The 72,089-nt window shown below is 34.3% G+C and overlaps 1 protein-coding gene and 1 long non-coding RNA gene across 8 annotated transcripts; one reads left to right on the top strand and one right to left on the bottom strand.

The window, feature by feature from the left end:
- Positions 1-12,406: 12,406 nt before the first annotated feature.
- Positions 12,407-17,767, top strand: LOC125655806 (uncharacterized). The gene is made up of 3 exons (XR_007362896.2): positions 12,407-12,481; positions 16,099-16,150; positions 16,942-17,767. It is a non-coding gene; the product is annotated as an uncharacterized LOC125655806 (long non-coding RNA).
- LOC125655805 (probable G-protein coupled receptor 139) lies at positions 17,484-32,651 on the bottom strand. 7 transcript variants are annotated; one of them, XM_048886313.2, is made up of 2 exons: positions 32,496-32,651; positions 17,484-20,122 (listed from the first exon to the last, which is right to left on the bottom strand). In XM_048886313.2, exon 2 carries the CDS (start codon positions 20,048-20,050, stop codon positions 18,827-18,829), a length of 1,224 nt encoding a protein of 407 aa, XP_048742270.2. In that variant the 5' UTR covers positions 20,051-20,122; positions 32,496-32,651; the 3' UTR covers positions 17,484-18,826. The 7 variants fall into 7 exon arrangements, with proteins under 7 accessions (XP_048742270.2, XP_048742276.2, XP_055999618.1 ...); XM_048886319.2 differs by having other exon boundaries at positions 17,484-20,117; positions 32,496-32,621; XM_056143643.1 differs by lacking the exon at positions 32,496-32,651 and adding an exon at positions 28,655-28,760.
- Between the last annotated feature and the right edge of the window lie 39,438 nt (positions 32,652-72,089).

Below are 72,089 nucleotides of genomic sequence, written 5' to 3' on the forward strand. Positions count from 1 at the left end.
AACAACAATGCTACCTCCTTTAAGAACATTAAAAACAGTTTTTCACAAACCATACCCCAAAATTGTTTTGAATTCTACTTGACAATTGATTATGAAACATTGTCAATCCCGATAAACATATACTTGTGCACGTGCTAACTCGTGTCATCAGCCTCGAGTTTTCATCATAGCAGTCGGTGAATTCCGATCCCGATACAAGTACATATTTGTGCATGCGCAGGTTGACTACCCTTTCCCTCCTCCTCACCATGTCACCCGTTTTAACCTTCTGCGTTGACCACGGGGTCTGAGCAGAAAAGTTCAGACAAACTGACGGACGACGGATTGGACGGATAGGCGACCAGATCAACATACAGAGAGGAAACGAGGTCCCCTCCGCTTTTGACGGCCATGATCATTAAGATTGGAGAGAACATCAATACTACATGTAAATGTGCAACTAATCCTGATGAAATTAATGATCAACATTTGGTCTGCTTCATTTATGTTTCTATCCTCACAAAAACGACAAGACTTCCGCGCGTGTCCGGGGTAAATCCTGTTACATATACTTTGATTGTGATTTAAATCTACTGGATTTCCGGTTCTTAAATCTCGATTCATTGTAATCACTACCTAGAGCTTTCTGTAACAGCCTGAATGTATGATAATATCGGTCCGAAATCAATTAGCGTATGTTAAGAGCTTTACGACAATTGTAATGTCTTTAAAAAATACAGCAGATTCCTTATTTTACGCGAGTACTTAATACGGCGAATTGGATTGTATAATATGTCAAATCGCGTGAACACAAATTCGTGTGTCGTCTGTTTAACAAGAGTTCTTATGCGTATTTTTAGGGACATAAAATTAAAAGCGAGCAATTTTATTTTGCGAGTGGTGCATCTCGCGAACTCACTCGATAATAAACTCCTCGCGTATATTTAGAAATCTACAGTGATAAAAATATCATTCAGCCATCTTTAACTTTTGCTTATTTCACAACTCCAATGCATCTTTTCATGATACATATAGAGTAGTTCCAACCACTCTCATCTTGAAAACCTTATTTGGAATGACCACAAATGGACATTGTTCTAACTTTTATCACCCGTATACAGCTTGGTTTGTCTGAATTCTAGATGGGGCTTTGACTTAAGAATGACATCTGAAGCGACAAACATGCAATAGCAGTGGCGAATTAGTAGTATAGACGTTTGATGGTAGCACAATGTTCTTCTATATATGTAAAATTGACATCGGCGTGAACTGTAATAAAACCATATTTTAATCAAAATGTCACATTTTCACCTGATAACATAACATATAATACTAGTTTTATAAGGCTTTGTCTTTTAATTACATACAATCTGTATACCGGTAGTCGCACTGATCATTTTGTCAGCCTCAAGTCATAACCTAGTTCACGGGGGTAGCTTTTCTTGCGGAGGGGTTGACAAATTAAACACGGCCTGAATCTGCAAGGCTAAAGATTGAGAACTATGTCTGTTGAACATAGAAACTCGTGTGAAATTGGGGTTTCTCACACTATTTATTAATTATGGTTCAAATTATAGACGAAAACAAGCAAATTATTTCGGACATATCCAATTTTTAGTTAAAGAATGGGTTCTTGTCATCATTCAGACATGTGCGTGAAATCCCAGCGTGGGTCACGGAGCCACATCACTCTTTCTTGCTAACTGTTGTAACACAGAACGCTAGATTAGAGCCTGGGGAACTTGAATTATAGGGGACTATATTTTTGGTGAATGAACGGCGTAGGAAAATATCACTTTATCCGCCCTTTTGAACTTTTGCCTCCAGTAGAACAAAGTAAGCCATTTTTTTTTCAAAACTTGAAATGAAGTCGTAACTGACAAATGCAGCAAGGCATAGTACATTTGTATGATACAAATCGAGGTAAGCTACTGACAAACAAGTTGATGGTGCAGGGGTTTCAACAATCTCGATTGAAGTCAGCATTTCGCTAATTCTATGGTCGTTATAACGATCTAGTTCGTCAATACAACCTCGCATTGGGTCAAATGCTGTCTGACGTGTTTCATACCGATTATTAAGCCGTTCTTGGCACACTGATATTGACTGCGGATAACTCCGTTTACCTGATCAGGATATAGGGATCACGGCGGGTGTGACCGGTCATCAGGGGATGTTTACTCCTCCTAGGCACCATATCCCACCTCTGGTGTGTCCAGGGGTCAGTGTTTGCCCAACTATCTATTTTGTATTGCTTATAGGAGTTATGAGTTTGATCACTGTTCGTTATCTTCACCTTGCACCTTGAACTCACTACCTTTCTTTGGTACCTGATATTGTCCTAAGGGAAAAATTGAGAAATTCAATTTATTTTTCTTTATGATCTGATGCCCTACGTTATTTCATGTTACTGTGTGCTTTATAACACCAATGTATCATATAAAACCGTCCAAAATCCAGGTAGCAGAGGTATGACAGAAATAGCGAATAATGCGCACAAAATTTGCAGAGGAAATTCGGTCTAATATCTTCTTGTGTTTGCCAATATTAATTAATTATGGTATGCTAACTGACTAAAATGTGTGCATATATAGTTATTATACTGCAAAAAGGGTGGAAATGAAATAAACCGAACGTGTTTATACCGAGCGAAGCTCGGACGGGCCGAAGGCCCGTCCGCGAAGCAAGACTCTAAAGGTAACACGTATGTAAAAGAAAAAAGTCAAAATCAGCAAAAGAAAAAGAGACAATCTCTATATACGTTCACTGAAATTTTCGTGATCCATATGGGCGCCGCCATTTATTTTTTCATTACCTGCTTCAACAGTTATTCGTGTTTTATTTTGAATGTCAATAATAGGAGACTCTGACGTGCAATTCGTAATTTAAACACTCAGTTTGTTCAAAGTGAATAGTATAATTATCATTGTAACAGGTTTTAGCAAATAATTACACATAAAACCGTAATACGACTAAATAGATGAACTAGTTCATGAGTTTCTTTAAATAAGAATATACGATAAAATTACTTTAAAATTAAACTTTCGGCAGCTCCCTGCTACAGAGTTGCGCATGCGCATTGTAACTTTTTCTTTCGCTTTGAATCCTGAACGGTAAACAAATTCGGTCATGATAAATGATGATTGCGCTAGCTATTTTCAGTGTGGTATGTTCTTTTTTAATCATTTGTTAAATTAATATGTTGACGGTGACACCGTTTGAGCGAGCGCAGCTTCATGTATGTATAGATTAAATTTTGTAATGTTCATGCTTTGATCAGGTTCAATTTAAACCCCGGGCACTGGAAGTTAATTAATGTAAATATATAGTATGTGCATGTATAAAAAGATATCCACATTTGGTATGGACTCCCCCCCCCTCCCCCCTCCTTTTTATACATGCACATACTATATATTTACATTAACTTCCAGTGCCCGTGATTTAAACAATATATCTATTGTAATGTTCATGCTTTGATCAGGTTCAATTTAAACAATATCTATTTGCCAAATAATCAAATATATGGCAAGGAATAAGGACTATGTTTTTAAGTGCTTCTTTTGTACCCAAGGTTACATGCTCTATATTCCTTTACACAAAAGTTACAGAAAGGGTACAACACAAATCATGGAAATTGAAAGTAAGAATTACATGAGGTGGCTCTACATAACCTAGGGTACAATGGGTACAGAAGGGAGCATGGTATTAAAGCAGAAAAACCCTACAATACACATACACCATACAAGAAATATAGAGAGTTACTAAGGCCAAGTGTTTGTATATATGTAAAAGATCAAAGGAAAGATGAGGAACTGATACCAAAAATATAAATATATAAAAACAAACCAAACAATCAAAAACTGTCCATTAAAAAATATACAAGATATTTACAGAATACTAAAATGGATTTGCAAACACCAAAAACAATCACAAAGTGTCTTAATTTACCTTTTATCACATTATCTACCTATGGAATGGAGTTCAGTAATTTCATCAAGGTGCAATCATATTTAAGATGCAATTATATATATTCAATCATTCTAATACATGAGACACTTTGCAGTGCAAATTATTTATAAAAGTCATTTCTTTTTGGAAAAAATTCTTTGATAGTAGAAATTGTCATAGATAATGGATTTTTATCAATAAAGTTAACTTTGCTGCTAAAAGATTAATAATTATAATCATTATTCAGATCAATAGTTATAATTATCATTCAGTGCTCTGTAAATAGCTGTACAAGATAGGGGTGTGTATAGTGCAAGCTTATAGGATATATACATCAGTGGTATTTAGGGTTCTTCTTTCACACCTTTTCTACTTCAAAGGGCACACCTGTGGTAGAAGGAATGTAGGAAAAAAAGTCACAGGAAAAAAAGTCACCGATAAGAGAAAACATTTTGTAAATGTCAATGTTTTTAATTTAAATCGCTTCCACAGGGAACCTCCTATCAGAAATATGCCTTGACCCAGTATGAAGGTCATTTTTGACAAGGTCACAGGGTACTACATGTAAGTAACGTATTAAAATATGGTTTTAGCCATATACTTTGAAATGAAAAAAAAAAAAATCAAAGCTTATACTTTAGATATAGGGTACTTTAGACTTAAAGGTATGTCCTGACCCTAACCCAGAGTAATTCAGATAAGGTCAAGGTCACCAGTTTTATAAGAATAAAATTCTTGCCATATCCATAACTTTGTTGTGAAAAAAAAACCTTCAGAAGATTATACAAGACATGAATGGTACTTGTGATTTTGAGAGGTGTAACAACCCTGCACTATGATTGTTTTAACAAGGTTAGAAAGAAATGTCGTTAATACAAAAGTCAAGGTCTCAGAGTTCAAGATATATCTTAGAAATTTAAAATTTGAAAGGACAAAACCTTGGATTGGAAGAGGAATATAAAGTCACGGTCGTAGAACTGAGAATTTAAATGTTTTTGGTCCATGACAATTTGATGCTTGGACTGTTGATAGATTTTGATACTCACTGCAATTTTTGCTCTCAACATGCATTCATTCCTTATAACATTTCCATTAGAATTTGGACAAAATAGCAGAGTTCTTTAAGCTATTTTAAAGTGAACCTTTTCTGTTTACCTTGCAGGGTCATCAGTCCTTAATTCTTGAGACAGCTCTAGTTAGCCTTATTTTGACATTTTATGATTGCAGCAATTGCAAGATATTGAACTATTGTTGCATTTTTGTGACAGATGATTGAACAATCTAATTAACATCAGACCCTAAGATACGCTCACAATCGCTTACTCAGAGTATACGGCATGAATTTAAGAAGTCTGATTTTAATTATATTGATGATTGAAATACCGATTTTAGGTGAAGATGTTTTAATTTATTTCAGGTTTATGAAGAAGGGGACATGGGTTTGATTCTCAGAATAGCAGTTTATATATACATTAACATGCCTTAGATAAATATATATTTAGTTTGCTTTGCACATATTTTTATTTTTTATGCACATTTTCCTTTATATTTCTCATGATATATTTAAAATATTATGTATGGATGGTGATGGCTGGGGTTGAGTTATATATAATTTAGTATGAAAAAAACCTAATTTTTCCCAATTTCGTGTATATAAAGATCTTTATAACACAATTGAAGCTCTTTCTCTCTGCTTGCTGAAATCTTTACTACTTTTCTAACACTTCTACTGCACCAATCTAACACCATTATAGGTAGTGTACGGACAGTCTAAGACATGGGTTCAATTCCCATCACTACCAGAGTTGAATACAGTTTTGTATGACTTATAGCTTAATTACAGTAATAAATTATAACACACTGCATGGCTTAATTTAACCTCACTGTTACATTGTTGATTTTCTCTATTAAAAGAATTTATTTTATAGTTTTAGTAATGAAGTAATGATGATTTATTTTATAGTACCGTTGTAACCGTATTTACTTTCTTGAATTTAATGAAAACAAAAAGAATATAAGAATATTTCTATTTTAAGCATATTCATTGCAGTATTTTTATAATATAGATTTTGTACACTGTTTGAAAAGATCTTCTTTGTGCTGTATTCATTTCTTAATTGTTCATATAAAGGACCAGTTCCTTTCCAAGGGGAGATAATCAAGAAAAGGCAAAATATATAGTGGGGTCATTAAAAAAATTTCTTTTCAAGAACCATCGTGGCAGAAAACGTGAAACTTTTGTGAAAGCTTCCTGATAAAATGCTGATTCTAAATAATTGAAAGCATCACCCCAGGAGTAGGGTGGGGCTACAATAGGGAATCAAAGTTTTACATTGGAATATATTGGAACAAATCTTAAACAATCTCCTTCCCAAAAGCAACTGGACCAAAAAATGGTAAATCTTATGTGAAAGCTTCTTGACATAATGTATAATCTAAATTGTTCAAATAATGACCCCTTGGTAGGGTTAATTGGGACACAATAGGGAATCAATGTCTTAATTGGACTATTTTAGAAAAAAAATCAAAATCTTCCCCAAAAGCACTATCGATCTGCAAATCAAAGTTGTGTTGACTAAATTATTTTGTATTTTAAATTATGGACCCTGGGTTAGAGTTGGCTATATATATCAGGATTGAATTTTAAGTAATACTTGTATACAAAAAAAAAGGAATCTTCTCCATAACTGTTAAGGCCATGTTTGTCATATTGATATTAAAGCATTCCTATGTTGTGTGGATTCAGAGACCCCCTAGAGTTATGGTAGGGTCATAAGAATGGAGTCTCAAATTTTCATGGGAATATAAAGGAGAAAATTCTTTTAAAAATCTTAAGAACAGCAGGGCTCAAGTACTCAGGTGAGCTTTGTGGCACATACACCTCTTGTTTCAAGAATAAACATTATAACTCATACTTAACACTTAAGTTGCTCCTGGCCTGAGGGTGTGTCAATACCCTATCATAAGGTAATTGACTGAGGTTAAGGTCACAACATTTTGTGCATAGTTTTGATCCAATAAAAAGCCCCATGGTGGGTATTAGTCCTTCTATGACATCTCTGGATAGGATGATGATCTTAAAAGATCAATCTGCTTCATTTTTCTGTATTTTAAGTCATTAGCTTTAGAAGTTTTGTGTTAGTGTTTGTGTTACTGTTATTCGGTGGTAAGGTTGAGTTTACCTAAAAAAAAAACAACACACATTCTAATGCAACTGTTTTGTAAAATGCATTTTGATTGCCTAATGCACTGTAGTTTGCGGCAATAAAATGAGCATTTACGAGATGGAAAGTATTTAATTAATGCGTCAATTTACTGCCTAGATTTTCCATGAAGACCCTATTGGAAAATTCACATTTCTGGTATATACCCATGTTAAATCAGGCCATGTGTTGAACAAAACATTTGGAAAACAATACGGTATGGATTTTTATAATGCAATACTTAGCAAGAAACTGCTTGAATGGTACCTGTTATGAGTTGATGTATCAGTATGATACACAGTTAGATACATGTACATGTACTTGAACATGTCCAATATCGATCAATAAATTTATATTGATGTCATAAGTTGATTCAGCCTAAATGGTAACACAGGATCCACATAATAATAATAAAAGATTTAAGTTACATTTTTATTGCAATTAATTTATAGGCATCGGGTTTATTAACACATAACATAGTTTGGGCAAATTGATATGCAAATAATTCTTAATTTGGTTATTTATTGCATGCTTTCTTACCTGAAACCTTTGATAGACCCTTTTTTGACAATTTTTTTTCCAAAGGTTTTAGTGTAATTTTTTTTAAATGTTGACACTATGTATTAATGTTGCATATCTATATTTTGTTTTGATTAAAATGTAAACTACTGTATAAAATACCTGTGGATGTTTAAATGTGTGTTTTAAATTAGGTGAATTAGTAGGAAAAACACATATAGTATAAAATTATAACTATTCCTTCAACACTGTTCAAGACAATGTTGTTTTAAAAGCTAAATCACTTCGTGTTGGAATGTTATTTTACATGAAAATTTCTCTTGTTTGATGTATTGAATGTATTGTATATTAAACTTAATGTTGTGTATATTTTACTTGATAATCTTCCAAACCATAGACTTCTGATGATAAAATTATGAAAACACTGTTCACGCTTTTATTTGTGAGGGCCGAAACCTTCTTGGTGCTTTGCCTTTAAACTTCATTTTATAAAACTTGCTTTTTTTTTTTTTTTTAAATATGCTTTTTTCGAAGAAAAGTTATAACCATGTATTATAAATTATTTTGCACCAAGAAGGTCTCAGGAATAAATCTGTTCTCTTACCTGACTGATGAGACCCAAAGAGAACATTTAAATATCATCATTTTCAAAAGTATATTTCTTATTTCAAAACAAGCATTAAGAAGCCAAAGAGGCACATCAGATTTGATGTATAGATGCACCTTTTAAAAAACTTCTCTCTACTACAATACTCATTATCAGTGAGTGAATGGAAGCATTAACTGAGAAGAAGATTCATTAAAATATTCAATATGATGTGGGTGTTGCAGTTGGGGTGGGAAAAGTTATAATGTAGCTGGAGGGGGGAAACCCAACTCAATCATTTGAATTAAATATTGGTTATTAATCATCACAATGTTCGTTAAAATAGTGATTTTTTTTTATTTGAATCATTCAAATAACAAAGAGGAAAGAAAGTGTTAATAAACCATGTACATCTACTTCCAATTCATGTGTACTTACTGACCTATAGCTTTCAGTTACTACATGTATTAAACTGTTAAACTACTTATAATATTCTTATTTTGTAATTCCTATTTACCATATGAACATTATTGTGGTGATAACCCTTACTACAATATGTCCACTGTCGTATGTATTTACATATGTGTGTAGAATATTTCTTTTCCACCTATATTTTAGAACTTTTCATTCTCACATGGGTCCAACACAAAACTAATTTTATCCACTTCATTAAAATACATATGTGGCCATTATTGTGTTTATACATGTATGTCTTAATTTACCAAAATATCACAAGCACTTAACATATTTTTCTTATCTAAATTTCTGTGTAGACCTACTCTGAAAGCGGGGGGGGGGGGGGGGGGGGGGGGGGGGGGGGGGGGATTAAATACCACTGTGTTTAATTTGTCAAGGTATCTTAAACCACTTATACATTGGGTTAAAATTCCAAGCAAGTTAATACCTTTGTTACCTTGAGTAACACATTAAATACCATAACATTAAACTAACACGCAAAAGACGACTGATACGGGATTTGACCGTTTTCTTACTTGATTCTAGGCCTACTTTCACTTTGTGTGTGACGTCACAATTATGGTCACATGGTGTGCAGGGAGCTGCCTTTAGACTAAATTACGGTTACATTTTTACCATTTTGAATTTATTGGTTAATTTTGTTTAGTTTTATAACGGCCTTTTTCATTGCATACGGAATGTATTATTGTTGTTTATAATTGTTTGCTTTGAAAAAGAGAAAAAAGGTTGAGGCTAAATGTGACGTCACAATACACAGTTTACGTCGCCTTGTGTTTTATTTCCCGCGTTCAATGAATAGGCGGATCCTGTAAAACTGTTGCCCCCATATAAACCCCTTTAATATTGAGATGTTACTGGGTTTTTAGCGCAAGGAAAATTTCATTAAAAATATATATTTTAAATGAATCATAACCTACCATACTTAACGGAATTATGATTACCACTTGGGACACTCCAATGGACATTACATGATTCGCTCGGTCCAACGGTCACACCATATACATATTAATTGATACGTGATCAACCTCCAATCTAATTAAAATCACACTTCTTATATGTAGATCTGCACTGTGTGAGCGACATTCTCTCACCAGAGGGCGTGTTGCGCAAGCTTAACTGATACATTCTCTCACCAGAGGGCGCGTTAGGCAAGTTTAACTTAAATTTAAAATTTTCTGTTTCGTCTTGAGAGGCAAAGGGGTGGAAAACCCTAGTGCACAGTACATTGCCATGTAGTCTAGCTTGCTCTGCGTATTATCAATTTTTAAATTGCGGAAGGCTACTGAAAAATAAGTTGATGTTACAGGATTTCCAACAATCTCATTAAAAGTCAACATTTCGCAAAATTCTATATGGCCGTTATAATGATCTTATTTGTCAATACATGCTATCTCTGGGTCGAATGTTTTACTTTACACACTGATTTTGTCTACGGATTACTCCGTTCACCTGATCAAGATAAAGGGTGCACGGCAGTAGTGGCCGGTCGACAGGGGATGCTTAATTCTCCTAGGCACCTGGTCCCACCTCTGGTATGTTCAGGATTCAGTGTTTGCCCTTCTCGTAATTTTGTATTCTTTCTAGGATTTATGATATTAATTTTGATTGGATGATGCTTAAACATTTGTTATCTTGTTTTTCGGTTAATTGGTTAGAAAATCGTTCTGCAGCACGGTAACGTTGTCGCGCTAAACTGACGTACATGAACGTGGTAGTCAATGGCCGCTGCACAGATACCTCCCCCGAGTCCTTTGGGATGTCACTGCGCTTCTCTCGCGCTGTAATGTCGCATTTGAGGCGATTGAACACATTGTTATTCATTTTACTGTGTTCACACAGCGACTACACGGAGCTGGCATTGCGAATTTTGCACCCCCATGGCATCTCTACCGCACCCATTACCGTTGCAGCGTGGATATTACGGTGTTGCAAGTGCGCAGTCAACCAGCCTACAAAGATAGTATAAATGTATGAGACGTTTGAATTGAGCAATGGCTGTTGTACACTAGCAAATGGGGTACTCTTTAGGTTAATTCATTCCCAACAAGTCCAGGAGAATGCATACCTTATAAATCTGATTCGACGACGAAGACAAGAGGACGACTGCAGGTGTAGGACGATCTGGGTACGGAAGTGGCTGGACGTCGGCAGAATGTTGTATCATGGCCACTATCAATGATTCATGTCTGAGCAGCTAAATTGAGACTTTGCACGTTTCCTACATTCACGTATCCGCCGTTTTCCTCTTGCCATGTTCCATCAGCTTCTCGCCAGATTGCGTCCATTAATTACCAAACAAGACACCAAGTATCGAAACGCCGTTGCACCAGCTTTGAAGCTGGCTATGACAATGGGCCACCTGGCCATCTGGGGGCGGATACGCCGGTATAAAGTTTGACTTATGAGTACCTCACAGCACAATGTCTGTGTGTGTTCGTGAGGCATGGCAGGTCATCATCAATGCGTGCAGGGACGAGTATATTACTGTCTAACCACTGTAGCGGAATGGTGTGCAATTTCTGCATTTGATCGTAGGTGAAGAATGCTCAATGTGTGCAGCGCGCTTGATCATGGTCAACTATGATTCTGAAATATAAGCTCTTGACATACCGTTCACAATAATGTTGAATTTCTTATCTAATCTTAAACTCGACCTTTTGACCCTGAAGTAAATATCTTCCCTATATGTATCAATTGCCTTTTTATCAAGTATGTATGTATGAGACTGGAATAGAGAATGATACCCGATAGGATGTTTTAAAATATTATAGCATAGCATTAAATTACCGACCGACCTTGACTTATCATCTTTTCAAGCAGAAATCACCAAGCATGCTTATACCATCTCGTGGTTCTTACGTCACGTGAGACGTAAAGATGCTATTTTCATTGAAAAGTGTTATTGGTTTGATGTTCTCTTGCGAAAATTAGAGGCAGTCCGAACAGTTCGGTTTGTGTTTTATTTTCAGAGCGATCTTGTACTGCGTGATCTATTGGATTTTTACAGAGACTCTCGAATGGTAGTGTAAAAGATCCCCAGAACAGTGGTTTACACTTATAAATGAGGCGCGTGTTTAACCAAAGGCCCAGTCATTATCAATGTAATTCTTGTATGCAACTAGAGGTTTGGTTTTCTTGATCTCAGTCTGTGCACTGTAGCCAAGGTTCAGCATTTCATATCTGCTAGTGGTAGAAGTTTTAACATTCATCAATATTTTACAGAATCTTACATGATTATCGGCAAACGCTTATCATAGAATTGGACAGCAAATCTATTTTCCTGAGCACTGCTATTACTTCTTGAGAGGCTGTTGATAGGTCATAAGGTCATGCATATAGATGAGTTCAGGGAAAAGTTCGGGCTTGCATTGTGTCCCGGGAGGGGAAAGGGAAGCTAGACAGACCTTGGGTTTTTGATGCTGCCCCTGCTTCCTTTGCCATCTGACATTGAACACTTCCAGAACATTGTGGTGATTTATTATTGACAATGAACTTGAACTTGAGTCATTTGACCTCGAATTCAAATTAGCATCTCTCTCTCTCTCTCTCTCTCTCTCTCTCTCTCTCTCTGCCAGATCTGTGATAAGTATAATACATCATAATAAGTAAAATGTATCGTGTGTAGGAGAAAACTGTGCAGATGTCAGCAGATCTGACTAACGCTGGAAATACGTGTGAAGAACAATAAAACGCACAGCAGTAATATGACCATTATGAATTATGAATGAAGAGCAATCAAATTAAGAAGTCAGGCAGTCTGCCGGTTTGGGTCAGTATTGTAGTTAATTTTTTATTTGAGATTTGATCATGATATTATGTAACTTTAAATCATACTTCCACCGTATCGCCAAGCTAACAGCTTTCTGAAAGTATATGCATCTTTTTTTCGCGGCCTCGAACATTTATCATGCAAAGTGTCACGTCAAATCTCCAACACGTGTTAATTTTTTATCCCATTACTTGAAATTTTGTTTCTTTTTACATTCGCTTCGTGACAGAAAAATCGATTGCCATATAAACTGTCTTGTAATCCGACTGCAATTGATTTTAGATAAAATGGAAAATATTTCTGCTTTATATCAGTCATTTCTGACTGAATTATTCAGTGATTTAACCAAGAAAACACAATTATGGATAGTATTAGGATAGCGAGAAGTACATGTAATATGTCCAATTCATCTATCTTAGATTTTCAAGGAAAACAGTGACATTGAACATGTATTTTCTCTTTCTAAACATACGAGTTTTGCAAATAATTTCATCTATGGAAAAATAGTTAAAATACATTCAATTAATGCTATTGTCCCCCAAATGTTTTGTCAATTCGCCTACCGTTAGATTCTTCTAATGCTATTTTGGTGTGCTTGATTAATAAGTAAATTTAGTTCCACCCATTTATCTCCTCATCAACTGTATTGAATGAATTTCAGATTATCTTCATGCATGTCATGACTAGTATTTGGGTTTACGGTTTATTTCAAATAGAGACACACATTTTGTCTAAAGTTCCATAAAGATTTAATTAATGTTTTAAATCTTTTATACAATCAAATACTCTTCAATTCAGAATTTCATTATGAGGTCATTTACTTCATTTTGATAGCGAGTTAGACACTGAGTGATGTTTTTAATCAATGATTTTACTATACGAATTCCGCTGAACAGAATTTCACAAAAGCCTAATTTACCTTCAAAATTCGTCGAGAAAATGCACGAAATTCATCGGAATTGCATTTATCGAAGACATCAACAACAAATGTATATGTTTTTCTAGTGTGAATAAGTAAAAACAAAATATGCTTTGTAAAATCTAAGGACGGTTGTTTTGTTTTCTTATTTTTCAAAACGAATGATTTTTCAAAGAAATACAGCGTAAAAAATTGTAACTCATTGAATGTACAACTGATTTACAGATCGAAGAAATTAGCTTACCGTTCAACTTTTCTCAATCTCTAGTCTCATTGACCATATCGCTACATGTATTCGCAATCAAACAACCCAATACTCTCTCTCTCTCTCTCTCGCTCTCTCTCTCCACGTGCGTGTAATAAGATAAGTTTCTGTTGACGTATTCAAATCTAACTATCGTGACTTGTTGACCAAAAGTTGTGTGAATGGCAGAAACATGCCCCCATACATAGTATGGGAAAACCTTCAAAGCTATCCAGAGTTTATTATGAAATAACAAGTAGTGAGAAATTTTGGTACAAGCATTTAACTGCACAGCTTAGTAACAATACATCTATCGTATGAAATGCTGATGTACTGATTAACATTGAGTTCATTGAATTTGTTTCCAGTATAGGAAAGTTTACATTTTGGCTCACCTGAGCTGAAAGATCAAATGGGCTTTTGTCTGGCGTCCGCCCATCTGTCCGTAAACTTAACTTTTTCGACTTCTTCTACAGTACCAGAGGGCGATTTTCAACCAAACTTGTTATAAAGCATCGTAGGGTGAAGAGGATTCACAATTATTTAAATGAAGGGCAACACCTTTTTTTCTAAGGGGAGATTATCAAAAGATAACGAAAATGCGGTGGTACGTATGTTTTAACATCAACCCCTAAACTTTAATCTAAACAACATGGGAATGCTTCAATATCGATTTACTTCGCATGACCTTGCTGCTTAGAGATGAGCTTTTTTCAAAGCCCTCCCCTTTATACAAGTTTTATTTAAAACTTGATCCCCGATTCAAGCCACTTAACCTAGGGTCCGCAAAAAAAGAAATCCACATAACTTGGACTCGTTTGCAAATTGACATGATTTAGAGTGACTATGTTACTCTTGTCTTTTTTCCATTCAAATTTCGTAAACTTTCTCATGTAAATGTTTGAATCCCTATTGATGCCCAACCCTGTGAAATATGAATATGTACTATATTGGAATGGCTGCTTATTGATATGACTAATCATGACAAGCGGTTTTTGATACGAAAATTGTCAAAGACTATCATATTCTGATGTCAAATTCTAATCCCATATTAGAGCCCCATTCACCCCCCCCCCCCTCACAACCCCCTCGGCCATGATTTGATGAAACTTCAATTTGAAGTACCTGAAAATACTTTCATTTTGATATTACTAAGCATAGCCCTGCAAGTCATGAGAAGATTTTTTTTGAAAACATCCTAATTACATTGCCATGTAAAAATCTTATCCCTTGTTGTGGCCCCACCCACCCACAAGGGCCCTGATTTGAATAAACTGGAATCTGCACTACGTGTAAATGCTTGCACATCAATACGACTTATCATTGCACCGATTCTCTAGATTTAAAAAAAAAAGGATTTTTAAAGTTTTCCCCTATTATAGCCTTATAAAACTTTTCCATAATGTGCTCTCACCCTATCCCTGGGCCATGATGTGAACAGTCTATATTACCTGCCATGACGCTTGTATATTATACATATTTACATTCACTGAATCTTTCCTCTTATATTGCCTTTGAAATTGGCATTGCTTTCATCATAGATAATGAATACATATTTTGTTGCAAACTAGATCAATCCGGTTTGTTAGTACCATCTGATCACGTATTCGTGACCAGATATGGAGCGTTGTCAAGTTCAAAAGGTGCATTGGCTGTTCTGTTTAATGTAACGATTGGGTCAACGATATGCTATTTTAGAACTTAAGTCTGAGGAGGAACAGTAGGGCCATAGTGACTCAGGTGAGCACCGTGACCCATGGGTCTCTTGTTGTCCGCTGTTATATGTACTTACTTGAACTGGCGTGCGAAATTCATCTATCAAAATCTACCTGCTCTGTAGGCGTTGGACATTCTCTGTCATTTTGATGCATGTGCATGCATTTTACTGGAGGATGGCGGTGTCAAAATACAGTAATTTTGCTCAATTCTATCAGAATATCATTTCCATATTTTTCATACCGTAAGTTTTACATCTTGAAGGATATAATCTACAGGACTAGTGATAGAATAAGAGTACGTACACATCTTATTCTTTTGTTCCTATCTGACGGAGATAAAACACTGCGGGAGCGTTCGAGGTACGCTTGAGTAAGGCCAAATGAACCAAAGACGGATACCACAATACTTTTTTAATTCGACTTCATTATCACACAAAAAGTCGTTACATTGTGAATCGCAAGATGTTGATTTCCCATTACTGTATCTGCATTAGCTAGTACACATAAAGGGTATTCGTTTTCATTTGTTTTCGCTGTGCAAACTGAAATACTGCACGCAATACACGCGTCTTTCCAAACGTCAGTAGTTATTAACCTAGAACTGTATAAAAAGTGGTGAATTCATCTGGGATAGGATTTCTAGATTATATAGAAGGCAGAGATTAAGTGTGAATAGATAAATCGTACAAAAAGTGTCTATATCATTTTGTCATATCTATACTTCATTTGATTCCAGCTTTGGTAGCCGGGATTCACACCAGACAACCTACTGCATTAAGACACTTACGGTAGAAGAAATTTGAACATTTTGTATCAATAGACATCCTTATATTTATCGTTTCCTCAAATTTGAATATTTACATTTTGTGTATTTTTCTCTGTTGGTTTTTGTGTTTATTTGTCAATTTGTGTATTTTTCTCTGTTGGTTTTTGTGTGTATTTATCAATTTGTCTTTGGTTGGTTGGATTTGCTTTGGCGAATATATGTCGACATCATTTACAAGTCCCCCTTAATCATCCTGAAGAATCCCCAATTGGATATTCGTTGTTTAATATGTACACATTTTGATACAAAGTAACAAAAATACGGATGTAGTCTAATTCAAATAGTGTTTTATGTTACCCAGCGTGTCCTAAGAGGTCACGTGTCGCATAAAAGTACAGCCGATGAATGCTGTACATGTATTACGACCCATGTTGAATTTTACAATTATTTCTGAATGTGTATTTTACCTCTTTAGTTTAATATATTCAATATTAACTAAAGTAAAAATGATACAGGTCGCTTGTCACTGACAAGAAGCGTCATGGATCAGAAAGACAGTCGTAAGAATTTATTTAGTGTGCAACCAGAGCGGATCCAGACTTTTTTCCTGTGGGTTTTCCAACATTTGACGCCCCCAAAAATCCTCTTGGAATGAGCATTATGAGCCAACGATAAAGTATAAAAGGGGACAGAGGCTGAAATTATACCTACACGATAAAACTGCATATTAATCCGATTTTTTCAATCGTACCCAGGAAACAAAATCTGCCGGCCTCTTTAATTCCTAACTTTTTGTCATGTTCTATTTTCTAGTTTGAGTTGCTGTTTAACCCAAGAGACTGAATGCAAAGTTTGTTTTCGGTCAATTTTTAATTATGAACGAAGTAATAACAATTTAAACTGTACCAAAGTCAATGACTCCATGGCAATACAGTATCATAGTATACCGTCAGTCAAAAGTTTGCATTGTCCAGAAGTTTATTGGCAAAATTGTGAAATGTGTAAATATCAATATGTAAAATCTTGAACTAAGTTTGAATATCGAGTGTGAATAAAATTGTTACATCAGTCACAGATAATTATGTTAATTGAAAGAAGGACATTACTTAAATCCTTCCCAATAGCTGTACGTACATGATGCATTACAATTTTGTGATTTGGTTCTGTCCTTAGCGTACAGATGTAATAACGCACCCCCTGCAGAAATTTTGATGTTACATGTATATACTACCCGGGTCCCTCCCGATCCTCCTCTAGATCTGCACATGCGTGGTATTGACTTTGGAACTTGTCATGGATTTCTCATTGACTGAGATAAACAGCGACCACGTAGGCAACAATTCAAAAATGTACTGTTTTTTTTTGAGTTTTCTGAATTTATTTTGTATGTTATGTTCAATGGTCACTATATACATTGTTCACATCTATAAACAGTATCATAAAATGCAAAGAAATGATAGATTATTTCATGTAATAGCGTAGAAGGATAATATGAAAATATATGGATACATTGGAACAAAAAAATACATTTTGCAACACGTGTAGACGAGCCCATTTTTCTACTAGGGACACCAAAAAACTCCTACACTACATCAGTAACAACAAAATCCTCTTATCGAAGACTTTAATGCTGACGCGTAAAGCAGTCTCAGTACGTAACATTTTGGATAATCTTTAAAAGTCTTAGTAACGTTATCATAACATCACTCATGATATGCATACCATATGGGTTCCATATATATATATATATATATATATACTTCCTGTCAGTGGGTCACGTGAAGGGTGTGTGTGTGATTTGAGATAATGTCAGTTGGTCACATAGAACATGGAAGGAGATGGATATGGATTTCATATAAAGTCAGTTGGTGAAATGATACTGAATCGAGCAACAATCTGGTCGTTCAACGGAAATGTACGATTCTGAGCAAAGGCGGCATACATCTTAGCTATGTAGTAGTCAGTTCTATAGGGATGTTTTGGAAATGTACTCGGTTCGCGAATGGAGTCCATGGGCAAAAAGACATGAAAGGACTCCGTGATTAAAGTATTCACACCCTTTGGTGATGTGGGATACACTCGGAACAAATTCATTATGACATCTCTCAAAAATACTGTCAGTCGGTCACATGGGGAAAACATGGATTTCATGTACCGTCAGTCGGTCACGTGGGGAGAAACATGGATTTCATTTACCATCAATCGGTCACGTGGTGGAATACGTGGTTTTCACCGTCATTCGGTCACGTGGTGGAATACGCGGTTTTCATCGTCAGTCGGTCACGTGGTGGAAAATGTCGATTTCATATACCGTCAGCCTGTCACTTGCATGAGGGGGAATGGGGTACAAGTTTTATATACTATGTAGTATATCTAACATGCTGTAATTAAATTCAAACAGAGACACGATAAATCCACCATAGAATTCCAATTATTACATATGCAGTGTCCCTATAGTTTGTGCATATCAATATCTCTGTACAGAAAACGTCACCAATATCAAAAATGTACAGTTTAACAAACTCCGATTTCACAGTGCACAGGATTTTTTTGGACCTGATTTCATGCAATACATGATATTTGGTAACAGACAATCAGAGTCATTGTTCCTTCTAGCGTTCTATTATACTGGGATTAAAGCTTGTTACACATATATAATTGTGGTAATATCGGAACATCTAAAAAGATGCATTATTCATTAAACTACGTGCTCCGGCAGATCATGGCGTCGCTTACTTCCATTTGACGTCATCAATATTCCACTAAAATTGGACGTCCTCGATGTACTGAAATTTCTGCCACTATTGTTACAGAGTTTAAAGCACAGTTTCTGTTTTAGTGTCTCCCAAAATCTTTCACTGAACCAACAATACAGTATGAAATTGAATGTCGACTTAAGCGGCATAAGGAAAATAGAAATGTACCAAAAGATATAAAATGTGTGTCTATCAATGCTGCTTTTGTCCAGAAAAGCATTCATGACGACATAAGGGGCCTCACATACAAAGAAGATGATTATCAAGCACACAAGCATCACTGAGATTTTCAGTTGCTCATTTGATAACACTCTTTGCATCGAATGATCCAGTCCAACATTGTTTCTGATGTATTTTGTAGAAATTCGGATTTCATAAATCAGTCTTGTATTTAGTACTAATAAGAATAAGAATGGCAGAATGGCTGATAAAGTACAATCTACAATCCATCGATAGATTTCTTTGTCTTTAGGGTCCACGAGTAGCCACGGCACCGTGTGTGAGTAAGTGATAGAAGGTCCCCCGCAACTAGGCTCATACGTATTAGTCTCAATTTTGTACTCGAAGAAATAGGGTATACGGATGACAAAGGAATACACAAAGACTGCAGTTATTACAAATCGTGCCCTTTTGATCGAGCAAATCATATTCGCCCGTAAAGGGTGAACAATAGCAACATATCGCTCCGCAGCAAGCACGACGTTAATCCACACGGAGGCGCTGAGAAACATCGTCAAGAGGATCCTCAGAACGTAATTGAAAAATATCCCAAAAAGGTAACCTTGCCTTTCGTTGGTGAGAAAACGCTCAAAAAACCGTGGAAACAAAACCACCAGGAATCCAAGATCAGCGGCAGATAATGCGATGAGATAGCAATTAGTGGATGTGCACAGACTCTTCCGAGAGAGAACGATAATGGTCAGAATGATCCCAACGATTCCGATTGCGGAAATAATAGGTGCTAAGATGGAAAAGATTGTCACATATCCTGGATTTTGTGTTTCATTGATGGATGGATATGTGTCTTGAATACATAGACATGGATTGTAGAAAATAGTCCCATTGATCTCTTCAAAACACTTCGGATCTAAGTCCACGTAGGAGTCCGTGTCCAGTGAGAAATTGTACAAGCTATGGTTTTGAAGTTCAAGGTCTGAGGACATCATTTTGACGCAAACTGTTCATCGGCTGTGTAGACACATCCAAGTAATGAAAGCTTACATCGCAGTCATCCTATTCTGAAAAGAAAGTGAAAATCAAAACTAGAATTACAGTTCGAATTCGATCGCCAGTAAAATAACGAGGGTTTTTCTCTATCTCTCACTGAAGGAGGCTAAGACGATATTATTTACAAAAATACAGTAAAGGCTGCCAAAGAAAAAGGCTCTTCATCCCACAGTTATCTGTGTTCTAAACCAATAAACTGTAGTCTACTCTTCGAAAAGTTTATGATGGTCTGCGTAATCACTAAGATGATGCAAGGAAAGATAATGATGTATGAAAGAAAGAGACGAACGGTCTTCGAAGAATTTTCAGTTCGATAAGGAACTAACCCGTTGAAACAAATTGATATCCGTCCCAGAAAAATGTCTAGTGATTTTAATAAAGCATTTTATCACCCTAAATATACGCATGGCACACAAACTAAATAACATCCGGGATAGCCAAGTATAGGCGATGTGCGATACGACGAAACACTCCATATGTGTGTAATTAACCTAATTATAGGCCACTCTACACTTGCAGTGCATGTACATGCATTCCAATATTTCACAAAGATTTCACTGTTCATAATCACACATGATCAGGTATTTTACATAGCAAGTGGCAGTACGTATAATTGACAGTATCACCATGCACAAGGACAACCATGTAAAATGCCAGTTGAATATAGATGTATATATACCTATAAAATATATCAATTCGAATATTGAACTTTTCAGCAGCTGGACAAACGCCTTACCTTTGTATCTACCTTACATAACAAACAATGGTGCCTTGTTATCTATATCTGGGCAAAATGAGATGAATTTGCTTAAATATGTTCATTTTTCAACTGTGACAATCTCCTCTACGAGAAGGGAAAGGAATGACATATAATAGCTCTTCATTTTATCAAAGACATTTATTCTTTCCGGCATTTGACATAATTTAGTATCTGCATGGATAATTTGTATTTATGCTCTTACATTTGTGCAGAAATTAATCCTTCTATAAATAAAGCAGACTCCAAAAAATATAGTAAAAATGAACTTAGCATTGGGAATTACGGAAGCCGTTTAGACATACATTAAAATTCTAGTGTTGAATTTTAATTCGAATTTGCAAATGCTATAAGAAGGGAGGGGCATGCATATCTTATTGTTATGTTACTCAATACATCCTTACATTACCTCGTGTCTCCAAATGTAAAGTAAATGCAACTGTATTTCCATCACCATGACATTATGCTGATCACAATGTTAGTCGAACCTTTATGAAGATCACAAATGCAGAATCTAATCCAAACAGATAGTTGTTTTGTAGATATTCTATTTACGACAAAAACACTTTAGTACAGTGAATTATACTTTATCTTGCGTTATACATGTACTTCATTATATATATATATATATAACAAACAATGGTGCCTTGATATATATATATATATATATATATATATATATATATATATATATAGAAAGAGTTGATATCACACAGTCAAAATAATTCAATAAAAAAAGCAGGAAAATATACAGTTCCAAAATATATTTAAATCACAAGCGCTTTCTGGATTTTAACATCCATCCTCAGGTGAATACAAATTAATAATGTATTATTATTATTAATATTATTAATTTGTATTTACCTGAGGATGGATGTTAAAATCCAGAAAGCGCTAGTGATTTAAATATATTTTGGAACTGTATATTTTCCTTCTTTTTTATTGAATTATATATATATATATATATATATATATATATATATATATATATATATATATATTTATATATAAAATATTTATTGTCACAATATATATATATGTATATAAAATTTTGAATGGACACCAAGACACCATATTTATCGTTGTATGACAAGATACGAAGATTCACAACAATGTGATTAGTAAAAAAAAAAAAAAAAAAACGAAATTAAAAAAAAAAAACGTGGTAAAAAACGAAGGAAAAAGAAGAAGCGAAAACCCCCACCCACAATGGACTCTTAATCGAATTCGTTTACATGCACAGAATCTGAAACCAGTACTTTTTACATCCACCTTATTTTGCGTTTCCGCGCAAACATTTATAAATTCTAAATATTTCATGACATCGTATTGAAGAGAATGTTCGCACACAATTTATCAATGACATATTGTCATCCTAAACTTGACATTAAGTGTATCTGGCATGGAGTGGGATTTTCTGTAAACATGGATGACAATTATGAGTTATAACTATTGACCATTAACGTGTAGGCAAATGGATGCAATTTTTAACTGATTCATATCACAGATAGCCCGCGGGACTTCATTGTATGTCTGTTTGTTCAATAACCATATCACTACGCCTTTGTTTTACGAGTACCCGCTGAAAATCAGACAGATGATATGCTTGAAAAAGAAATTTCGAAGATGATTATCAGCTATGGGATTTATTTTTTTAATATCCCGTGTCTTCATAATTCTGTTCTGTGTATTGATTGGTTATAATCCCAGTCAGTATTTGAGAGACGGCAGCTCTAGAAGCAACAAATACCGTCGCACTTGTTGAAGTGGCGTATAAAACTCCGGACGTGATATTCTACTTTATACAATGTTCATCAGTTTATGAATTAGATTGGTGTGACAGATGGTTTGTAATTCAAGAAGTTTAATCTTCGAGACAAATCGGAATTACTTTCACACAGTAATAAAGTAATGCTTTGCAACTCCTACACCTACTTCTCAGCACACAAAATTTCCTAAATACAAAGAAACGGCGCTGAAAATGAATTTAAAAAACCATTTTGTTTGGATGTAATTTTTTTTTTTTTTTTTAAAGCTAATTGTTTTAAAGCACACTTCATTGTTTTGTGTTCTATAGTACCCATTAAGTAGCTAAAATATTGCACTCGAGCCAGTTATAAGATGAACACCAAATATGTTCATCCATGTTTTAAAAGGAAGGCAGCCATTATAACGATGTAGAGTACCTCCTTAATGCACGATCAAGAGAGATACAAGATTGATACAAATTGATTGTCTCGTCAATGCTCAATGCGGTTTTTTTTTATTTTTCAAAATGGATTTCAATTTGAGGGAGGAAAAGAGACAAATGGATTTTACGAACATTATTGTTGTTGTTTTCTAGTATATGAGATGTAGAGTAAGATATTATCACTATTCCCACATAGAATTTTTATTTAGTTTCAAATATTGCGTCGTGTTGAATGCCAAAATGAAATTTTTAAAGATGGAACCTTATCCGTTAAACAACAGAGGGTGTGGTAGTTATCGTGTTACACACAAACTTCAATCAAAATAACTTTTTCTTTTTCTTTCAATGTGTGGAGAAACAGCTCTTCAAAAATATCATTTTTATTCGAGGAATAAATTCCAATATCATAGTCTTTTATTCACAGATGAAAAAAAAAAAATCTCATGGCAAAATTATATCACACGAATCCTAATATATCTTAGTTTTCGTCCTTGACACTTCGTGGAAATCGCTGATAACATACAGGGCATCCGGTAACCGGATATCTGTGCACTAATTTAAAATCAAGTGTGTAACAGAGATTTAATTTTTCCACACATTTTCATAGATGCACAATGTAGTATAGTGTAATTTCGACGGGACACTAGAATAGCCGATTCTTGTGAATTCTTTAGATAAGGCTGCCTGTACTACTCGCCATGTTATATATAACTATTATTTATATTTCTGTACACACATATATCTGTTTGTTGTATATGTTCACAACAGGACTACATTGTTAACTAGTTTATGTAACTAATAGTGCAGTTCTGTATGAGTAACAGACATTTTCAATCTCACTATTATTTCTCTGAGATTCGTTTTTGATGTTTACAAAATACACTACAGTATTGTGGTATGTGAATGCGCCTCCTTCGCATCTAACAGAATTGATAGAGCTTCCTTTCTTGTGGTTGGATGTGGAATACATGTTTATAGAAATCATGGACGTCCAGAGGGTTCTTCACTGGACATCATCATAGACCAGACTGACCGCCTAAAGATAGATTGTAATGAAAAATTTGAATCGTGCACGGGTTCTATATATAAAGGATGCCCTCTTCCGAAGGAAATTAGTGGGTATTGCGATAACTCTCGATACACCTCTAAGAATTTATCTTTTATCAGCTCGCATTTGAATACTTTTCCAGAATAGTGTTTTAGCACACTAAAACTGATGTCTCTCCCTCCAAGGTCAAGGTCAAAGGTCGCCAATAATGGCGCACGACACTCTATCTTGTTACGGTATACCAACATACCAAAAAATCAAAGGCCTGACCCCAAAAAATCTATTATTGGACCTTTCCATAAAAGGTCAAGGTCAAAGGTCATCAAACATGGCCATAACACACCGTCCGGTGACACTTTTACATGAAAAGAATCGTAATTACATGTATTGTAGGAAGAAAGAATTCTAAATCAAAAAGCGAACTATATTTTTTTTTAGATATATAATGCGTTTTGTGTGGCAACAGAAAACATGTCTCGTTTGTGAGATAAATGAATCCCTTAAAATTGATGATAAATATATGAACTTTCTGACATTAATTTACTGAGATTTTTCCTGCTTTATTTTGATTAACATCTGATATATGTAAGGAACATATCTACAAGTAAACGTCACCATGTAACAGCTACACACACCTATATTGAGATTTAATCAGGCTTTACAAGATGGGGAAATTGATAGCTATTTGGGGTTTTCATTCGTGTCGATTAGAAAATGAATTTAGAAGTTCTGATAGAGAGCTAAACCACTGTCTTGACGCTTTAGTTAGGGACACCGAGAATACGGAAGAAGCACGAATTCTGACGAGGAGGTTACGATATTAGTCCCACAAAACTCGAAAAAATATGTGCAAGTTAGCGATTTATAATAATTCAGGAATACCGTTTCACATACAAAATTTTCAAAGCATACTAATCAAATTATTTGATAATTGAATATTGGTTCAATATTAAAAACAACCATGATTTTTAAAAACCAACTTTGGTAACACATTTTAGGCATTCCTTGGTACAGAAAAGTCAATTTCTATTTGATCAAATACACTGTGTCGAACCCCACACACTCTACACAACCAGATAATGGAATTTTAAGTCTCCGAGTAACTTTAATCATAACCATGTACATTACTTTATTGGAAAATTAATTTGTCAGAAAATTAGACAACTCGACATTTTGTAACAGTAAATAGATATCACCCGAGGACCCAATCGAGGCCACTATCAGGGTTCCAACGTTAATTTGATTACAAAATACTAGAACAACATATGATCTTTTAAAAAAACACATCCGGGTCATCATGTTCATTCCCCGAGGCCGTGACTGAATCACCATTATATATTAATTAATGCTTAAAACTAAAAGAAAATAATATGCTTTATTAGAAACTTCATGCATGGCTTGAAAATATTTTATAATTGCTTTTCAACAACATTTGTTAAATAGATTATACACGGGCGACGTAAATGTTATGGTATACGATGTATGTTCCTACATTTACTGGTAATGAAATAGGTTCCATTCAATTAAATCGTTTGTAATTCTATAACCATATATTGATCATGGTCTATTCGAATCCTATCATCTCCATCGAAATTGGAGGGCGTTTTTTTTAAAAATAGATATAATCATAATGAAACGCCACTTGTTTTGCCATCATTAAAGATGGTATTAACTCAGAAGAAATTAAAGGGGCTTAATGACGTTATATTGTCTTTGGCAAAGTGCATTTAAAAAACAAACATCACACCATAATCTTTGGGTGAATTGGTTTCATTTGCCTGAATACAGAAACCTTTATACTATAAAGGTATGACATTTTCTTCTCGCTGCCACGTTAACTATACACAATATAATGATATCCATTTATAGGTACTAATTGTAAAAGGATTAATGATATGAAGCATGTTTTCATTTGATATCTTAATTAATCATGATTTAGTCAATTGATAAGCGCAAAATGTGCTTGATAGGTCAAAGTCATTCAGGTGTTTTCAATGGCCTAGGTCTTTGGTTTTTTAGGTGTTTTTTTTAATCTTGGAATTTTCATGAATTCATAATTTCGGATACTTGGTCTCAAGACCATAAACTGAGGATAAATTTAAGTCTAAATTTGAAATCCTGCTAATTTTGGATATAATTTTCATAAATAGATAAAGTGTTCAGTATATGTTTGTATTCGATTTTTTTGTAAACCTGCAGTTTTTCAAACATCTGTGCTACATAAATCTTAAGATATAAGTAATTAAAATTTTGACTTAAGTCTATTCTTAGTTTATGGTCCTGGAGTTGGTAATCTATATACTTTATATATAAATAATCTTTCCACTTTTTGAGGGGCATAATATCCTGTTTTTAGTGTATGTTGATCACAATACAAAACAAGGACGTGGCTACCAAAAATAACATTGCGCTTTATTTCTCACTGCATCGAACAACATTCCAACTTCGTAATTCTTTGCATCTATAATCACCTAAATGACATGTGAACATTGCATTAATAAATATAGGATTTATGAGTGCTTCAAGAAAGTTTATTTTTCTTTCAAATAACCTTCAAATTTTCTGGGGAAATCTCTTTCATCCTTTCAGTTGATATTCGGCTAATGACTACCGATTTCACATTATATTGAAATGGAAACATTGCATAAATGAATCATACAGATTTGTTTCCCCAAATCCTCAAATATGATGAAACTGTGTGTCTGTCTTTGTTAATATCAGGCTAATGAACTGTTGTTGGCTACCATGGTAATTCCGACATTTTTTGTGTTACAGACTTATATCTAGGGTAGGTTATATCGGGATCATGACGGCGGGTAATTGGTTCGTTTTACACCTGTGAAATTTGCACTGATAAAACGCAAATTTACGAATGTTGCTCACCTAAGTCACGGGGCGTCTTTATCATACTTGAAGATAGTGGATTGCATACTCTTAGACTTCGTTTTGGGAGTATGCAAGTGTTTTTATCTCTCCTTTAGAATTTTTTACACATTCTAAAAATAGAATTTGATTTAACCTACATTGAAGTTAGAATACGCTAGATTTCACCCTAATGATATAAAAACATTAGATTTAATGATGGTATATATATCGGCATCACACACCATTATTTGATAAAAATTACATCTTTTACACACAAAAAACCCCCATTTTATATTATCTAATATTGAAAGGAATTTTATTACATCACATGGAGCAGTATTGAATAAAGTATTTAAACAGTAAGGTCTCACGACCAAGTTTCCGTTTTCTGGACCCACTTTTTTAGTGAAACTGACAGTTTTAAAACAGACCATGGACATTTAATGGACATATATCTCTACATTTAGATACAAATTCCAAGATATACTCACTGGTATGGTGTATCAATTACTGCACTAGTAAGCCTAACAATTTCAGCAGAATATCGGTGAAAAAATATTTAGATGGTGATAGCATCAACGTTTTTCAATTCAATATCGTATTCTTTCTACATACCAGAATCCACATTCATACGAAGCAATGGAACAAAATAGTTCCTCTCCTGCCGCGAAAGAAGTTTTTAATTATAACATGAAACGCATCCATGTCGAAACCCATCTATCGCCCAAACATGATTACAGTGAAAACCATTCATTGTCTGAGTGACTATCAGGAAGGAGCAGCGAACATGCTAAAGGTTGTTTTTAAATGAGGTTGTTGAGGAGCTGGACTGCGGAGTCGGTACGACTGAATGGGCTTTTTATCCCAATCATCAAGGATAAGATATTATACCTCTAAAACGTTAAGTTGCACAATGTATAATTACATAACGACATCAATGCCGAAGAATTTCCGAATCGGTGTTTTTCGTTCATTTTTTTTTCTTTCTTTTTCTTTTCTCTTTTCTTTCTTAAACGTTTCAATGACACAGTTAAAAGAAAACCAACTCTCCTCCTGTTTAATTAATCCTGTCTGCACAAATATTGATAAACTCATGTTTAATGTTTTAAATTTTAAAATGGTACAATAAAAGAGCATTCGTTACACATACAATCTAAATAGCCTAAATAGCGTATGTGAGAGTTCAATAATATCTGCTCTCTATTTTCTCACCTTAGGTTATATTCTCACTTATTTCTTCATTTTATTTCCATAAGAAATATTCACCGATCGCGAGTTTCATATACAACTCTATATGAATTAAGCTGTTGTAGATTTCGTACAACATTCACCGTCATGCCCATCTGATGCATGGCGTCTCCGTATGTTTCGGGAGGTGTCGCATTGTAGGGGCAATTTGATAAAATGGAAACGAAATATTTTTTGAAACAAGAATCAAAGCGAATCCTATGGACTTGTTTAAGATAAATATAAAGAAAATCAGGAACGAAAATAGCGTTACTTACTTGTGTCTCCCCGATAACATCGCATGCAGACTTCTAAAATATTTCCAACTACATGTTCTATTTCCGTCCCATCGTTGTTGTTGTTTACATTAATTACGGTAAACAAATGAGAGTTGTCATGCGGAGTGACCTATTATATACACCTTTGTTTCGCTGATTACTATATTAAGCTATTACCTTAATACACCTGTGTCGTATCAGCGCACGGCGGAGCCTGACGTTTATATACTATTTTATTGCTTTTAGAGTTCATCCTCAACGCTGCACAATATCTTTTAATCTCTGAAAGAATTAAGTTTGGCTTAGAAAAAAATAAGCTTTTAACGTTTGACAAAACAAAGAACTACTTTTATATATTTCATTTTCATTCAGATCGTGTATTTTTCTTACAGCATTTTTCATTCAAGAGCAAAAAATGAAAAATGATTCTTTTTTTATTTCCACGCATAACTAATGAATGAGTTGACAAGTGACATGATGTGTAAAATGTTAAATGTTTCAGTGTATTTTATGAAAACGACAAAAAACGGCACCATATATATATATATATATATATATATATATATATATATTAGTTCTGAAGCAACACTTCATTTTTTCCTGTAGTGTCCAAAATATTGTATACAAAGACAAAGATTGATACAAAGTTTTAATAATCTACAAATACCATTTCCCTTATCTTTAGAACTCATTTTTAATGGTGACAATTACCTTAGTTTTAAACAAAATGTTGCAATTTGGATTTATCTTGTCTACAAATAGATTGTTTTAATTAATTTAATTATCATACCAGAATCAACCTGTTTATATGTTTCTCTTTAAAAAAAAAAATTCTTGATATTCATACCTAAATTAATCTTGTCAGTCATACATTAAGTTGGGAATTATTATAGAATCTGAAACATATCCCTAATTTATATCATATTGCTGTTACCAAACAGTTTAATTGCTATTATTCATCTGTAATTATACACACATGTAATCAAACATTTCTCTATCTGTATGACCTTGACTATGTACTTGACCTTCACTATGTACATGTGAGAAGAAGGTTTATACATGTATGCCTGTTGTCTAATCCATTTATGTTTTATACATAATAAAATATTGTTTAAATCAGAGAGAGAGAGAGAGAGAGAGAGAGAGAGAGAGAGAGAGAGAGAGAGAGAGAATGCAGCTAGAGATAGATAGATAGATATAATTCTTTAATAAAAACACCACAACGCTGATAAAATACACCCAATTTCTGATGTAGAATGAGACCAGTTGAGTATACTCTATAAGTTTGTGATATTTTCATTACTCATATGAACTACCTCTTGTGTAGATGGTCTTTGACAATATAAGATTCTTACCAATAAATTATACGTATAATTACTGTAATTTGTTACGTAAGCATAACGTTTTTCTGTCCTAACTCCAGTACACATACAAACAAACCCTCTGTAATCAGACTGAAATAGGTTAACATTTTCACGCTTTCAAGGAATTGCTTATTATTAATTACGGTTAGTATTAAATACGGAAAATATATAATTATTATCAACCATTTCCTGAAGAAAAAAAATATGAAGATAATTACTTCTATTTTCTGTTTATCCTGAAAAATGATGAGAACTTTTCTTTACTTATGTATATATATATATATATATATATATATATATATATATATACCGAATTCATTTAATCCGTTTGATTGCAATGAGTGGAAGGTCTTTGTTATTTAATAATACGCGTACATCTGGTTAGTGGTATAGGTACATATGTATATATCTATCTGCGGACGTTAATTTCCAATTTGTAACGACAAGCTCAATTACTATATACCGTAACGCCATGTTATTTATAAAGTACGAAAGGTAAATGTTCTCGCCGGGTTTCCCGTACGAAGGCATCGTTCTTGGACATCTTGTATTTTCCCGGGAAAACGTAGCGCTATTTCTCGTAGAAATACTTTAACACAATATGCAGGGGATTTAAGAGACACGTTTTAAGAATGGAATATCACGAGGGGCAAATGTCGAGCACTTCCTTGTTAAGAACCAATAATCCAGGATTACGTTCCTGCATTGGGGGTGTTGATACCTCCGATCACACACGAACTGGACACATTATCAATGGAGTAATGCTTTGATCTCTTGTTCTCACCGCCATATATATAATTAATGGAGCTAGATGAATCACGAATACCGTATTTTTGGACTCTCCTACCAACTCATATTGTAATACATGTAGTCTTTAGATATGTTTCTGTTTTAATTTTTTTTTGCCAGTGAAAAATAATTGTTTTTAGCAATTCGTTTTCCTAGCTATGCATGCATTCTCAAACGCTTTAGAAGTTTGCACATCGTCCTATAATCATGACGATTACACAATAATGCTCTCTTCGTTGCAGCGCTTTTGAGTAGAATGAAAATCGATTTGCTTTCCGTGAATCTAAGATAATATTTTCATCTACTGGAATCTTGGTAAACTATCGGAATTGTACAACTTATTTTATTTCACTGATCTCGATTATCTGGGATCACCTCGGGACGTGTGTTCGCTCCTAATCACGGTCCCTACTGTGTAGGTGGGATCGAAAAACGGGGATAGCCAGCATGCCTAGGAAACTTATTTTTCATTGATGTGATTCATAATCAATCTAAGTTTGTCTTTCTACCATGAAGTGAATTTATTTTTTCTACTAAATGAACATGTTATATCACGACTTATCTCACGCATCCTGAACTACTGTTAACATATATTTTTCAGCAACCTCCGAAACAACTTTTCGACAGTTGCACGAGTTAAAAAGATATCTGATAAGTAAGATATTTACATGTAGGTGTAAACTATATTCCAATGTATGACAACCTCTTCACGTGTTTCACCACTGCACTCATGGTTATCGAAGAATTAATATTGCACAAAAATAAAAAATAAAAAACAATTCCTAGTCTATGTAAATAAAATTAATGACGCTCAAAATTTTTGATTTTAAAGCTTTTACATGTAAATTGAGCGGAAATAATGTCAACGACCGTGACGACAAGGACTTTGAAATATCAGATTTATCGTATTTTGATGAAGATAATTAAAATATTCCGATGCTGAAGTCTGTCGGTGTTATTTAGCAGGTTTAACCCCTATGGACATGGAAGTTTGTGCATATCATTGATAAAAACGTATCACGAAATTTTTATACAAAAATTATTCATGTTACAGATATAGAATGAATTTTAAGAAATTGTGAATTAATAATTAATCAGAAAACTGCCCATTTCCCCAAGTCTTTGCCATTTGAAATGGTTACACTAATCAATAACACTTACTTAACGATGAAAACTCATATACTTCTGAAGTCAATGTAAATAAGCATCGGGAATTGCACTCTTTTGATAGGAAGTAATTTGAGAATACGTGAGATATAAATCTCCAATGTATTGGGTGTTATGTTTTGTTTATACTTTGTTTGACAAGCCCCAACTAACACGTTACAGAAGGTTTGAAGCAAAATACTATGGCCTTAAATTTTGCAGATGAAAATGGCATCGACACGTGTGTTTAATTTTAAAACTACAAAAAGTCAAAACCGTTAACATTTTTTGAAAACACTGCAAGCCATGCTGTTGTATTAAAAGCTAGTTCGTTAAAATAGCCATTCTGAACCCTCATGTTTATCGCATTTCACCGCATGGGAATCTGAAATTAAAGTTATATTCTGTTCTCAGTATTGACGTGAATTTGGAATTCGATTACAAGTTCCTGTAGTGGTTGTTTGCTTACAAAGCCCTCAGAAATTATTCAAATTAGTAAACTATGTTCCGGAATTAAATTTGTAATTCAAGAAGCGGATCATCGCAAATTGTATACAATTTTACAAAATGAGTTGCATTATTTAAGATTGCATTCCACACAGTCACAAAACAAATTCTGCATGACAACGAAGTCACAAGTACAACTCTTGTCTGAAAATTAAGCTCTTGGAATTTCTTTCATGTATAAGAAAACTTACTAAGAAAATAATGATACTCACTTGTATAGGCGATCTTTGTTTATACTCAAATCCAATCGAGCAAACCTCTCAGAGCGTGCATTGGATGCGGTCTGAATCCAGTATGCGCTTGATGCAGTATAGAAACAATCTCCTCTCGCTAGGAACAGCGATGTTGCTATGACATGGCAAGTGCAGCAAATCGAGCGCCTGAACAGCTCTTCAATTTGACCTCTGACACTGAATCTACCTCTGCTCATAAATATCAAACATGGTAGAACACGTTTATACTTATTTGCCTCATTTGAAGTCAAAGATCCTAGACATGCGCATTGCCTTTTGATGGCATAGGATCACTTAATGAAGTAAATTAAAACTGTATTTGAACTACACGACACTTGTACATGGAGGTATTTATAGAATCCTAATGAGAGCAAAAATAGAGGGGGAAAAGTCAATGAATGATGTGGTTAGTTAGGTTAAATGACTTTGTGATGGTTGCTGCAATTACCTGTGTTATGATGAAGAACACAGTGTACAAATTTCACCCAGGGGTTTAACTGTTCTATTTCTATTGACCTCTCAGATACCAACACGTAAATATAAATACGGTAACAGCAATGAGACGACGTCGCTCTAAACAATACAAAGAAAGTCGGAAATATCAACAAGAGATGCGTAAAAACTTAACCGTCACCCGAGCGTCATCAAGAATGTTTTATAAAATATTCTCTCCCTTTTCAAACTAAAGTTATGGTTACGCCTAGGTCAAAGTATCTTGATTTAAAAAAAAAAAGAAAAAAAGAATGTTCTAGCAGCCATGTTTTCAACCCTGTAACACATACTTGTACCGGTGTCATGTGTCAGAATTGGAAACGTGTGAACACAAAATTAACAACCTGACTAACTTTTAATGTTTGAGCTTCTAATCAATGAACATTATCCCGAAACTATTCCATATCTCCAAGATATAGAATGATTTTTGTTTATACTTAATAGTACACCATTTATACTCATAATTGTTTTTTTTTTAAACTTCAATAGAGGGCATATCAAAAGTGTTTTCTACATGAAGTTATATACCAATTATTTTTTTTAATCGAATCAGGGTATGCTGACAAATAAGGGGGTGTCTCGGGGGTTTCAAATCTCGTGCAATATCAGCATTTCGCAAATTTTATGGTTGATATAATACACAAATTTGGAAACAGGTCAAATGATGTCTGAGGTGTTTCATACTAATTGCTAGGCCGTTCTTTACATATTGATTTTGACTACGGATTACTCCCTTTAGCTGAACAAGATACGGAGCTCAAGGTGAGTGTGACCGGTCAACAGGGGATGTTTACTCATCCTAGGCACCTGATCTCACCTGTCGTGTGTACAGGGATCCGTATTTGCCCTTTTCTTAATTTTGAATTCTTCATAGGATTTACGAGATTGATCTCTGTTCGTTATTTTCACTTATTCTTACATATTTTTAAAGAGAAATGACTGAACATAAAGTACGTAAAAATAATTATATATGCAAACAAAGCACCTTTTTTTATTATCCCATAACCCCCTCCCCCCTCCCGAAAACATTCACATGAAATATATCACACAATATCTTGTAATGGTGAAATGATACTTCATATGAGATGCTTTAATGATCAATTAAATAAAAGTTTGGTGTAACGATCCACCCAATCTCTACCCAGAGTTGTCGTTTCTTGAGTGTAAGGAACGATAACTTTGGGTAGAGATTGACGATCAACCTTGAGTGATACGTACCAGATAATAAGTCGTACATAAACTTAGTATGACAATTTATATCATACATACATGTATGTGTGCGTACGACTTATCAACTAACAACATTATTTCGTGTGTACAACGTTTTATACATGTAACGACATACCAGTAATTCGCCTCCTTTGACGAAAGGAAAGAATATAATTTTAACTAATAAGGGAAACTTAACAGACAAATGGATTGAAGAACTGTGAATAACTACTTCTCGAAATGAGATATAAAACCATTTTACAGAGGGAGAAAAGATTTCATTTTTATTACATTAATGTTGTGCAACAGATAAACATTCGACCGACATTATTCCTTTAATCATGGAACACCACACTTTTCTGAGTTGATTATAAACGATATCATATGTCGTAACCGACTTATTCAAGATATGATATGAAATAAGACTTTTCATGTTACTAGCCTATTTTGTGTTTTCACAAATCCAAAAATAACCAAGGCATTATCGAGTAGTAAAGCATATAATTTGGAAGTTTTTGACTAGGTAACCATACTTTTAAATCTGATATGATATTACATCAAAACAGCTGCGCGTAAAATATATTTGATATCGGAAATCTAGACACAAGAATTGATCAAAAATTTTGTTCTGTTGATAATTGCATCTTACGTGGAATACAGACATGAGAATTAGTTACATTAGGGCAATAATAACCCGTACACCGGCGAAAATAAAGAGCAATATTGCCTTTCATTCAGAATATATCGGAAATCCACAAAATTTCCGTCACCAAATCAACGCAAGAAAAGACAGATTGCTAGTTAATTAGGCTTGATGATTTTATTTCAACTGAAACATGACAAACGGCAGTTTCTCATTATTTTCGAAAAATTTTGCCGTAAAATTGTTCATATTATCTCATGACGCATGCCATAAAAACAATGTTCATGAAACACAGTCCTTGCATTCTTCATGTATGTAATTACGTTTATTCATTGATTGTACAAGACAGAATCTTACCAAAATATTATTTCACATAGAAGACAATAATGTTACAGCACGGGCAGTGCAGATATTGTCTTGTAGTGCATGAAGTGTATGTGTATGAACGAAAAATAGCAATATTACGTAGATTCAATCAAATGGAAGCCTGGTACTTTAACAGCTGAATATCAAGCGATGTAGTGCGATAAAACGTTTGTTTATAATTTGTTATACATCCAAATCTAAGAATCTTTGACTCGTGCAACGAAGTCACAAGCTATAGGAGAATTGTCGGAAAGTTTGACCAATGCACACCCGTAGTGCCCTGCTCAGTGTGGGATTTTCATTGTGCCAACGTCTCCCGTTACTCGGGACCTCCGTTATTAAGGTATCACACCTGTTACTATAAAGGAAAGAAATTATTAAAAATGAGTTTACAGAATTGATGCCGAATAACGCAGTCGGAAACATTCTATGTTACCTATCTCGCCTGCCGACACCAGAAAAACAACATCCTACGCGGCATTTTCGAAAAAACTGATACTTCATGACTAATGTATTGAATCGCAATTAAAAGAATAAATTGTCAAATATTTCCTTTTCAAAACGATATTATTCCTAAACTTTCGTGATTCTTTAAATTTCAATTCTAAATCTAATAATGAAAATAATAATAATATTCATTTATATAGCGCCTTATATGGCTATAAATAACCCCTCTAAAGCGCTACACACAATGAAAATAATAATAATAATATTTATTTATATAGCACCTTATATGACTATAAATAACCACTCTAAAGCACTACACACAATGAAAATAATAATAATATTTATTTATATAGCACCTTATATGACTAAAAATAACCACTCTAAAGCGCTACACACAATGAAAATAATAATAATATTTATTTATATAGCGCCTTATATGGCTATAAATAACCACTCTAAAGCGCTACACACAATAAAAATGATACAGCGTGTTCTAAAAGTAGTAAAAGGAAATTATGATAGCATTAAGACAGATAATATCAAAACAATGCTAGCAAAATTATTAAAATAATCGAAGGTAATTTTGATTTGTATTAATTGATACGAATTTAATCTTGATTTCAAAAATGAACTGAATCTACAGCATCAAACAATAAAAAAAATTCTATCATGATGTAATATACACTGGACATATATACTATGGGACTTTTCCCATATGCACAAAGCTGCAAAGATAGTCATGGACATCATTCATATAAAAGACCAATTATACAAATGTACTCGAGGTCACAGTTGATTCACTTTTGCCTTACGTCAACAGACAATTACGTCCACATCGTATTCGCACAAAACTACTCTGTTCCATTGAGAGTTTTGAATATGTTATTTGAAGAAGCCAAAGCTTGTCGGTGCTTGAGTTTTTCAAAACCACAATATAGACTGAATTCAATGATTGTGGATTTTGCCCATCACAGGCTCTTTAGATTACCGCGGGTGATTAATGATAAACCTTTTGAATCCTGCTGTCAGTTCCTTCAACTTAAATGTACTAACAAAGGAATAGATGCCATCAACATTCTTCGTCATAAAACTGTTCAGTCTTTTATCCCAGCATATTTCACGTTCAAGACCACACCCTTTATTTTCTACGAATATATTTCTACTATATTGCAACCAAACGTTTTGATAACGACAAAACAATTACAGTGCTTAGTTATATATCATCTTATACTTAAACCATCTCTGTGTTCTCGTTTTTTTTAAACTATAGTCCAGCTGGACATGTCATTACCGATGATGTTGGTATAGTTGAAGATGAGGACCTGCAATCACTTATTATAAAAAGGCTCTAAATTCAGAAAACCAATTGGCGACAGAACTTCATCTCTATTAAGAATTCAGTTCAAGATTATGTCAAATGATGGGCTAAATATGAAAACGAAGCACTTGATACATTGTCAGAACGGTTAGAAAGTGCAATTGGAATACAATCACGTATTAGACACTTCAAAACAAAAATGCATACCATCTATCCTTCTGTGTTTAGTAAGCACAAGTGATGAAATAATTAGATAGGGTACACGAGGAATATGTTTCGATTTCATGTAACAACATCGTCTTTGAAAGTCTCATTGTTACAAATGTATTATAATCTAAATTGACATTAATTTCAAATTTGTTAATCCTACTAATACTCTTCTCCTTCAGAAGATGAAATTCTTCAAAATCATGCTTCAGTTTTATACACATTCCATTCAGTGGAAGGAAAGAATATACGTTACCGTACCTATACCGGATTCCTAAACTTAACAAAACCCTTACAAAGATACATTGCTGGACCCAGTAAATGTTCTACATGTACCAAGCCCCTGGCATTGCTCCTCTCGAAAATATTAACTGTTGTGAAGAAGAAACTTCAAACGTAGTGTGCCATGGCATTTGCTAAAAGTGGGTAAATCAATTGTGGATTTTAACAAAAAATATCTGAAAAACCCTTAGTAAATTTGCAATAACAAAACTTTTCTGATATCAACATCATCAAATTGTATGACGTATCAACATTTTACATGACAAATCCTCATATGTTAAAGACTAAACCTTTTGACATTATAGAAAGTTGCTTCTTGAATAAAAATGGAAAAAGGCGATATTCATATCTTGTGATCAGTTATTGACAAATTACCGTTAAACACCACTTTGATTCTGCATACAAGTACTCTGAATGTAGTATCAAAAGATGCTGGAGTTCCCCATTGACAATATCTTTGTAGTCTTTAATGATAAAAATTTCTACCAGTCTATTGGAATTCCCGTAAACAGGAATTGTGCTCCATTATTAGCTGACCTGTTTTTATGTTCTTACGAGACAGAATTTTTTCAAAAGCTTCTACATGATAAGAAACAATCTCTTTCTGATGCCTTCAATTCAAAATTTAGATATATTGATGGCGTTTTTTGAATTAACAATGCTCATTTTCATTCCAAATGTAGAATCGATATATTCAAGAGAACTCGAAACAAAAGATACCACATGTTTTTCCATATCTGCCTATTATTTGGATATTTTATATTAAATATAGATGTCAACGGTAAACTAACACCTTTTATGACAGGCTAGATGATTCAGATTCTCCATCGTCAACTTCACATATTTGTGTAGGAATATTCCATTATTACCTGCTTATGGTGTACATGGATATGCCTCTCAACGGATTCTATTCATAGGAACACATACTGCAAATAAGCGTATTTTATTTGAAGCAGGTTACTGGCAAAAAGGTTGACGTTACATGAGCTTCAACAATGTTGATTAAAGTCAACATTTTGCAGATTTTATGATCATTATGATAATTTAATTTGCAAATACAAGCTACTAATGTCTGTCGTGATTCATACCAATCCCTAGGTCGTTCTTTAGACACCGATTTTTACTACGAATTTCTCCGTTTACCTGATCAAGATATAGGTCTCATGGCGTGCGTGATCGGTCAACAGGAGATGCTTACTCCTCCTAGGCACCTGATCCAACCTTTCTGGTATATCCAGGGGTCCGTGTTTGCCCAACTCTCTATTTCGTATTGCTTCTAGGAGTTATGGGATTGATCACTGTTCATTATCTTCGCCTTTCATAAATTAAAATAAAGGTGCATACCATCTATCCTTCTGTGTTTAGTAAACCAGAAGTAATAAGAATTAAATAAGGTACATGATGGATATGAGAAAGCTTATACCATTATTGTGTTTGTTTGTAAGTCCCGTTATCATGACTGTATTTTAAACGAACTTGGCTTTAATTTCAATTTTGGTAAACCCACGTATATTCTATCTGCTCTTTCAAAAGATGAAATTCTTCAAAATCATGCTTCAGTTTTAAAACATTTTATAATCCAGTCAATGGGAAGAATGAATGTGTTACCATACCTATACTGGATTCCAAAACCTCGAAACACCCTTACAAAGATACATTTCTGGACCCAGTATATGGTCTACCAAGGCTCTGTCTTTGCTCCTCACGGAAATATTAACTGCTGTGATGGCAAAATCGTCAACCGTACTGTGCCACTACACGTTCCATAATATATGCTAGGAGTGCTATGAATAAACGTGGATTCTATTTATGATTTCAATAACTTTTAGAAAATTTGAAATTACAAAGCTTTCCCCCAATCAATAGCATCAAAACGTAAGACTTTTCAGCATTTGTACGACAATTCCTAATAATCAATTAAAAACTATGATTTTTGACATCATAGGCAGCTGCTTCGTCAATGCAGTTAGAACACGAAACTATTCACATCTTCACCTTGGTCATCCAAAAATTACTTCGCTAAACATCAATCTCATTCTACGCACAAGTATTCTGAAATTGATGTTATAAATATGTTGGAATTCTTCATTGACAATATCTACGTGGTTTTTGGTGATCAATTCTTCCAACAGTCCCTTGGTATTTCCGTGGGCATGACGTGTGCTCCTTTATTAGCTGACTTTTTTATATTCTTACGAGACAGAATTTATTCTTCTACATAGGAAGAAAAACACTACATTTAGATACTATCATTTTGACGATTTTTTTTATGCATTAGCAATACTCAATTTCATTCATATGTCGACTGGATACATCCGAGTGAACCCGAAATAAAAGACATCACAGAGTCTTGCATATGTTTTAGACTTGGATATTTTATTGAACATAGATGTTAACGGCAAACTAAAAATTAAACTTTATGACAAACGGAAACTTCTCCAGTGTCACTTTCCGTGCTTTTTTATTTTTAAGTTTGACTACGGATAACTCCGTTTACCTGATCAAGATAAAGGACTCATGGCGGGTATGACCGGTCGACAGGGGATGCTTACTCCTCATAGACACCTGATCCTACCTCTGGTATATCCAGGGGTCCGTGTTTGCCCAACTCTCTATTTTATGTTGCTAATAGGAGTTATGAGATTGATCACTGTTCGTTATCTGTTCACCTTTGATGCATCAACATTCCATTATCACCTGCATATTATACTTATGTCTCTCAACTGATTGGATACACAAAAGAATGTTCTGAGTATGATATGTTTTTAAATCGAGACAAGCTACTGACAAATAAGTTGATTTCAACAATCTTGTTTAACGTCAACATTTCCTAAATTTTATGATAGGTATTAACGATCTAATTGATAAATACAACGTGCCATTTCATCGAATGTTGTCTAACGTGTTTCATAGATCGTTCTTAATAATTTTGACTATGAATTATACCGTTTTACTTGAGTAAGATATAAGTCACGGCTAGTATGATCGGTCAACAGGGGATGTTTATGCCTCCCAAGCACCTGATTCCACCTCTGGTATATCCAGGAGTCCGTGTTTGCCCAATTCTCTCCTTTATATTGCTTGTAAGAGTTATGATATTGCTCACTGTTCGTTATCTTCACCTTTCTTTTAAACAATGATACAGACCCTGTGCCGTTATAAATCTAAAAAGGTCCTGTATCTTTGTTATATCTATATAGCAATTAAGTTTCTGTACATTTAGTAATATACGTCATGCTCGAATGGAAACGTCATTTTGAGAGATTAGATTTGAGTGTTTCTGGGTGTATAATGTATCACCGTTTATAATGCGTCAGGCCGGGTGTATATTGTGTCCGGATGCATAGTGAACAGTGTGTTCAACGTATTGCTTGTTTTCCATGCTTAGCACTCAGGACCGTGACAGTTAGGATTCTGTAACGTGTCAACGCCTGCTGCGACACAGGACCTTCGTTCATAAAGTCATATCCAAATGTCCCTGAGTCTGACTTCTACATGCCAAGCGTTTGGTGAAGGAACCTATATTTTAAGAGGCTATGGTACAAGCAGGGCTTTAACTCACGACGTCCTGTTTACAAAGCGAACGCTCTACGACGATCGGTTTCGGATTATATTGTACAGATGTTGAAACGCATAGAGTACATATTGTTAGACCGTTTTTAGCACACTGATTTTGACTACGGATAACTCCGTTTACCTGATCAATATATAGAGCTCACGGCGGGTGTGATCGGTCGACAGGGGATGTTTTCATCTTGTAGGCACCTGATCCCACCTCTGGTATATCCAGGGATCCGTGTTTGCCCAGCTCTCTATTTTGTATTGCTTATAGGAGTTATGAGATTGATCACTGTTCGTTATTTTCACCTTTCTTTATATAGGTGTCTGGGTGTATAGTATGCTGAGTGCACGGGTGTATAGTGTACAGGGTGTCTGGGTGTATAGTGTTGTGTCTGGGTATATAGCGTTAAGAGTGTAAATTGTACAGGGTGTACGAGTGTATAGTCTTAGGGGTGTCTGGGTGTATAGTTTACAGGATGTACAGGTGTATAGTGTTAAGGGTGTCTTGGTGTACAGCATTAAGGATGTATAATGTACAGGATGTACGGGTGTAGAGTGTTAAGGGTGTCCGGGTGTATAGTGTACAGGATGTACGGATGTATAGTGTACAGGGTTTCCGGGTGTGTCTCCGTGGGTGTACTGTATAATGTGCCTGGGTGTATACTTTATAATATGCCCGGTGTATAATGTGTCCTGTTGTATGGTATATAGTGTCAAGGTGTATAGTTTTTGTGTAGTGGTTGATGCATTTGCTTCTCACTATTGCGACTCAGAATTTCTATTAATGCTCGGCAGTGGTTGTTTTTAGAGAGCATTGTGATTGTCCCTCCCACACATGAGTTTCTCCCGATAGTCCTGTTTCTTGACCCCTTCACGCCAATATCCGAACCGAAGAGAAGTATCGCAAGAAGCTGTAGAATTTGATGTAAATTGTCGTAAAATGTATCAAGTTCACACTTTTTATGAGTCAGTATAAAGATAGGCCTTGAGTTTTGCAATCTTAATCCAGCGAAGCAGGTGTTCAATCACTAAGGTTTCAGTCCCTGAACCTGTTTAAAACTTCACCAGTAAGACTAGACCTGACTCATGTAGCAAGAGATGCTCTAAACCGCTGAATGTTTTTTCCCCATAGGAAGACCTGTATTGACCCTCGCGGGAGAAACGACATAGACATTCGCTGAATTTTGCCACGTCGGAAGAAAGTTCCGTTCAATAATTACTTGAATGTTTGACACCGTATTGTCTTCACAGCGTGGAGAATATGTCAGTCAGAGCGCAAGGCGATCATCTATCTATCATTTGATCTTTGGATTAAGCAATATTATATTCTCTCTTGGCACGCAAGGTACCGATATGCTTTGCCCTTTTCTTTTGTTTTGATGTGAAAAAGCGATATCAACATGCTATGATATCAAAAGACACTAATGCTTTATAATGTCAATTGAAGAAAAATGAATACCTTTTAACTCTTAAAATCGTGATTTTGTTTTTATCCAGGTGCAAAATATATTGCACAGATAGATTTAAGAACACAGGATACCCCCATAAACCCCCATAAATTGTTATGGAATTTTGTAAAAAGTATTTGTAATTGTTTTAATTTTGCTAAAACCCCATATTTATCACAGATTTTTCCAATGAAACAACCTTTATTTTTGCATTACCTGCCAAATAAAAAATAATCAAGGAAAAACATTGCCCAAAATAGAAATCCTTCACAAATGTCGGTTTATTGGTGCATTTCATGTAATAATGGCCGATTTACATTGTTGTTGGATTGAATAATGATAAATTCTACTTTGTTTGACTCATTAAACATCTTAGATATCCTATAAACTCAATAACAAGATATTTGCCTTGCATTGAAACAAGTATTCAGAACAAACCACTGTATACTGCACTAGCCTGAAGTGTATGCTCTCTAGACGCTCCACAAAAGCTATATCATTTAGATATAAAATGATACATTAGTACTACACTGTATGTGGAAATATCTTCAGAATACAATACAACTCCTTTGTTCAAAACTGGAAACGAAAATGACATTACCACACATATTTGCTTCGTACATGTGTTTCAAGTTTAGTTGTGGTTCACAAACGACAGTAAGCTTGTCGAGTGTCGTATACAAAGCCAAAGATGCTATATTAACGGAAACGGTTAAGTAACCTTTGAAAGATGTGTCATAATTGGGTTGAGTATATGTCAAGGAGAAATTCTATCCTCATGGATAGCAATTTTTCCCTAAGGGCGTTATTTCATGACGGGAAGTGAAGCCGCAGCAGACAGCATCATACATGCATTATTTGAATGTACTCGTATTTTACTATTCCAAAACTCATAGTCACCATTGATGGAGACAAGTTTTAGAATTGTTTAGCTAAAAGAAATTTTCTGAACATCTATAGATTTGTGATTCAATAAAACATTATGTCGTATTATCAATTGTTGAGAGAGAGAGAGAGAAAGAGAGAGAGAGAGAGAGAGAGAGAGAGAGAGAGAGAGAGAGATGTGTAGTATGAACTAAATTTTTATTATAACCTAATGTAAGTGTATGATACAGGTATATTGAAAAGCACTGGGTTACTAAGATCATGGAATATTTTTCAAAGACTCGATGTTCCTTGTTTTAGCTTGTTTTCACTTATTCAGATGCTCGTAATGCCAATCACTATTTTGTGTAGTTATTGGTTCAAGTGACGTCAAACAAACATCATTGTATCTGTCCAAATAATAATTTGTACTTTGTATTGTCGGGAAGTGTTAACAATTAGAAACGAACTGATTACTACTCTGGTGTATTTGAAAAAAAAAACCCACCTGTAATTCCTATGCAATTTTAGCAATTGAAGCATGTGCATCACTCTTTTAGCAAGCAAAAACCACACTCGGTGTAGATTTACGTATGTTTTAAGAAATGTTTTATTAAAGTCGATTGGTACAAGTTTACGTGTTTCTCTTTGATTTTGTTTTTCGTTTCTCATCTTTCCTCGTAAGTGTGTGTTTTTGGTAAGCTAAAAGTAACACACTCTGAACCTATAGTCTGCCAACTCAAGACAAAAACTGCTCAAATTTCAGCGTGATCGTATTCAAACGCAATAAAGACCCTATACATTACACCTCATCTTAAGAATCCGCCATGTCTGATGTTCCATTGACTGACATATCGACTTTACTGAAAACCATAAACACTTCCTTCAAGAGGAATGATTCATATAACAAGCCCACCATTGTACTATTGAAGACCTGACTCAACTCTTCTTAAGCCCATATTGATTGATGGATTGTTGTCTTCTGTCATAGATATTATACTCTGTTATTTTTATACCTACATGCACATATACAATAGAAGCATAAAGTAAATGATGGATATATTCCCCCGAAAAAAATAGCTGATCGTTTATCATACCGTAACATATTCAATTTTTCATGATCTTTAGTTAATGGAGTTCTTTACGTTATCAATGTAGATTTGTGTTTTTAAAAATTTATCTTAGTAACCGGTTTTTACTCAGTTTCCTTGGAGACTTCAAAAAACGGACGAAGTGTGCTAGTACATCTCTGGGTGCTAAACAGTCATTTGCCTACGTGCTAATATCACCACCCTCCTATGATCATGTGAATAGTGGGATTGTATAAACGTTTCTTCGACGTAGATCCCTCATACATCAGTGGGGCGTTTGATATAAGTCTCATTTCGTCAATTAAGCACGCTTTTTCATTCACTGATGATATCAATATCGCATCTCACACTCTGATAATATAGGACTGTGTCTACCGGAATAGTAGATGGATCGGAAGCAATATAAAAAAAAAATATCATTCACGCAATGTTCTAGTTAACATATACACTTGAAAGTTTGTATTTAATCTCAGGAAGTCTGTTAGATTGACCACACCCAGACGAGACGAGGAGAGGAGTGTAAGTAATCAATGCAAGCCAATATTGAGAGCATATTAGATGTCACTGCTTAGCTTTTATGAAAAACTAAATTTATTGTAATTTTTACAGTCGTTAGAAGCAGTAAATATGGATATGAAAATAGTTCCTGCTCCGTCAGTATGACCTACATGTTTACGTAATAACGATATGATTGGACGGGGAGATAATTCAAAGGGTAGATTGACTGTGAAGTATCCAAGTTGATGAGTTTTTTCCCCCAATGTGATCCACACATTATCTGAACATTTTGTTTTTCAAGATGACTTTATACTCATTGTACATAATAATTAGATCCTAATTATGCTATTTTTGACGGAATCGGTGAATTGGTAAACAGGTTAATTACATTTTGCAGTTCCAAAAGATTGTGCACACTGCGCACGTTCTACTCAACATCTATGACAATTACACGGATGACGCCCTGTCTGTCAGCGATACACTGCTGGGAGTCCACCTAGTTTCATTGGGATTGGTTACGTCAATAATCAACATTCAGTTTTATTTTTATAGACGTTTCCTGCAACACAAGAAATCCATTCTCTTTGTAATTTTGAGCAGCTTTCTTTTATCTCGAGAAAGTGAAACTGGTTTTACTTGAAACAAAGTTTCATTTTATTCTCATTGATGCAATGCATATTCTAAACGAATCTATATTAAGTATTCTGTAAAGAACTGACATATCCAATAAAACATACCATTTACTTATTTTCAAAAAGAATACTTCTTTGAAAGATCCGCTTTTTGTTCTGTAAAATGATGATTACATAAATAAATAATTGCACAAATAAATGAAAATAACGCCTAACGAAAATAATGCATAACACCCCGCAAATGTGAGTGATACTCGGATAAAGCTAGTCGATTAATGATTACTTAATGGTCAAAGAACCAAAGTGGCAGAGGTACCTTGCAAACATATAGAATAAGCGATACTCTTGCAACTATACAAGTTCAGAGTTGCAGAACTACTCCAGCCGAGCCAGGCTGAAATCCCCATATAGATCAGAAAAATATATAACTCCACCAGAACACCTAGAAAAAAACCGACAGAAAAAATAAGAAAATTATACAACTCCATTAGGAGAGCTAAACTGAAGCACCAGAATATGTCAAACATTTAAACATCTAGACTGAACCCCTCATAGCACCCCACAATATATCAAACATTAACACAACTAGACTGAACCCCTCATAAACACCACAATATGTCAAACATATATAAAATTAGACTGAATCTCTCATAACACACCACAATATGTCCAACATTTAAAAACTAGACTGGGCATCTCAAAATACACCACAATATGTGAAACATTTATAGAAATAGACTCAACCTCCCATAATACACCACAATATGTCAAACATTTACACAACTAGACTGAACCTCTCAAAATACACCACAATATGTTAAACATTTACACAACTAGACTGAACTTCTCATAATACACCACAATATGTCAAACATTTACACAACTAGACTACACCCCTCATAATACATCACAATATGTCAAACATTTACACAACTAGACTGAACCTCTTATAATACACCATAATATGTCAAACATTTACACAACTAGACTACACCCCTCATAATACATCACAATATGTCAAACATTTACACAACTAGACTGAACCTCTCATAATACACCACAATATGTTAAACATTTACACAACTAGACTGAGCCTCTTATAATACACCACAATATGTCAAACATTTACAGAACTAGACTATACCTCTCATAATACATCACAATATGTCAAACATTTATACTGATGGACTTAACCTTTCATAATACATCCCAATATGTCAAACATTTATACAACTAGACTGAATCTCTCATAATACACCATAATATGTCAAACATTCATACAATTAGACTGAATCTCTCATAATACACCACAAGATGTCAAACATGCATACAATTAGACTGAATCTCTCATAATACACCACAATATGTCAAACATTTATACTCCTAGACTGAACCCTTTATAACACACCACAATATGTCAAACATTTATACAATTAGACTGAATCTCTCATAATACACCACAATATGTCAAACATTTATACAATTAGACCGAATCTCTCCTAATACACCACAATATGTCAAATATTTACACAACTAGACTGAACCCCTCATAAACACCACAATATGTCAAATATATATAAAATTAGACTGAATCTCTCATAACACACCACAATATGTCCAACATTTAAAAACTAGACTGGGCATCTCAAAATACACCACAATATATGAAACATTTATAGAAATAGAATCAACCTCCCATAATACACCACAATATGTCAAACATTTACATAACTAGACTGAACCTCTTATAATACACTACACTATGTCAAACATTTACACAACTAGACTACACCCCTCATAATACATCACAATATGTCAAAGATTTACACAACTAGACTGAACCTCTTATAATACACCACAATATGTTAAACATTTACACAACTAGACTGAACCTCTTATAATACACCACAATATGTCAAACATTTACAGAATTAGACTACACCTCTCATGATACATCACAATATGTCAAACATTTATACTGATAGACTTAACCTTTCATAATACACCGCAATATGTTAAACATTTACGCAACTAGATGAATCTCTCATAATGCACCACAATATGTCAAACATTTATACAACTAGACTGAACCCCTTATATTACTCCAGAAAATTGCACTACTCTCAGCAGAGCTAGAGAAACGACAAACATCAGAAGATTTCAGACATTTACCGAACTACAGTAGCATTAGACTGAAAAATAGAAATTAACAGAAATGTACACACCAAACCAGCAGCATTAGATTGAAACACAGAAATATAAACAACTATAACAGCAATATTGGACTGAAACATAGAAATATAAACAACTACACGAGGAGAGCCAAACTGAAACACAGAATATGTCAGAAAACATAACCAGACGAGGGTTCATTTGCACAAAAGTTAGTTACGTTTAACTGACAATTAACTTTAAGTTAATCCTACGTGAATGTTTCAATTAATGGCAAGTTAACTGTCAGGGAAAGTTAATTAACCTTCGTGCAACTGGGTCTAGCAGAGCTAAACTGAGACACCAGACATAGGTCAAATAAAGACAGAAGTATACTGGCAGACTTCACTGAAACACCAGAACATGTCATCAGTTTCATATATCGGCGCAAATCAAGCATTGTATCGAGTAGCAAAGAAAATACAGTTATAGAAGAATTTCTTGGCAAAACAAATAAGGCGACGGTGATGCTTGTTGAAATGGATACAGACCACTACTTTCCACACCGGGATCCACAATATACCATTGAGATAATCAATTATATTATCTGCTATTGTTTGACGTAACATATTTTCTGAATGCGCGTTATGCGAATTTGTCTGTAATCCAGCTGCAGTTTTAATCACAATAGATGTCAAACAATGAATAGTTCATGCTTAGTATAACTATGAAGAGCCTTTGTAAATCCATAAGTTCTATAACTATTTATGTTTGTCGGTCAACACGACGGAACAGTCGTGGAACTGAGCATCAGTATTTCGGTTGGTATAGTGATGTCATTGAAGTACACACTATTTGTTAAAATATCGACAGTATCCTGTTTCGTTTATGTTATTGTCCGAATTTCTCTCGTGCAAATATGAACTTTGGAATAAATACACGATGTACCGGTATATATATGTATAAATAGATATGCATTTTATCTTTTTATAAGCTTCTGGATGAGAATGAATGAATAAATCAGAGATCGATTTATGACGTCATAGAAATAATTCCCACTGGTCCAGATTTGCAAATATGCAATTATAACAGATTCCTGTCCCTAAGTGATTTATTGTCTTCTTTTATGCAGTCTGATATGACGATATTCTGAACAAAGCATGCTGAATATTTTTCATATCTGTAGTATTTTCTCAAAATGTGAGTTTAATATTTCTGCAAACTGTGGTATTGACATCAGAAGTAAATGTGATAATAATACAATGCTTACATCATTTTTGTAATCCAGGAATATTCACAGATAACTAAATTAGATATTGATGTTATTTTAGAGATGATAATGATTTGATTTGGTTGTTTGTTCCACAACATCTTGTATAAATGTTTTCAAGAAACTATAATCATATATTCTGCGGTTTCTGGATAACATTTAAAGCTACATGTATCATATATAGACAAAACATACATCATTCAAGCTAGAGGGAAATATAGTATTGTCCTTTGAAATGTATCATGGACAGAATGCCACCCCGCCCCATCGTCACGTTTTCTTCGTCAAGAAAGGCTATCCTCTAGAGTAACTTTCTACGAGCAGGTATATGTCGTTTTAGTTGGATGAAAGGTAAGGATAACGAACAGTGATCAATCTCATAACTCCTATAAGCAATACAAAATAGATAGTTTAGCAAACACGGACTCCTGGTCACACCAGAGGTGGGGGCAGGTGCCTAGGATGAGTAAGCATCCCCTTGTCGATCGGTCACATCCGCCGTGAGCCCTACTTGTTTCTTTGGAAAACAGCCCTAGTTTATATAATTTTTTCCAGATGAAACTTGTCCAGGCGAGGTATACGCCCCTTGCTAACGAAATGTGACGCTCCAGGTCTTCTATTGAAACATGTTGACCTCATATGACCACATCATTCTGACCATACTATGACAAAAAAAGGTAAAGGGTTGTTTTATCAATGGGCAAATCTTTCCATTTTGCACAACAGTAAATGATAGGTGGATTTACAATAACCCAGTCTATCTTATTTAATCTGTCGTTTGGTCGAACGGTGTCTGACGTGTTTAATATCATTGCTAGGCAGCTTTTTACATACCGATTTTGACGACGGATTGCTCCGTTTACCTAATCGGCAGGGGTGACCGATCAAATGGGGATGCTTACTCCTCCCGGGCACTTCATCTCACCTCTGGTGTGTCCAGGGGTCTGTGTTTGCCGAAATCTTAATTTTGTATTCTTAATGGGATTTATGACATTGATTACTGTTTCTCATTTTTCATTCATGACACACGTCATTTTGCAAATGTATCATGTTTATGACAATACGATTAATGCATAATTTTGCTTTACATCATTGAGTACCAACCGAGTATTCAACAGCGCAAAAGTGTACATAATTGTTACTAAGCACACATTGTTGTTACTAAACATGCTTGTAACTACTGACTCTGCTTCTATTTTAGGTTTGTAGTTACATGTATCAATCTTCCTGTTTTATTTTTGTACTAACAAAGTTACCCTCTGTTTTATTTTTTACCAACAAAGCTTAAATCTGTAGTTACCAAGCTTGGGTATGTCTTAATATTGTAGTTAGTAAGTTTATGTCTGTTCTAATTTTGTGGTTTCTACGACTGTTTCCTAGTGAAAAAAGTAAAGATAACGAACAACGATGTATCTCATAATTCCCATAAAGAATAAAAAATGAGAGTTATCAGTATATAGAGCGACCTAACAAATGACATGAAATACGTTAGATAACATCCGACCTAACGACAGGTTGTATTTGAAGATATCATCATAACGACCATAGAGTTTGCGAAATGCTGACTTCAACTTCCTGAAATATCGATTTAATGAGTATTTATCAGCAGCTTGACTCACTTTGAAAATTGATCATCAGCAGAACATGTACTCGAATCAGTTGAGAGATAGATACACACAATACTCATGTGATAATGGAATATTGCTACATAAATATGAGAGGTTGACAGTGGAAAAGCTAAAGTAAAAAGCAACCCCGTATATCATAAAGTTGAATTGTTAGTGTGCCTTTGACATATATGGTACTGCTTTACGTCATTTATACATTATTTCCATTTTGCATCAATACACTTATAATTAGTAAGGCAAGTAACAACATGCGAAATAATGAAAGGTGAAGATAACGAACAGTGATGAATGAAAGGTGAATATTTTGTATTACTTATTAAGTTATGAAATTGATCACTGTGCGTAATCTTCACTTTTCAGAGCGGACAAACACTGCTGCGGTGGTGTAGAGGTTAGAGCGTTCGCCCCGCATGCAGTTCGAATCCCAGTCGTGACAGACCTAAGTCGTTAAAACAGGTAGTGACAGTTCCATCGCCAAATGCTCGACATCAGGTGTGAATGTCACGCGTCATCGGAGATGTCCCATGTCACAGTAGGTGTGGCACGCTAAAGAACCCTCGCTGCTCAATGGCCGTAAGCGCCGAACATAGGCGTATATTTGAAGGCCTTCACTCGTCTTGGTGACATCTCTACATGGGTGAAAAATTCTTTAGAGGAGCGTTAAACAAGATACAATCAATCAATCAAGCATAACAGACAATGATCAATTTCATAACTCTTATAAGGAATCCAAAATGGAGAGTTCTGCAAACAGTGCCAAATACAGACTCCTGGATATACCAGAGGTGGAATCATGTGCCTAAAAGGAGTAAGCATATCCTGTCAACCGGTCACAACCGCTATAATTCCTACATCTTAATCGGGTAAACGGAATAATCAGTAGGTAAAATCAGTGTGCCAATGCCATCCTAGCAATCGGTATGAAACACATCAGACAGTATTTGACCAAAATGCAGTGAAATAATGAGATGTATTTATTGAGTATTGCTGTTTCTTTTTTTTTTGTCCATCAAAAATGTTCCGTAAGTTTTGGTTTATTCAAATTTGAATCTTCCTTGGGAGAGACGTAACCAAGGTTCCATCTTTATGAAAATGCAACATTTTAAAAACTTACTTTCGTCGTTCTTCTTTCAGCTGTGGTAGGTCCAGGGGTCCGTGTTTGCTTAACACTCAATTCTGTATTCCTTAAAGGAGTTATGAGATTGATAACTGTTCGTTATCTTTATATTTTCATTGTATGTAATAATTCCTTACCCCTACATTTAATAAAAAATACTTGTGCTATTTCTGTCAATTCAAATATCATTTCCTTCCTTTGAAATTTAGCTAATCACATATATGAAACAGGTATCAATCCAGATATCTTAATCTTTTGTCTACTTTGGGTCAGCAGTCTTCTGTGTAAACAACTGGAGGGTTTTGTTCTGGGTCAACATTAGCAATGTAAACATCCGGGGAATGTTACTCTAATTCCTTTTACTGTATACTTTATGTAGCAAATGGATACCATGTAGCGGTTTTGTTCAGCGGGGTTATAATTATGACTTATTTCGGCACCCAATCGCGACTTCAGCATTTGAAAGAGAGACAACTCTCCCCCGTCTGCCAAAATTTATTCCGCTAAAAGTATTAGCATACCTTTGAGCCGGCAAATCGCCAAATTTTAGACCCGCGGAATAAACCCGCTATATGGTATGTTCGAGGGATGTAGATTTGAAGCTTCGTTCCATATTCATAGAAAATCCAATATGTATAGTCTACCATGTCTCCGTTCAAAAACATGTTTGCAAACTGCATATGCGAACATGTAATCTTTCTCTAAACATTTCAAACTGGAAGGGATTTACACTCGTTTTAAGTTATAAAAAGGTCAGTAGTTTATCTCTGCTGGCCGAATCTTTCTTCTCAATGTACCTAATGCAATTCATGATGTCTATGTTCCTGCTCATTCTTTCTCCTCCATAACATGCAGTATATTAAAAGAGTTTGGATGTAATGGAGACATTTGTTTTCACAAATATAAATTGTATTTCAATTTTTGGTGTGGATTTTTATGTGGGAAAGCTCTTAATATTAATCATATATGATGACGTATGATAAATCTATATTCTGAGTGTAAGTGCACAAAGGTCAACAACGAGAACTACAACAAAGTATAAGCTAAAATTTGAAATACATACTTTCTGTATTATATTTATTAATTTAAAAAAGGTACTACAAAGAATCTTCGAATTTCAGCAAGCTTTTTTATTGATTGTTTACAACATCTTTTAATAACCCCTTTTCTTACGAAAATGTGTAGTTTGTTAAAAGGGGGTGGGGTTGAGAATTTTTCGCTAGTTCCATATTGAACCCCATTATGGTGTATATTTTCTCCCCTTATATCTAACTTACTAATATACTAACCACTTAATGAAATAAAATAAGAAATTGGTAAATTTTTTGCAGCTTAAGCAAAAGTATGACCCTGTGTGCAAATATTGTGCACTGTTTTAAGGTAATTAACCTATGTAGCTTTGTTGAAGTAACGTTGTTGCATGTTAATAATGATTGCTGAACTTGAAATTGATGTGTAATATACAATTATGTGAAAGGTTGTTTGGAACCATGTATGACAAGTTATGATCCTTTTTACAATGAAAATGTTATAGCTCTATTTGTATATTGTTCTCTACTTATTTTTCTTCACTTTTTACGCTTTACAAAGACTATTAAAATTGTCATGTTTATCAAAAACAAGGTCGATTACCTGCATTGATTTTTTCTTATGTTTTATATCGAAGTTTTGTCATAAACATATATCAAAATAAAAAAAAATCAATGGTTATTTTTTTTTTAGCATCAACCTATCAGTCTCTACCTTAATTCATTGCATCGCTGACAATGCACTCCGCCACCACATCAAAATATACTTTATATGATTTGAATTTTCATGAAAGTATTTCAGCATTGGAAACTTAAAGGCTTTCTGCAGTTGTTTACAGTTTACCCATATATCTTCGACGAGATATGGCTGTAATTTGACGAATGTATGTAAAATCAGTTTAAAGTGAAAATCATTCATTTTTTGTGTGCATGTTATTTCGGATTTTTGCCAAAAAGATTTGTTTCGTTGATATATAAATTTGCTTTGCCCTTACTTAAATTTTGGACTCTGTTTATCATTTGGATTTGTAATTTTTCTTCCCGAACACAAGTAAAATTGGTGCTTAGTAAACAATGGTGAACTTCTGCATTACATAGACTTACTGCATATGACGGTTGAAATGAATTGTTGATGTTTTGAAGGTATTCTTTTCGATACTAATATCTTTTTGATATTGAAAGATTTAAATGAGTGCGATATCAAATCTGTTCTTAATAGCTTTCGAATTTTAAAAGAAAGCTAAATCCAAATGCACCTTTTATTCGCCATTAAAATAATCTGGTTAAGGGATCCGATAGGGCTTTTTCTTTCTCTCAATAAAACCACAAAAATAAACTTCTAGATATTGGGTTAATTCAAAGAGTGCAACAATCACAACCATCGCAAAATTCAAAACCCCACTAAGTGTGGTTAGATTAAAGAATCTCCAATAAAAAATGAAACACCGCACTTTAATGATAAAAGCATGACAGAATGGAGTCTGAAGATAAGTCTCGAATCTAGAAATATAAGCCAGATAGCGTGTTGTAAGAGAAATAGACATGTGAAATCGAAGTTGATAAGACTTAGTTCCATTTGCAGTGACCCGGATCATCCGTGGACTATCCTGATTTGTAATGTTTCCTGTAACATTTCTTTCCTCGCTTCTATGCCAATTCTTAGATATTCATAAACGAATGAATGCAATGGGTGATCGCGTGATAGTTTTACAAATAAAACATGTAACCAAATATACATAAATATATATAAAATATATACATATATGTAAAAGAAATATTCCCTAATTACAGCATATTTTGAGCATGTCTTTCTTGTTGTTGTATTGTGGCATGGTGTAAAATGCAACATCTTTAAGACATCACTATGGAATTTGTAAAGATGCATTTCCTCAATGCTTTTAGACTATGCTATTCTCAGAATACGGCATTATAAATATCTTTTTTATTCACCAGACCAATTTCAATAATAAAACAAATCAGATAAAAAGGGCAAAGTTATGATGACATTATCGTATGTTTGTTTCTCTGGAGTCTCTCTAGACCCAATTACAAGGAAATGAGGCTGTGGTACATGTCATTCAGAAGTGATATTACCATTTGGTGATTGATGTACGAGAAATGCAGTTCCTGGCCATCCTAATACAATGATAGAGATTATCGGCTTACCCACTGTATCACCGGCAGACCCGCTTACAGGTTCCAAGTGATTAGGTACCTAGCAAGTTAATGAAGCAGAATATACTTCCCCTCCCAGATTAATTTTCCAGTAGATAAACCTCAAATAGCAACCTTAATTTTTGAGATTTGGTATTTTCAGAATTCTAAAACTAACATTTTTTTTCAATCATCAATCCGTTATTTGGTACATATGTACTAGATTCGTTTCAATGATATATTAAGGTCGTATTACTGGGTTTCTGTAACTCATATGAACATAATTTTGATAACTTATCTTTTAAATATTAGCATATTTTGTTTGATGTCTTTTGTAAATCTTGTTTTGAAGTCAATGTGCTCTCAGTCTAGAATATCAGTTGTTACTGAGCATGTAGAAAACGAAAGGAATACCATATTCCCCATACATACCCAAATTACGTTGTTTTGTATAATTTCGTGCTTTTCTATACCATTTAACCATTCAATTTAGCATAACAGCCACTTTAGACATAGGTACAAATATATAACACCATTCACTTCAAATATCTGATTGTTATATTACCAAATGAGCGATTTCTTGAGATGAGAAGAATTAGTGTAGAGTGTGAAAGTGATACTTAGACGGAGGATATCTGTCAACAGTTTGTCAAAAAGATACGTTTGAGGCCAAAACAGACCCATATTGTATCACAATTTTTTAAAACAAATTTAATTTCCATAATTATCCGTGGTATGTACACACGAGTTCAGATCCGTCGTGGTTTATACAATTTATGTTACATGTATATATATTTCAGAATTAATACGAAATACTTGGACCTCCGTTAACGCAAACCCCGTCTGATATTTGATTTATACAAGACAGATGTTTTGGGCCGTACACTTCATTGTATCCATGTGTTCCCTACTAATCAAAGCTTTTATCGGAATCATGCAGCTACATGCACGTTATCAAATCCAGCAAATGTGTTGAGGTAAGTTTAATGATAAGATTTTCGATAAAGTTTTCTTCTGTAACCCACATGCATTTGTTTTTGCTAGATATCAGAAACTTCTGAGATACAAGTTTCGTCATTTATAGGTATATTAATAAATAGCGCATCATATCGCCAGTGTTATGCCAAGATTAATATATCTGAATTTATCACCGGAAAATCGATCAACACTGTATATCCATGAGTGTCAGTTGTATGTAATTAAAGAATCAAGGTCACAAAAAGCTATTTATAGGAATTAGAAATGACCAATTAAAAAGTCAATAGTTAACTAAATACCAGGAGCAAAAAAAAAAAAATAAAAAATAAAAAAAAAAACAACAGTCGAACCCTTTACTTACCGTCCCTTTATCCTTTTTCCAGATCAGATACCATATGATAAACTATAGAATTCAAATCTACCATAGAAACAAATAACAGAAAGGAAATCAAATAACAGACAAAAAGCATTCACATCATCAAAGAAAGATTAAAAAACAAACATCGAAAAGACCATAAAGAAATTCGGCAAATTAACTTTCTCAGGGAAATCAAATTTCGTACCAAAATTTGAATAACTTTTTGCCGAAATACTGCATTTTTTTAGTGCAAGACTCAATCCCAAGCAAGATAAATTTCATTTAAAAAAAATAAAACAATAATTCCGTAAGATTTTGAAGACGTCGTATTCGAAATTACATAGATCCTATAAAACATTTCTAACTTAAAATGTGATATTTTCCAATTGCCAGGTGCGATACATGTATTTTCACACAGTGTCTGTAACATTTAGGTATACCTGTGTTTCAGCTGTTTTGATAAGATTATTTTTAACTTATTCAGAGTAGCAGAATTAGAGCACTTAGTCTAGATATACAAGGTTAATGTTCAAGAATGATATCATCATACTTGATAATTAACCAATGTACATGAAACATGTGAAGTTAAAGCATTCCTATAACCATGAAATGTTAATACACACAATCTCAAACATCTGATCATCCGCAAGTGCTTCCTATTACTGATAATATTCTAGAAGACACAAAAACATTGTGTTTGTGTTTTCTTCAACCTCGTAATTATCTCACCAGTCGCTGTTTAATCTAATTATTCTCTTCATGAGACTAAATCTTTCATTTTCGTGCTATAAAACGAACATGAACATTTGCTCTGGTGCTTTCCTTTCTTTAACGTTGCACAAATATATAAGAGAATAAAACTGAGGAATAGCTTTCAAATTACCAATTAGATTTTTTCACGAAAGAGAGCATTCAATTTAACAAATATGATCATGATCCTCTTGTCGTCGTGGGCATGTAACTATGTAATCCATATTCTTAAAATAGTTTTGAAGTGTAGTTTAGGCCTAACCTTGATTTTCTTTTTTCAAACGGGAAGTCATTGTTCATTTTAGAGTCTAACATCAAGTGAGTTAATTTTCGTGACATGCATGTCTTTGTACTGACATAGCTGGTATTTATTGTAATTTTAACAATTTCACAGTCGACGACACTGAACGTAATTGTACTTTTAGCGTTCTTTTATAATTCAGAAATACAGGCTTTACCGAGCTTCAGTAATCACCGTGAACAGCACAATCTTTATAATGACACTTTTACACATTTGAATACGGATAACTCCGTTTACCTGATCAGGATATAGAGCTCACGGCGGGAGTGACCGGTCTACAGGGAATGCTTACTCCTCCTAGACACCTGATCCCACCTCTGGTATGTCCAGGGATCCGTGTTTGCCCAACTATCTACTTTGTATTGCTTATAGGAGTTATGAAATTGATCACTGTTCGTTATCTTCACCTTTCATTTATTAGAATTTGTATTTATATAACAGATAGACGTCGATCCCATTTCTTGTATATTCAGGAGTCCATTTTTTCCCAAAGCATAACTTTGTATTCCTTATAGGAGTTATTAGATTGATCACTGTTTGTTATCTTCACCTTTTCATTGAATAATATCGGTGATAGTTTTAGTAATTCATTCCAGTGGATACATGTAGATACTATGATATTGGTGCTTTGTACATATACAGATTTATTGTATATACTGGTGACTGTAAACTGAGAATTGCTTGATTATAAACCTTTTTGTATATCCAAATAAAATTTCATCCATAGTGTATTGTTATTGGCACACTGATTTTGACTACGGATTACTCCGTTTACCTGATCAAGATGTAGGGCTCACAGCGGATGTGACCGGTCGATAGGGGATGCTTACTCCTCCTAGACACATTATCCCTCCTCTGGGATATCCAGGGGTTCGTGTTTGCCCAACCCTCTATTTTGTATGTGCTTATAGGAGTTATGAGATTGATCACTGTTCGTTATCTTTACCTTTCACGTAGGATTTAGTATTGCAATAATAAATCTTGCATGGGAGTCCCTGAAGATTGAAAATAAATTGTATGAGAATTCTTTTCACTAAACCTTTTATCCGTTATGGTTTCCAGGCCAGGTTTTATAAGATAATGCCAATAACACGGGACTAATCAAAGTCACCAAGACGTCATGAGAGAATTGGCAAAAGGAATTCACTAGAATTCAATGCATATTAAAGGCACCTATCTTATAATGATGACTACTTTGAAGGATTTCACATCATCATTAAACTGTAAATGTTCCAACAATTCCGCTGTATAAATGGTTAAAACTATGCAGTTTCTATCATTTGCTAAAATCAACTGAGCATTAGAATAAAGCTCTTGAATTTGTAATAAGATATAGAAACAAACAAATTGATTACAGGCTATGTTGTGTTTTAGACGTTCCTGTGGCATGAGGAAGTTTAAGTGATTAATGGTGAAAAAGCGCAATTTTCACAAATCACGCTGTTTAATGGAACTTGTCAACTTTGATCCAAAAATAGGGCAGCTGCTAATAACTTCTTTATACATTAACACAGGATTTCCCTAGATGAAATAACGATATTGTGCTTCTTTGATGATAGGCTTTACACAATAACAGGTCAATTTTTCACGGTATTTATATAGATTCTGTCAACTCCGTCTACGTTGACTACCGTGACAAATTAGGTCTTTTATTCAAGATGTGATTAACTCATCTTTGCTTAACTTATAAATGAACATATCTAAAGTTATTTCCCATCAGGAAACGTTAGATAATATGAACGTTTAAAATTTGTAGTTAATTTCTCAAATGGATGGTATGATAGCCTCACTTTTATTTCCTTTATGTTATTCGGTATCTTTGTCTAAGGTGGGTGGTATTTTGAAAAATGAATGTTTATCGAGATATACTGTAATACAAACCCTCTATTCTATCAGAACTACTCGGTTATTGCAATATTGATTGCTATTCGCACTGCTCGTCCATGTAGGTGCGTGCACAATCTCTAGGAATGTGTCCTTGAATGGTCTTCTTGATTCATACTAACAATGCCAGAAGCAGTGTTTTAATTCAAAATTTCTTGAATATTTAAATTCTATTCAAAGTTGGAAAAGGAATGAGAAGATATTTAAACTGATTAAAAAGAACCCATTTCGATTCTTATCTTATCCATTGCGCTTTCAGACATAAATCAAACATATTTACATGAAATATATCAGAGGAGTTTATGCTTAAGAACTGACATGAACCATGCATTATACGTATCAAACTTATCCATGTGTGATTTATTCTGTGCCTTCTAGTGTAATATCCAGATTTCAGCGGAAACAAAACTCAGCATTGGTTTACCGATATAAAAACGTTCCACACACATTCAGTTTAACACAAACAAAAAAGAAAAAAGATGCAATACAATCAACCAGACGGTATCAGTAGGAGCAAATTTAAGCACAGTTATTCTAAATGAATAACCTTATATATGTATATATATATATATATATATATATATATATATATATATATATATATATATATATATATGTTCGTCCATGTAGGTGCGTGCACAATCTCTAGGAATGTGTCCTTGAATGGTCTTTTATACATTTATTATTATTATTATTATTATTATATATATATATATATATATATATATATATATATATAAAATGATTTTATTATATAATATATGTTTTTCGCGCAATATCAATTTTGACGTTTATAATACTTATTGTGACGTCATAGTACTTTCGTGTATGTAGTCGTGCGTTACGTTGCTATGAGAAATAAACACGACTGAAGAAGACCGGTAACACGGTCGAAATATTTCAACAAAGTGTTTAAAGGTTTTTCTATATTATATATATATAATAATTTTGATACAGTAAATACATCCAATAATTTTGATACAGTAAATACATCCAATAATATATATATATATATATATATATATATATATATATATATATATATATATATATATATAATATCCAACGATGACTAAGTACACATGCTCTACATTTAATTAATTACACTTTGCGCTTTCGCCGTGTAGTTCGGCTCTTCAGATTGTAACTAGTTTTACAAAAAGAGTACATTAAATGTGGATCATGTGTATTTAGTCATCGTTGGATATATTTTTTCTACGTATTACCTATACCATGGATATTTTGTGCAATTTTACTATAGATAGATAGACAAGATATTTTGGAAATTATATTTCATGTGACACATACTCGCATTGCTGATTTTTCTACTGAGACGTTTTACACTCTTATATCATAATATTTCAAACCATGCAGGTGTTTAAACAAAACAAAAATCTTTTAACATTCTTCTCTCAATTTTCATTGCAAAAGCAAATCCTTCATTTTCTGAGAAAAGTACATATAGATTAGAAAGTATTCTGATCCTAGATGTCTTTTATAGATGTTTAAGTGGTTATATCATTTTGCCAAAGGAGTAGAAAAGCGATCAGAATAAAGTGTAAATGCTTGAAAAGAAATGATAAAAAAGACGGTTATTTGAATATTGACGTTAGCGTGAATCAACAAACGATTAACAGATGTTCACAACTGTCAACTGTGCTTTTTTAATGAAAGTTATCCACTCCAATCAACCGTCAGCAAAAACAATAAAGTTCTTCTTTTGCCTCTGATAAAAAAATCAAATCTGTCTTCAACAGAAATGATAAGATATCGAAACGAACTCCTCCTAGTTCTCAAGGACGACCATCAGGCCATTAGAAATGGATCATAAAATATTTGTAGGGTTATCTGATTCCCAAAAGGCATGGTGTGTGAAGGTCAAAGCAATCAAGATCAAACAGCGAGTCCTCCATTTATACACTAAGATATATCACGGAATTGTCTTCTGTTTTGCATCTTAATTACTTTTTGTATCGATAAACAGCTAGAGATTTACTCAAAGATGGCATATGGTTGTGGATATTTATATCTTTTAAAAACTCAACTGAGAAAAAAACCCACTCAAAGCATTTTACGGACAAAAATATGATAAAATATTCATATTCTTTGACCCTATGACCTTTTATAGATGGTCAGAATTGAACCATCTAAACTAAAACATTGTACATGTAAAGTCCCTATAAAAACAACCCCGTTTACTTCTCATGAAAGTTAAAGATGAGATATAATTGATTATTAGCTACTGACTACAAAACCACATTTCTAATAGTTTACCTAGGTTAAACCTAACATGTGAGAAATACATTTTCTGGAAAATACATTTCTAAGAGGAAATATGCTTCCTGTGGAGAGCTAACATTTCCCCAAAATTCTTAAAAACCTAATTTAGTCATCTAAGACAACCATATCGTCCATCATACAAAACAAATCAATTCCAATCGCATTTTAAAACTGTTAAAGAAATTTTATCAACATTCTATAAGAGATCTGTTTACCCTTTAGGAAAATTATTTATATACGAACGTGACAAAATTAGTATCAAAATTTGCATGTCTTGTTATATTTCATTTTTGTTGAAAACCAAGATTTGTAGGTGCTGCTTTGGCACTTGGCAGATTTATTCGAGAACGTGTCTCCATATACGGACAATATGTCATCATGTTCCGACATAACATAAAATAATCCAGATCTTCCAGTCGGCCTACTCTTACATCCTACATTTGTGAATATAATTGTACCTTAAACCTAAACAATTTCTAACAGTTTATTAGACTGGCTAACTCAAAACATTGAAATGGTGAATTAATTCGCATCAATGAAAGGTGAAGATAACGAACAGTGACCAATCTCATAACTTCTATTGGGAATACCAAATAGAGAGTTGGGCAAACAAGGACCCCTGGATATGCCAAAGGTGTGATTAGGTGCCTAGGAGGAGTAAGCACCCCCTGTCGACCGGTCACACCCGCAGTATATCGATTGTTGAGGCGTATTCATCACTTAATGAATGAAAATTGTAATTTTTGTTACTGGGCTTGGAAATGATAATGTAAGTGCTCATGGTGCATACAATTAACCGTTACGTGATGCAATGAATGCTTATTTTCATTGCTTACATAATACATTGGGAAAAACATGACAAAGACATAGTTGTGTGTTGATGGTTAGTACTGCAGTGTTTGTGAATGATGATACTTCATGGTTACATTATTACTCTTACTATAGTAATGCTTGACAGATATTCATGTTTTTGATCTTTGATACTCACAAAACCAATACATGTATACAAATACGCATCTAGCATGAACAAAATCTGGCAATGTGCAGTGAATAAGTTTTTCAAGGTTTTGTTGGACACTTTCCCGATGACGAAATATGTTTATGATACATTTCCACACCGTTAATTACTCACCAATGATTTTTACTTTGATTCATACTTAACCAGTCACGCTTAAAATCGTATGTTATTATTGGAGAATAGAGGTTCTACATTTACATATCAATGACTGTTTAGATGTGCACCGTGTTCTCATGGTGTTGCGTAGTGTTTGAGCGACAGTGATGACACGTTTTAGCTTTTCAAGGTATAAGGTTTAGTGCACTATCATTTATATATAATAAAACGTGTATCTAGAATTTTGTTTTCTTTCTGCAATCAATGTACAATTTAGTTTTATAGTCAGTTATGCAAATTTTACTTGTCATTTACCAAATATTCAATGATATACAAAATAAATATATTTTTTGCATTTTCATTTATTACTAGCATTTATAATTGATAACATAACTGTGACAATGTGTATTAAACAACCATTACAACAAGAACTCACTGCTTCATAAACACGAACATGATTGATACATGAAAGGTGAAGATAACGGACAGTGATCAATCTCATAACTCCGATAGGCAATACAAAAATACAGTTATTAAACAACATATGTTGTTTAAGTTGGTACAACTAATAGTGACATTATTCGTATAAGAAGTATGTGTATTTTAATGACATATACTTATCTGATTTTGATTCGTATTTTCTAAAAATTTTGAAATCTTAATGTCAATTTTGTTGCCTCTAATGTTATTTCATTTTCTTTAAATTCATCTGGTAAATGAAAGGCGAATATAACAAAGAATGACCAATCTCATAACTCCGAAAAGAAATGCAGTTCGGTTAAGGCTATCTGAGAATATAAAGATGTCCTTCTCCTCATTTCGCACCATATGGGTACGTCACAACTTATATGTTTTTATAGTAGTGTCGCAATATTATGTCAGATAACTCTGTAAATCAAAAGTTCATAGTCCCGGCATTCGGCATAATAGTGATCGGGCACTAACAAATATAGAATGGACGACATCATCCAATGAAATCCCTAGGATTTATCATGTGATGCACTAAATCCTGATATTGTATTGTATTGATTGATCACTGTTCGTTATCTTCACCTTGCATCCATATTACTACAGGTGATTTACAGAATGTATCTAAAATCTAATATCCCTCCATTTGATTTCCTGGAAATATGTGGACGTCCTACTATGAAATCGAATTCAATGCCACACATTGCTATGAAAACGTCAAACATGCAATTTGAAATCAGAAGGTGACATTGGCATATAAGTTACGTTTTGGAAATGGCATCATTTGCAATATCATCAAAATAATATAAGTGGTATTTGAAAAAAAAAATCATATTGAACGATCGAGGCCTAGATCTTACTTTTAGGTTTATCTAGAAAGTATACAATGTCAAATACACATTTATGACATAAAACAAACTTTTACATAGCATCATGGATAAGTCAATGATATTAAGAAAAAGAAAAAGGGAAATTTCATGGTATCTGGTACTTGGAAAGACTTCTAAAGAATACATAATATGACATTGACATACCACGGTAAATCATGAAAGCCATATTTCCAATGGGGTATAGAAAAATTGAGCAACTATAAATTGGTATAAATAAAGAAAATACAACGATAATACTGTTAACACATACGAGAATGACAATCAAATTTTATCATTATACTTCCATGTAATTTATTAGAATCTGTTTGATCGCGAAACATATGGAAAATGATATTGTTACCTTCTGAGAACAGAAATCACACCTTATGGGGTGTTAATGTCTAGCAACGGGTACCAATCCTTGACAACAGGCGTTGGTAAATAAATCATCATATGTGCACAGATTGTGGGCATACAGTCCACCACAGTCACAATAGATATACGACACAGACGGTAAAATGGACGATAGCGTCCGTCAAATCAACATTAACAGTGGCAAATAGTAAATGAAAAGTATTCCCATTCTAATGCATTTTTGCTTAATATTTACATACAATTTCGTTCGTTTTTTTCTACTTTATGAAATACGTTGCGAAATGCACATGCTTGACATTCAAATTGTATTCAAACACCCCGTCTCCATAGAGCCAAAAAATAATCATATTCCCCTTGGACATAGCCCTCGGAGAATATGATATTTCTTAGGTGAATACAATTTTATATATCCTTCACTATCATGCAATAAATGTGTACCGGTAAAATATGAAGAAATCACAGAGGACTAGATCCTAGCATCAACCAAAATTTGATTTGAGACATTACATCTGTAATCCACTAATCAAAGAATAACCCCATAACAGTATTTGTTGAGGTTTGGAAACTAAATTCATAATCGCGCGTTAAGGCAAATCTAATTGTGACGCAATTCACTACACACATCACAGGGACTCGATACATTGTGCTGTGGTATGCCACATACCAATGTAAAAGGCAATATGGATTACATGTGCTACTGCTAATAACCGTAATACATGTAGGATTGTAACGAGGAATATAAATTCCATATTCCGCTAGTATTTCATTTAATTATGTAAAGGAGTAGTTCGTTAGTACATGCATATCACAAATTAATGTAAAAGAGAATATATAATGCTTACATATGAAAGGTGAAGATAACGAACAGTGATCAATCTCATGACTCCTATAAGCAATATGATATAGAGAGCCGGGCAAACACGGACCCCTATACATATCAGAGGTGGGATGAGATGCCTAAGAGGAGCAAACATCCCCTGTCGACCAATCACACCCACCACGAACCCTATATCTTGATCAGGTAAACAAAATTATTCGTAGTCAAAATCAATGCGTCAAGAACGGCTTAGAAATCAGTATTTAACAAGTCCGACATCATTTGATCCAATTATAGGTTGTATTGGCAATCTTTTTCGTTATCACGACCATATAATTTGGGAAGACTTTAAACGATACTTTTGTCGATTTCATATACAGTCCTTTTTTAATCCGCATCACAATAAAGAATTAGGTGGTATTCTTCTATTCAAGTGATATATAACTTGAAACGAGCTTCTATAACATATCAAAAATTGTAATATTTGATCTTTTTCGTGCATTGGTATAAACAAATTTTATATTCTATAATTTCCATTTGATTTGTATAATTTTCTATGTGTAATTTGAGTTGTGTAATTTTCTATTTGCATTTTACAATATTCTATTTCATGCGGTAAATCTCCCTTTTCATCAGATCCAAGGACTATTGTTTACAAAGCAAACCGGTACACGACAGGCTTACCTGCAAGATGCAACTTTATTTATGTCAAAATGGAACTTAAATACCTTGGCTTAGACGGTAATTATGACAACGTGCAGCATCAATAAGACCTGTGTTGATGTAATCATGTCAACGCGTGGAAATCTCAATACACGTTTATACTCCGTTATGAAGATTTTGATGAACAAGAAGTACATGTTATCATCATATACATACTGTTTATCATTGAGAGAAGTATTTTCGTAAGTAAACGGAATGCTGTTGAACATTTTATGCATTTTGTACTTTAAACTATTTCAAAAGCTTCCAAGTTAAAACAACATTGAGGTTATGAACATTACTGAAAATGAAATCTAAATAGAATGTGGAATGTATGATACAACAAAAGAAAATTTAAGATATATTTGACATCATCGACAGCTTATTTTATCAATCAAAATGCAACACGGAAGTTTTCATATTTCGTGATTCCAAATTAAACTTACTATGTTAAACATCCCTTTGATTCTATGCAAAAGTAGTTTGACGTTAATATCTAAAGGATACTAGAGTTCCTCATTGACAATATCTACATGGTCTTTGGTGACAAAGTCTTCTAACAGTATGTTAGGATTCCCATAAGCGCGAATTGTGTTCCATTATTAGTGGCTCTGTATTTATATTCTTATGAGGCATGATTTATTCCAAAACATATACATGAGAAGAAACATATCTTGCTGTGATTTAACTCAACATATTTGACGATGTCTTATCAATTAACAGTGTTCATTTTCATTAATATTTTGATTGAACATATCCCGATAAAATTTGAAATAAATAACATCACAGTCTTCTATATATGCTTTGCATTTTAATGTTCTATTGGCCATATATGTTGATGACAAAATGACAACTCAATTCTATCACAAACGGAATTACTTCACCACTAACGTACCTAATTTTTGTTGCAATATTCCATTATCGCCTTGATATGATGTTTATGTGCCCAAACCGATTCGATACGCAAGAGCATGTTCTGCGTATCATCAATTTTTGAATTGATGCAAACTACTAGCAAAACAAGTGATGTTACAAGGGCTGCAAAACGCTCGTTCGAAGTCACTATTTTGTTAATTTTATAGCCGTTGTAATTAACTTATTTTTTTTATATCGTTGCAGGAATAGAATCATTATATCATAATGCAGAAGAAAAGCCAGAGTGTCCTTGTTGGATTATTTGATTGAATATTGTTTAACGTCCCTCTCGAGAATATTTCACTCATATGGAGACGTTGCTATTGCCAGAGAAGGGCTGCAAAATATTATTCTCGGCGATTGCTGAACTTGGAGGGATCTTTATCGTACCACACCTTCATTTTGAAGTCTCATCCGAAAGACCATCCATATAGTCGCCGCTTACGACAAGCAAGGGGCACTGAGGACCTACTCTAACTCAGAACCCACACGTGAACATCATTGTTTGAAAAGAAGCAACATATTTAATGATAAAAGAACGGGAGGAATAGTATTATGTACCGGTATGATTTAGCAAAAGAAGAAATGATATCATTATAGGAATAGAAAACAATGACTTATATAGCGACAGAAAACCAGATCTATGACAGATCATTGTAGAAACAGAATGAATGAAGAGAGTTGCACAAAAGGTGAAGATAACGAACAGTAGTCATTCTCATAACTCCTATAAACAATACAAAATATAGAGCAAATAAGGCAAATACGGACCCCTGGATATACCAGAGTTTGGATCAGGTGCCTTGGATGAGTAAGCATCCTCTGTTGACCGGTTAAATCCGCTGTGAGCCCTGTGTCTCGATCAGGTAAACGGAGTTATCCGTAGTTAGAAACAGTGTGGCAAGAACGGTCTAACAATCGGTGTGAAACAAGTCAGACAGCATTTGACCCAATGATAGGTTGTATTGACAAACTAGATCCTTATAACGAGCATAGACATTTTGAAATTCTGATATTTAATATCCAGTTTTGGATTTATTGAAAGGATTTCCTAATATGAGTTACAATTATAGGCAAATTTAAACTGGGGTGGATGTTAATATCCAAAGTTCAATGTCCTCGTTCCTTTTCATTCCTTAAAATCAATGGACCTTTCAGGGCCTCAGCTTCATTAGTCTGGACATTAACCTTTACTTACACGTAGTGACCGGTACACCAAACTTTCAACCCGATGAGGCAAAGTCAGCAGACATATTTTTATCTATATTCCTCGAATTCAGGCTGTTCATGTATGCATGTCTTATTTTGAAAATTTCAGAGAAATGTACAAGGTCATGTTTGTCATTCACGCGGAGAGTGTTTCAGGCATATTAGTGTCACGTGTTTTTGGGACAGCTGTCCCTACATAACTAATTAACATTGGAGTAAACACACAATGAATATAATTTTCAAAACAAAAACAGATGTGATGTATAAGGCACTTCCAGTCACCAGTTTACCAGACAATGCAAGCAACTTTAGAATATCTTTACCATGAGTGATCATAAAATGATACAGAACTAAGACATTGTGCTAACCTCTTCCAATGTTGATGGAACTGAATATATGAGAGAGAGAATAACTTGAAAATGATTTTATAACAAGATATGTACGCGCATTTCTTTATACCTTATAAGGAGTTACGAAGTTTCTGAATTTCGATTCCCTAAGCTCCGATATTCTCATACACAAAAGAGGTAACTTGAGGATTCTCCGAAAAGGACACATGCAAGTGCAATAAACAATTCTACTGCGAATTTTTGCACATCCTATCTTTGTTGGCATATCTGATTGAATGTGATCAATATCAATTTGCTTAGTATCACTGTAGTCAACATGCACACTTACTCATTCTTATCTGCACCCACATTTGATGCAGTTGATTGCAAACTTTAGATCTATTGTGTTGTGAATGAGATACCCTCAGGTCAATCAAACACGTGACACATATATGCATTTTGCTTTGATGCAACGTTAACTAATAAATGTTATTCTCCACACGAATGACGTGTTCAATAATAGATCTACTGTACATGTATAAACATGTTGGTGATATCATTTACACATGTTGTGTTTTATTGTAACTTATGAACGTATAAAATTATCCAAATTACTGATAAAACTTGTGAAAGCAATGTTTTCCCCATTGTCTTGAATCTTTGATGGAAATTCCTTACACTGATGACAGACGGTAGAACATTGAAAATATATCATTAACATGCAATTTGTAGAAAGAGGTCTTTTGGGGCGTTGTAGAGAGAGTCGATGAGCTTTAATATCAATGAAACCATTTCTAATCAAATATTTTCATGCTTTTTTATGTCCTGGTGTACATTTAAATTCATAGACAACAATCGGGCCAGGGTAATCAATATAAGAAAGTTCAAACATTCACAGACACTTATCCTAATGACTTTCTATATGCATCTGATATTTGATGTCCAAATACATGTAAGAATCGTGTAACGAATGGTAAGTGGATGACAATGCTACATGTACAGTGTATGTATGACATTTTGATAACATACCAATCTCAAATATCACGCTTCACTATTTACTGTGCAAGAAAGACAGTATTTCTTTTTTACACATTCCACTGATTTATCATCCAAAGGTTGAACAAGCTGTGTTGTAAACGATTAGGCATATATTTTATGATTTGTGCTTACTTATGAAAAAATTGACATAACAAACATTGAGCAATCTAATAATTCCTATTTTAAAAAATGCAAGAAGAATATGACGAACACGGACGCCTGGATATACCAAAGATGGGATCAGGTGCCTAGGAGGAGTACGAATCCCCTGTCGACGGGTTACCATCTCCGTGAGCCGTATATTTTGATCACGTAAACGGATCAATCCAGTCAAAATTGTTATGTAAAGACAAGTACAAAACACACCAGACAGCATTCGACCTAATGACAGGTGGTATTTGAAAATTAGATCATTATAACGACCTTCGAATCTGTGAAATCCTGATCTCAAATAAAACTGTTGAAACTCCTTTAATATTACCTTACTTGTTCGTAGTCTACCTCTGATCATACGCACAACATGCTCTTGCATATTGAATCAATTGAGAGACATATATACCGTATACAGAAGATAAATTACATAGATATGGAATGTTGAAAACGGAGATGCTGCAGTCATCTCGTTTGGCATAAAGCTGAGTTGTCAGTTTGCAGTTAAAATCTTTGTTCAATAAAATAGTCAGGCATGGAGCATATGTGGAAGATTATGTTCTGTCTTTTATTTTTAGGTCATTGTGGTAGATCGAATCGACATACAAGTGAAAATGAGAATCATTGATAGATAAAACGCCATCGATATATCGTTGATATATCTAAATGTTGAGCTGGAAAAAAATAGAATTCAAAGTTTGATGCCAAAATATCGCAATGTGTTGTATCGCATAACATTCAGATGAATCAATATTTACTACATGTAACGCCTAAAATTCTACATGACCATATAAACGTATACAATTCTTGCACCAGTAATGCACCACGGCAAGTGATAAATTCACAAGAAGGGGAGAGTGAGGGAATTAAGGTGGTGTCGGTTGTCAATAAATGTAACACCACCGGCCTGTATTCACTTCTATCACTCAGATTACAAGTACGAGAACTACGGATGAAAAACTTGAACCATTCCCACCATATTTAAATTCATGTGTTTCAGGAAAAAGATAGAATATTTTGCATTACATAGAGGGCTGTTTGCACCGAGTTGATGTCGAAATCGGGATACTGTAACCGTTCTGGTGTAACAAGTCATAGGCGGATCCAGAATATCTTGACAGGGGGGGCAGAAAAGTTGTTTGACTTCTTATTGTGTGTGTGTGCGTGTGCGTGCGTGGGTGCGTGCGTGCGTGCGTGTGTGCGTGCGTGCGTGCGTGCGTGCGTGCGTGTGTGTGTGTGTGTGTGTGTGTGTGTGTGTGCATTATCGTAGAGCCAGTACAATATGTCCTGTAGCTACAATTAAGTGCAAAAACTGAAGTTCACAAGAACAGTTTTATAATTCATACAACTAAATTCTTCTTCTTCAGAAATCACTACCAAACCTACGTAAACAGGTTCATATTTGATAAACTTATCACCATTAAACTCAGAAATGTCAGCAGTTTCTTGGCACATCTTCAAAAAAGAAATAATAATTTTGATCAGTGACTGCAGGTATATATCTTATTAAAAATCAGCAGAGCAAATTGTATAGATTTTGTGGTAATTCTATATTCTCTATAGTAGCTGATCAGTAAATTATTTCACAATTAAGCTAAGAATGCACGAGTCCTGATCAAAACGCTGAAACAGTAAAATTGATCGTTAAATAATAAAAAAAAAAAAACAACAACAATGCATTCGTATGAATTATATAGCAAAAATAATTCTCCGGTTTTTATGCTGGAAACGTCAAAGTGAGGGGGTCCTCACAGACCTGGACACCTTTCCCTGCCGGATCCGTCTATGAAAGTCGAACCTGATCGAATTGGTGGATTACGCTTATAAAGTGGAGCATACGACTTTGTCGCGTGATGTTCTCTCTTTATTCTCAATCTCATTCCGTTTAGAAAACAACTTTAGGATTTATATTTCTCGCTTGGTGTACATGGCATGCCGAGTTTGAATTTAGGCTACTGCAGAGCAGGGTCGTTAAAATAGGTTGGGGATGTTTCTTCTCAAGTCTAAGTCCTTAAAAGCCGAGGTCACGGTGAGCGTTAAAATTGGCACAATAGAAAGCCCTAGCGTTTAAATGATTCGAAGCGCCGAAAACAAACGTACATAAAAATCTGTAGAACCTCAAACTAGTGACGTCTCTTTATGAGTGAAATATTCCCAAAGGGACATTAAACAACAAACAGTCAATCAATGTATTGTCATATGTACTTCGCAAGGACTCGCAAGACTCATTTCTTATGTTTTTATGTTTGCCTTGATGGACGTTAACAACAACTAGTTTAAGAGTTATCCTAATGGGACTAATACCCTTTATAGAGCATCATTGCATGTACTTTAAACTGGATAGATTAGAAAAAATATATTTGAACTCCGTAAACTTTTCGAAATAACATTCGACACAATAATGAAAAACTATAAAAATTACTGATCATATCAAAAATTGAAACATCCGATTTAACAGCCACACCTTCTAATCACAAACCACCTGAACAAAATGAGTTGGAAAGAAGCATCCCGAGATGTGTCCTCTGTCAAGCACGTCTGATTTACAATGTACATTGTATTTTGAACTTTGCCATAAAGTGGGAACAAACTTAATTGGTATCTTAAATCAAAAGTGATAGAAGCACAAC

This window comes from Ostrea edulis, chromosome 7, assembly GCF_947568905.1.
Source record: "Ostrea edulis chromosome 7, xbOstEdul1.1, whole genome shotgun sequence".
In the NCBI taxonomy this organism is placed as follows: Eukaryota; Metazoa; Mollusca; class Bivalvia; order Ostreida; family Ostreidae; genus Ostrea; species Ostrea edulis.

Bases quoted from the DNA above. Each gene is read 5' to 3' on its own strand.
- LOC125655805 (XM_048886313.2), bottom strand. From the start codon at position 20,050: ATGATGTCCTCAGACCTTGAACTTCAAAACCATAGCTTGTACAATTTC.